The following is a 72089-nucleotide window of genomic DNA, read 5'->3' on the forward strand; positions in this document are numbered from 1 at the left end:
GACACAAAGGTGATCTCCTTCTATTTCCATAATTAAACGGTCAACATCAAGCGTCTCATCTTGTGGTTCCATTGGAGAAGCAGGTTCCGATATGTTGACGCTTGGAGAGCCAAATGCCGACTGAGGTCCGGGGTGCGATTTTATAATCGCAGTGCGCGCGGGGCCATACAGCTCCGTATGCTGCAATTCACTTTGCGACAATCGCGTCGCGAGCAGTCGCGGAAAAATGTGACAAATCACAATTTTAAAATCGCTGCGATTTTTTGTCGCATATGCGCGCACTGCCATATAAACACATACGTTACATTTCTGCGACTAAATAAGGACTAAATTATCGCGCGACAAAAAGTCGTGGTGCGCGCTTGGCCTTAGAGGCCAAGACACACTTTGGGTCGCTGCGCCAGAGGAGTAAGTAAGTATAAATTAAATTTTTGCCAAAAACTTATTTATAGTAGAAATAGTCGAATGATAATTGCAGAATCCTGACCGTAAGATTTGTTTATTTTAGGATATCTTATAGAAAATACTGGTGGCGTTATCTGAAACGTTACTTGTAGGGCGCATGAACTACGTATGGCGTTCATCCTTGAACCGTGCTTTCTCAGAGGAATATCGAGGGAATTTCATTTTCCGCGAACGTTCCGAGAAATATTATATATAGATGGTCAAGCAAATCTTGTTATTAGAAAAAGGCGGCAAATTTAAAAAATATAGGCGCGAAGGGTTATCGTGCCATAGAAAATTTGAATTTCGCGCCTTTTTCTACTGACAAGATTTGCTTGACCAACTTTATTTGTAAATTCGCCACAGTAGCGCCCCTAGCGGAAAATTCACTCGCGGTAGTCCCCGTTCCCGTGCGTGTGTGCTACTTTAAACATATGTTTTTGGAACGATCCCCTTGAAAGGCGCGAAAACGAAGTGTCAACTGTCAAAAGTCAACCAAATTGTCGCTTCACGATAAAGTGTAAATTCAGCATTGTTATGAGCTAAATAATCTGCTTAAAATACCTTGTGCACTTTGTTCGTTAGGAAATAGTGCGATTCAGGAAAATATGACTGATATTAGTAACCCATTTTATTCGTATATAATTTAGTTACTCGATTATTGAAGTGTTTACGTTACGATTACAATGGCTGAACTAAATGACGAAACAATTGCCTCCGTGCTTCAAGACAAGGAAAATGTTGATAGTTTATTAGACAAATCTCCATCTTCAAGTTCCTTTGATACTTTATTAGATATATCTCCCCTGAAGTGTGATAATCAGAGGAATAACCTCACTGTGGACGATGGTTCGAGTAGTGACGATGGGGCTGTGAAAAGCGTAAGAAAACGGGTCAAGCGCTTTTCCGACAGCGACAGTGAAGTGGAGGCAGATAAGGAAAATATACAGAACAATTTGACACCAACAAAGAAAGCAATTAAACCACATATTCCTTCAGAAAGCGAAGATGATATGTTTCCGCGAAAATCAAGATTACTTGCTAAAGACTCTAGTGATGAAGATATCACGTCATCTAAGAATGAAGGTGTGAAAAATGAGCAAAGTAAGAAGAGGGATAAAAAAATTATTAAAAATAGGTGTACATCACCTGAGAAAAGTAAATCAAATGGTTCATCAGAAAGTGAAGATGATACACTTCCGCGCAAATCTAGATTGGATTTTAGCGACTCCAGTGATAACAATGCCACTAGTAAGAATAAGAGTACCAGAAAAAGTAAGAAGAATGAGCTATCACCCAGGAAAGCTAGTAAATCAAACAACTCATCAGATAGTGAAGATGATATATTGCCAAGGAAGTCTAGATTGGTCCCTAATGCTGACTCTAGTGATGATAACTCTAGGAGTTCCAGAAAAACTAACAATAGCAGTAAGATGAGATCACCTGGAAAATCGAATGAACTGAATAACTCATCGGATAGTGAAGATGACAAAATTCCACGGAAATCTAGATTGATTAGCAATGAGGACTCTAGTGATGATAACATAAAGAATGAAAGTGCCCGGATAAGTGACAAAAGAAGTAAACTGCACAATAAGTTTAAAGGGCTGCTCAACTCTCGGTCCAAAGGGCCAGAACCTCAGCGTAAAAGCCCTTTAAAATCATCAGAGGAGAGAGATGGCAGTAATTCTGATGATTCGGGGTCTGGGATAGAATCTATCAAGCAGGTAAATTACCCTAATTGTTAAAAAAGGTTAGTAATAGTTATAGTAATAGTAATAGCCTTTATTTCATGCGTTTTTGTTATTTTTACACTTTCATTGTTGTTACATTTATTAATTAAATTTTATTTGTTTTTCAATTTATTTTGTTCATTTGCATGCCGCGTGTGTGGAAAAGGCCTCCCCCAGTTTCTCCCATTCCTTCCTATTCTGTGCTGTTCTCCACCAATATCTGTCGAAATTTCTTAGCTCATCTCTCCATCTTGTATTCGGTTTTTTCTGTTTTCTCGGTGTGTCTATTAGTAACCATTCTGTGACATGTTTGGTCCACCGGTTATCTGTAGTACGACATATATGGCCAGCCCAGGCCCATTTACGCTTTTTTATTGTATGTATTACATCTTTTACCCCAGTTTTCTCTCTTATAGTGTCATTTCTGATTCTGTCTTTAATTTTAATTTTTAACATGGACCGTTCCATTGCCCTTTGACAAATTTTCAGTTTATGTGTGTGTTTCTTGATGGGGCTCCAGGTTTTGGGCACCGTAGGTTAAGGTAGGTAGGACAGCAGTATCAAATCAAATATAAAAAAGGTTATCTTCCTAAATGTGTTCACTGTAAGAATTCTTGTATTCGGTTTTTTCTGTTTTCTCGGTGTGTCTATTAGTAACCATTCTGTGACATGTTTGGTCCACCGGTTATCTGTAGTACGACATATATGGCCAGCCCAGGCCCATTTACGCTTTTTTATTGTATGTATTACATCTTTTACCCCAGTTTTCTCTCTTATAGTGTCATTTCTGATTCTGTCTTTAATTTTAATTTTTAACATGGACCGTTCCATTGCCCTTTGACAAATTTTCAGTTTATGTGTGTGTTTCTTGATGGGGCTCCAGGTTTTGGGCACCGTAGGTTAAGGTAGGTAGGACAGCAGTATCAAATCAAATATAAAAAAGGTTATCTTCCTAAATGTGTTCACTGTAAGAATTGTTGTATTTGTACATTTAATTTTAATCATACATGTAATATGTGTCATTTGGCCTAGTATGGTCACCTGCAATAATATGTTACTCTTTCAAGGCCGCAAAAATATGTGACACACTCTTATGGCTGTACAAATAAGATTGTGTCAGATATTTTTGCAGCCTTCAAAGAGTAACATGTTATTGCAGGTGACTGTAGTACAGTGAGCATGTTAATACATGTTGCACATTCAACCCCACTAATATTATCAAGAACCCGTATCCTTTAGCCTAAATTTGTCAAGGAAAATGCAATTATGATTTGTCAAATTTAAGATTCATTGGAACAGGACACCTTTTTATATGCCTCGGCGGTCTCTGGGCGGCTAGATGCTATAGAAATCCTAACATGAGTGGCCCATACTAAGGGGAATAGCAAATATTAAAGCTGTTTACCCTACAACTATTTTCTGGTATTTTTTGTAGATATGTATTATGATTTCTAGAAGGCTATCTAAGAATTTAACTTGACACAACTTGATAATTTTCAGAAAATAAAGCAGAGGTCTATGCTCTTAAAGTCTGGCATTTGCGATCCTGACACCTCATCTGATGAAGAGAGCAGACAAGTCCAGAAACAAAGGAAAAAGAAGCCAAGTCAGAAGTCAACTATCATGATATCCCCACAAGAAAAGCCAAAACCAGCCAGAGTAAGATCTTTGAAACTTTTGTTTTATCAATAACAAATCTGTACTAAACATTGAAGGTTTGGTTTATTATAAGTTACTTATATTACCTAATTATAATTTATTTAACAAGGGTAATTTGCAAAATTACCAAGCTTTCTGTATCCCTTTTGTTGGCATACATCATTTAAATTTTTTAAGTTTATTAAATTAATATCAAATAGACATACTCACTGTGGAAGTTTGCTAGATAAAGGGATATGCTATTCAAATTGCTTATGTAATTTTGCTGTCAAAGGTGACAGACTGACATGGATATGTTTGTATTTGTAATATCAGAGTGGAATGTTTTATACTTACATATTAATGACCAAACAATTAACTGTTTAAGATGTCAGCCAAGCAAGCAATGGAGAATATGCAAAAGATAAAGAGTGAATCAAACCGGATGCTAAGAGAGAAGGAAGTGTCTCTCCCCTACCACAGACCTAAAGCATTATCGCTAAAAGACATAATGAACAGGAGGAGGCCTGCATTGTCCGCTGACGGCAAAGCTTTGCCAGTGAAGATGAACAGTGATCAGTTGAAGCAATATGTGTAAGTTAATATAATATATGTAAAAATCTACTAATATAATATATGTAAAACTCATTCCCTGTTTTTCATGTACCTATGGGTACTTTACTGGGAAAAAGAATTCCCCCAGTTTGCACAAAAATATACTTCACGGGTTCTACTGTCTTGTTCCATTACTGAAAAGCAGTTAAGCAGTTTAGTAAGTAGTTAAAGGCAAGTGACAGATTAGATCAGTGATAGTAATAGTAGCAATATAAATTTGACCTATTGTTTTGTTGCAGTAAATTATTGGAGCAAAGAAATAAAGAAATGATGGAGCTATGTAAGAGTGAATCTGAAGAAGAGGAAGAAACTAATGATACTACAACAGAAGATAATAAAGAGCCAGGTCCTCAAGTTAGTGCTCAAGGTGACAAGGTAGCAAGTGATGAAAACAATGTACCCCAAAATGCTAATAAATCCGAAGAAAATACTGTAGAAGAACCTGTCAATGAAACAGAAGAAACTAATGAAAATGATTTACCAGATTTGACAGTAGAAATTGTCCAAAAAGAGCTAGATTTGTCAAATGCTAATATTGTTGATAGCGATTTGTTAAATACTGACGTAGGTGATAAATATATGCCAAATACTGATGATGGTAGTAAAAATATGTCCAATAATGATATTTCTGGACAAGATGATGATGTTGAAATGAAGGATGACTCCGAAGAAATTATTGCAGAGTCTGAACCTAATACCAAACTGGCAACTGCAATCGAAAGCCAGTTGATGGAACTACGGTACGAAACAGAAAAAATGCAGAATACTGAAGACATAGATAAGGCACAAGATTTGGAAAATTCTTCGGCAAATGGAGCTGGAAGTGGTTCCAGTGATGATAATAACAGAAAAAAAATTGACGTAGAATTAGATACAAATAAAGCCGCGAACGAAAACTTTAAAGACAATTCACATGATGCTGACTTTGATGACGATTTTGATGATGTTGATATTAATATGGAAGACTTGGAAAGTATTATTGATAATGCAAAAGGTTAGTTGGTTGAATCAAAAATGTTGAAATCTCAAATTATGTATGAATTGTAATTTGTTCTAATAAAACTAATTAATATTTCAGATAATGCAACTGCAGTAGACTCTCCAATGCTTATTAGAGATCCATATAATTTAAATAAGAAACCAAAACTCACGGGAGCTCCAGGAATGGTGATTGATTTAGATGGCAGCAATCCTGTAGTGCCGAGAAAACTAACTGGTGTAGAACTATTGAAGGAGAGGTTTTCATACTTTTCAAAATTGAAAACACCTGAAGAAAAGGAACGAGAAAGGGAATTAACGTAAGTAATTGACAGATCTTTGTATACTTATCTGAATATCAATCAAATACCGTTACTTTACATAATGTTATTTCTGTACAGGATCAAACCAGGAATGCAACATTTAAAACTAAGACAAGAATTAGAAGAACAAATATCTGAACAGAGGTCCCTCGAATGGGCAAAGAGGTTGGAAGAGGAAAAACAACAGCATGAAGAAATGAATACTCTAAGGGGAGAAGATTCCGATGGTGACGATTTGGAGAAGATAGAGGCAAAATTGGAAGAGAAAGAAGATGTGGTGAAAGATTCATCATCGGAAAGTCAAGAAGAGGAGTTGGAGGAAGACGATTGTGATATGAAAGATAAACCAAGAAAAAAGAGTGCTATGATCGATGACGAAGCTGAAGTTTCCGAGGACGAGGAAGCAGGAGAACAGGCTAATGAAGCTGAAGGTAACGTTGATGATACAGAGGATGCAGATAACGAAGACGAGGATGAAGAAAGTGAAGAATCTAGCGACGAATCTTCTGATGAAGAAGAGAATCAATCAAAAACCAAAAAGGGAAGAATTTTGAAAGCGTTTGAAGATTCTGATGATGAAAGCAGTAACGTAAACGATAATCCCGTTGGTGCTGTTGATAGCATCACAGTTAATCATGTTGCTATAGTTAGTCAAATTGTTAAAGATTCCCAAGGTAATTATGTACGAGATATGAATGAGTTTTTACTGTTTTTAGTGTAACAGTATAAGTTAAATAAGTATTACTTTCTGTTACAGATGATGTAATACCACTAGCTCAAACAAATCAGTCACATTCAGAAGATTTATTTGGTAGTCAGACAAGCATTAATCCAAGTAGTACAAGCGAAGATACAAAGAAAAATTCACATGAAGACTGTGCTGATATGACCACTCAAACCTTCTCTATTTTGAATACTAATACACAAGAACCAAGTACTACTGATAAAGTTTTAAGTGTTCCTACCAACATTGATGTTATTTGTGAGACACAACCCGTGAATCAGGTAAGTTCAGTTAAATTGTTGACTCTTCATCATAAGCTAACGTCATCATCACAGGCTTTTGCGTCTATTGCAGACGATTTATGCATTGCTGTTTAGACAACGGGTCTGGTGACTGTGGAGGCCGATGCGTGAGCGGCACGAACTCCCACATTAACTAACTTAAACTCGTTTTTTTTAAATTTACAGCCAAGTTTAGATGACGTTGTTGGCATGTGTTCTGGAAAATTCACTCAGACGCAAAATGTAATACCCGCCGAATCACAACTGACTGAATCGCAATGCCCTATCGGCGAAGACATCCTTGCACTGTGTACTGGCAAATTCTATGACAATCAATTTGTATCTCAAGAAGATGGACCTGAAAAAGATACAACTAATACTGAGAAAGAACCTATTAAAAAACAAGAGGAAAAGGATCTGCTTGATTCGATTCTTCAAGAAATGGATGAGCCAGTTGAAGATTCAAATAGAAAAAAGATAATATTTGATAATGGTACTGAAAATGAAGCAGTTTCCTTTGATGCTGTAAATCATATGAGAAAGAAGTTCACCATTGACAGTGATGATGAAAGTTATGTAGATGCGGAGAAACCAGCTAAGAAGAAGAAATTGAAGAAAAGGAAACTTGAAAAACGGGCTCTTCAAATATCAGGTAAAGTAAATTCTATTCATATTTTAAACGTAATCGGTCTAATATTTGTTTTTTTTAGCCCATTATAGTGTCCCACTGCTGATTGTCCCCTTGATTTCCACTAATAAACTAAAATTAACTAAATAGTTATAACGAACAACTACGACGCACGTGTTGAAAGTACGAAGCAGTCAGTTCTTTTGTACAAATACAAGCCCTTTAGACGATACCAGTTGCTAACGTCAATAACGTTGCGTCACGATTCTTGCCAGTCAAATGCTGTAGCCACAATCAGGAAAACTGGCGCAAGTAAATAGAATCGTCTACATCAGTTTTTACGCCTATTCAGCATGGCCATTATGTCGTATAAGCCGACCACGCTAAGTTTGCACCGACTTGACGTAGCACTTAACATGAAAACAGCGTGTTCAAACTCTTAATTAGTCTTTGGACTAAAAAATATACATGTGATTTTATTTATTATATTGTTTTAGATGACGAAGATGAAGAAGAACTGTTGCATTCCGACGAAGGTGAAGATTTCATGTCGGAAGTTGAAGAAGATAATGGCGTGGAAAGAATAGTTGAATATGATTCCGAGGAGAATGAGGCAAGTGTATCAAACTAACAATTTATTTATTTGACTCTATATTTAGTATTCCAAATTGTACACATAGTGCTATTATACTGATCATACAAAAGCTTGTTGTAGCGAATATGCAGTGACAGTGACACGTCTTGCGTACAGTTTGCACAGCTTCGTGTAGGTATATACACGCATATGCAGCGGGGCTCCTCTACAACAGGGGGTATTACTGCAATGTTCTGCCGCCAGAGTGCAGCACTAGCTCCTCTAGTAAACCATAGAGTAACTTATACATACTGTGCCTTAAACTGTTTTTTGACAAGTTTTCACAGACAATAAAATATGAAATTGATGCATCAAGGCGGTTTGTTAACAAGGGTCTATACCGGGAAACGCGAAAATCGATATTTATTTATCTGCCTATTTATCTCTCGAATATGCAAGTGATAGAGAGGTTAGATAACGAAATTTCGATTTTCTTGTTTCGCGGTAGACCCCCAGATTGTGACGGATAGTGGTAGTGGCGCCTCCTACGCACAGTTTCGCGTAATATTCCCTATTCAATCGCGTTCTTAGCGCATTCTTTCTGCGTAAACGCAGAGTAATGTAAGCTCCAGTGATCCACTACGATCAATCCTTTACACATTTTGTATGTTTACTGAAGCACCAAACTCGAATCTGAGAATTTCAATTCAGAAAGTAACAATGTGATAAATAGGTATTAATCATGTCATCATGTCACTCAAAGAAAGACATCAATTGCAGGTAGAAGTGAAGCCTCAAAAACAAAAGAAGAATCGTAAGATGGCGGAATTCTTCGAGAACGAAGCAGAGCTGACGTCCGAGGATGAATGGGTGGGGTCAGGGGACGAGGATGAGAGAGGCCTCGACAGAATGGAGCGCGAGGAGGGCGACGATGACACGTTCCATCAGGGCCAGCTGCAGAGAGAGCTGGGGCAGATACACATGTGAGTAGTCACGTGATCTGTACGTCACGAGGTCGAGCTGATGATCGAGGATGAATGGGAGGGCTCAGGGGACGAGTACGAGCGCGGCCTCGACAGAATGGAGCGCGAGGAGTGTGATGATGACATGTTCCATCAGGGCCAGCTGCAGCGAGAGCCGGGGCAGATACACATGTGAGTAGTCACGTGGTCTGTACCTCACGAGGCCGAGCTGACGTCCGAAGATGAATGGGTGGGATCAGGGGACGAGGATGAGCGCGGCCTCTACAGAATGGAGCGCGAGGAGTGTGATGATGACACGTTCCATCAAGGCCAGCTGCAGCGAGAGCTAGGACGGATACGCTTGTGAGTAGTAGCAGCTTGGATCTGAAAATGAGTGGGGCAAGAAGACGAGGCCGGGACACACCGGAGCTGTGATAGATAGGTGTAGGCTGTAGGTGGGTCGGTCGGATGACGAGGCCTGGACTGAATGGAGCGCGAGGAGTGTGATGATGGCACGTTCCATCAAGGTCAGCTGCAGCGAGAGCTGGGACAGATACACATGTGAGTAGTAGCAGCGTTGGTCTGAAAATGAGTGGGGTAAGAAGACGAGGCTGGGGCAGACTGGAGCTGTGATTGATAGGTGTAAGCTGAAGGTGGGTCGGTCGGATGAAGAGGCCTGAACAGAATGGAGCGCGAGAAAGGTGATATTGATACGGTCCATCAGGGCCAGCTGCAGCGAGAGCTGGAGCAGATACACATGTGAGTAGTAGTAGCTTGGGTCTGAAAATGAGAGGGGTAAGAAGACGAGGTCGGGACAGACTGGAGCTGTGATAGATACGTGTAGGCTGAAGGTGGGTCGGTCGGATGACGAGGCCTGGACAGAATAGAGCGCGGGAAAGGTGACGATGACACGTTCCATCAGGGCCAGCTGCAGAGAGAGCTGGAGTAGATACACATGTGAGTAGTCTCTACGTTATTTGGATGATAATGCAATAGGGTATTCTCCTACGAGTCAAATCAGTTTCTTTTTAAGAACTGTCAAAACAATTTGGTATTTGTATGAAACATTACACAATGAGCCACGGTCATCTCACCTACTTTTTATATTTCTATCAGATTTATTAAATAGAACTTGTGTTTAAAAATAACTGCTATCTATGTTTTTCTAATAATTATCTGGTGCTTTATTTCTAGCATGGTGTGAAATAATTGATTTTAAATACAGTCAAATACCATTATGTTTAGTACAATCATGTGAGATGGCTACTAGGACGGTAATAAAACGGACCAATTTTAGTCTCGTTTGATTCGATTTGACGAGTAGACTGTCTAAAGAAAGATAGTTAGCAATAAGTTAAAAAAAAATGTAGCTCATGTAGGCCTCGTTATGTTTCAGGCGTGATGTATTGGATCAAGACAAGCGCGAAGTGCGACTGATTCAAGAGCTGCTGTTTGAAGACGGTGACTTGGGTGATGGTGGACGACAGAGGAAATTTCGGTGGAAGAATCTAGGTATTTCTTAGTGTATAGTTTTCGAATGAAGGGATTTAATAGAAAAAAACCGGACTAGTGCGAGTCGGACTCGCCCACCGAGGGTTCCGTACTTTTTAGTATTTGTTGTTATCGCGGCAACAGAAATACATCATCTGTGAAAATTTCAACTGTCTGGCTATCACGGTTCATGAGATACAGCTTCGTGACAGACAGACGGACAGTGGAGTTTTAGTAATAGGGTCCCGTTTGGGTACGGAACCCTAAAAATCACCGTCCGAACTGGCGGACTCGAGTAACAAACCCTCTGACGATCGCGCTGTCCACCAGCCAAGGTACTGAAGTTGCGACTATGGCGAACATTTGCATCTTGCCCTTCAGTCTTCATTGCTATACATGCCTTAGACGGCGCCCAAGTATCAGCTATGCTGTCTAATCTGTCCTGTTGTGTCATTATAGGTACTTCTTAGTATGTCGGACACTTGGAATAGGGCAAGCACGAAGTGCGAAGTATTTTTATTGTTCAATGTTCAGTTTAGTCCTCCTAGTCCTCCTACTGCCGTAGACAGTAGACAAGATGGCGCCGGTCGCCGCTGCAAAGGCTGCGTTCAGTGTGTGACCTAAAGTGACCCACAAATGGTGTCGCCGGAAGATCAGCGCTGACTTTCGGGTCAGTATTATGCTGAGGCGAGACCATTTCGTGGGAAACTTTAAATCTTACCAATTTTATGAATATTTGTAGTTTTTACTTAAACTCTTGGATGTAATTTTAGTTTTAAGTTTATCACGAATTTTTATTCGTGACTTGATTCTGATTCAAGTATTGTCACCCGTGTATAGGCGCCCCGTTTACCCCATATTGTACGTGGCCGGACACTCCGGACAGCACCATCTATCAAACATGTTTTTTTCTCCTGTCAGTATTTTTTTGTCTAGAGTTACATTATAACACTTCAGATGGCGAGGAGGAGCCTGGTGCCGTGCCCGAGTTGTTCGCTGAAAGTCAGGAAGAGGAATTCGAATCTGAAGAGCAGTGGAGAAAGCAGAGGCACGAACGCGAAGTCTTCCTTAGGAACTTGGTATGTTTATTTGTTGAATCAAAATTACTCTTGTTCATATTTTATTTTATCATAAAATCATTTTCGGTTCGAACTTCAGTCAAGGTAAGGTGAGGTAAGACTATCACCACCGGGGCAAGACTATAATTTGTATGGAATCCTTATACTGTTTGTCTTGCCCCAAGCAAAATAAACTATGTTAGTCCTACCCCCCCACCCACCTTACCTTATACGGTCTTGCAATTTAGACAAAGCGCAAGTAAAAATAATGGAAATAAGGCTTCTACATTTTAAAGGGCACTTACAGTTTCATGGTTTCATGCCTCCTATAAAAACGACGTAGGTATTTTATCCTGCTTTGTCCCCACGCATCAAACATCATTAGATATTTTCCAATGGCTTTTCCTAAAAAAAACAAATCTAGAAATCTGAATACATCAACGTAAAAAAATTAAAAGTGGTTATGGAGTCCCCAACTCCTGTTACAGGAAATCTGTGTCCTTACTTGGAGTTGAAATACCGAAGTGACTTGTATGATTTATGTGTCATGTTTATTGCAGAAAGAGAACGAAACAGAAGAGCACAGCATCAGTATAGACCGAAGCACCATAATCAAGGCGAACCTCTGCTCCCGCACCATGTCCAGTCTGGTGATGGAAGCCAATGGGCGCGGTGCGAAGGTGGAAACCGTGGCGGTGGAGAAGAAGGTTGTGAGGGAAGAGCCGGCTCGTAACCAGCCGTTAACCGTGTTTCAGGTATGGAAAACACGACGATTTTATTAACTAGGTAATAGGTATACTGCCTTAGTACGCGCAGAAGCTGTTATTCTGTACCTCCTCTGTTCTTTGAACCCCTTTAGGAGGTGAGGTCCTGAATAAAAGGGTTATAGATCCAGTTAACTACACGTAGATAAAACGGGTTGACCTGTGTGTGCCAAATTTCACCCAAATCCATTTAGACTTATTGATGTTATTGAGAAATAAAAATATAGAGCCTACTGCTGGTGCTAAGAGACCGGAAACCGCTATTCCTGGGTCCGTAGACAAAATACCAATGTCAATGCTCTGTAGCGAACGAAACGCAACTGTCTCTGTCGCATTAATATGGAAGAGTGATAGAGAGAGATAACTACGCTACGCTACGGAGCGTGAATGATTAGCATCTTGTCTACGCACCCAGGTCTTTTTTTGGTGACAAGTGAAATCTCTTCCTGTAAATATATAGGGATCTTCTTGCACTGTTTAAACTTAATTTGCGGTAGCTGTATCTTAATGTATACTGTAAATATTTCAGCAAAACTACCACGGTTCTCTACTAACGCGAGGCCGGGGCGCGCTAGCGAGGCTAGCGGCGCTGGCGATGCCTCTAGCCGGCGAGGCCGACGACCAGCCCAAGCCCACCGGCCCCAGTAGTAAGCGGAACTTCGTGTTCGCTGCCGTCACTCCACCTGTCAAGGAGGCTAAGGTAAGTTACCACAGATGTTGAGGTCAGGCCGTGGTACTAGCGAGGCCGACGACCAGTCCAATATGTAGAACCAAACATTGACGACCGGTCTGGCCTAGTGGGTAGTGACCCTGCCTGTCAAGCCGATGGTCCTGTGTTCGAATCCCGGTATGGGCATGTATTTGTGTGATGAACATAGATATTTGTTCCTGAGTCATGGGTGTTTTCTATATATTTAAGTTTTTACAAATATGTATTTATTTTTTATTTCAGGCGCCGAAGCGTAAAGCAGACAACGTGAACATCGGGACACCGAGGCTGATCAAGAAATTCAAGAGTGACGAAAAGAAGTTCCCTAAAGCTAGTTTATTAGATCACTTGAAAGCGCTTTAATTCTTCCTATACGATATACCTCTTATTGTAATACTTACGGCTCGGCCACGGCATCGAGCGACTTGCGACGGCGGGAGCGATAATCATAGGTTGGAGCGTGACACAGCGATCAGACCTTTCGCTCCAACCTATGGTTATCGCTCCCGCCGTCGCAAGTCGCTCGATGCCGTGGCCGAGCCGTTAGGGCTCATTTAGACGGCGCGCGAACTCGCATGCAATTAGTAACATTGCGGACTGTTGGTTACGTCAAATTCAACCGACCGATCAAAACCCGCAATGTAATGAAACTCGCATGCGAGTTCTCGCACTGTCTAAATGAGCCCTTAGGCAGTCCAAGAACTCGCATGCGAGTTTTATTACGTTTATGACTCGGTATTTGATCGATAGGCTGAATTGGATGCAACCTCAATAGTCCGCAGTATAACTAAACTCACATGCGAGTTTGCGCGTCGTCTAAATGAGCCCTTAGGTATGTTTTCTAAACCGCTTCAGGGCTACATGCATCATCCCACTAACCCGGTGTTAACCGGTTAAACCGTTAACCCAGTGTCAAATTGTTCTGGTAACCATGGGAATTCCAGGTTTAAACGGTTAATCCCGGGTTAGTGGGATAGAAATGTATTATGAACAGTTATTCTAAATGTGGTTCCAGTACAGGATTAAAAATTCCGACATATTATTATGTTTGTAAGTTAATCTTGCTGGCTTTTTAGTTACTCCATGTCATTTATATGGCCTAACTAGAAAGCCTATTCTTTAACCCTTTGATGCAAAACGCCTAAAGTCGGGAGTAGTGGCCACGCCAATAATAACGCTTGTACGTGTTATGACACTCTGTCAATGTATACTTGTGACGTAGGCGTGTGTGAGACATTTTTGAATGTGACGTATGGCGTTTTCAGGGTTAAGTAACGATAGTAAGCCTGAAGGGCTAGTGCAAATGATCGCTAACTACTAACTAAAAGCTAACTTCGCTTTTCCTGCAAAGTATCTACTAGTACAGACGCAAAGTTTCCTAAATCGCGAAACTTTCCGTATGGAGAATGTCTGAGAACTTTCCATACTCATTTTGAAAACTTAAAGTAACATTTTTCGACCACTTGTGCCAGCTCTTCTGATATTAGGTAATGTCTACTTAGATATTTTTAATTTAAATTTTGTATTTTATGTGACAACTGTAAATATTAATGTAGATTTTTTTGTCTGTCACTTGACTATTTGTACATTAAAGATTCAGTGATAATGGGTTAAAAATAAGGTAATATTTGTACGAGCCGGCTTGTAACGAATAACTATTTCTTAAGTCAAAGTAACCTTCACTTTCAAGCAAGGTTTACATTAGCTCGCTTGCGCCCATAGCCTTGTGTTTGACGTTTATGACTTAAAGCGTTCAAAGGGTTTAGGGCTAAGGATGACTTGTCAAAATGACACCCAAAATGAAAACCAAGAAAAGTCTGCAGAGATTGCGACCGCACACGCAGTGCAGGTGTTATTTTAAACGTCATACTTCTATGAAATTACAACGTATAAATAACACTGGCACTGTGTGTGCTGTCAAAATCTCTGCAGACTTTTCTTGGTCTAACTCTATGGATGGACGTCGTTGCACCATTAAAAGGGATGGAATTTCTTCCACTCATTTCTACTAATACCCTGGTAGGGACATAACTTAAGGTCTACTTCTTAGTAGAGATGAGATAGAATTTAATTCACCCAAGACTATTATTTGGCACTGCCCGTAGAATAAAGATCTTTCACTTATTCCTACTGGTTTGTGTCTAGTAGGCATAAATGGAATTTCTTACTTTTCTAATAGAATATAAGTTAGAGAATTTATAACTTGACGTAAGACTGTAACATAGAGGTTTGTAAGAAAACTTTTTTCTCAAGTTTTAATAAAATATAATTCAAACAATATACCTAAAATAGCATACCTTGACGTGTTTTATTACTTTTAATTACCTTTTTTTTCATGTCTTAACGCACCCAATGTTTGGCTTAGGGTGGTATTCCACCTGTCCAATTTCTTTGCCCAATGTGTATTTTGTCTCACATTTTGATCAATGAGAGAGTAAAGACGCAATGCCATTGGATAGATGGAATACGGCTTCTACTAGGTGCTTCTGTGGTGTCGTCCCGTTCTCTTATATAAATTGATTTGAAAGGGACGACACTACAGTATTGCCACTTTTTAATTTCTACTCTTTTTTTGTCAGACTTTAACCTATATATTATGTATAACAGATATTTTACTTATTTCGGATCTGAGGTTTTTTTATGAAGTACGAGTACGAGCAGACGAATCGCCTGATGGTAAGCGATTACCGTGCCCATGGACACCCGCGACACCAGAGGGCTTGTAAGTGCGTTTCCGGTTACAAGAGAGTTTATAATACACAATATCCTGGTAAATGACATCAAAATTATAATATAAAACATTTTATCTACACATTTCTAAGGCAATGGCTAAGTGTGAAAAGCTAGCAGTATTGACTGATGTAAGCTTAAAGACTACCTACTATACTAAAAAAAAAAAACAAAAAAAAAAACTTGAAACTATATAAAGACTCTTTTCCTAGGAAAATAGTGTAAAGCAACTTTTTGCGAATGGAGCATTTTCAACCGTTTCAACCGAGGCCCGAGGTTTTACATTTTTCACTAACTGTAACTAACTGATTGAGGACAAATTTTGTAGGTGCAGTCAATAAAAGCTAAAGCGGGCATTACATTATACAATTTGCAGTGCGCTAGCTGAGTTAGCGCACTAATTTAGTATAGTGTAAAGACAGTTAGCCAGTTAGTGACCCAATCTAGTGCGATCGCATGTGCTCTGCCGCACTAACGCTATCTAGCGCACTAGAACGCATAGTGTAAATGGTTTTAGCGCGCTCAGCGCTTACTGTGTAAGGTCAGTTGTCGGCACGCCACCGTCGCACTCGAACACGCGTATGATGGATGTTTTATTGTTTTAGTTATTGCATTTCAGTTCAAAATGACGGAGCCACAGACTAGAGAAAAGGAAGTACCTACTGCTAAAATCTTCATCTTCAATCATGAACTTTATAAAGACATACCATTTTTATGGGATAAAAAACATAAAGATTACAAAAACAAAGACATTAGAAATTATGGTAACAAAGTGCTTCTCAAAATGTACAAAGAATTCGACCAAAAGCGCGACGTTCGATTCGAACGATGATCACTGCTGAAATGAAAATAAGACACTAACTAGCGTCGCTAGCTAGTGTAGTGTAATGAACAAGCTCTTTTTTATCTCGCCGAGCAACACTTAATTAGCGCTCTGCAAATTGTATAATGTAATGCCCGCTTAAGGGTGGTGTTCCACCTATTCAATTTCTTTGTCCAATGTGTATTTTGTCTCACAATTTGCTTAAGCAAGAGAGTGAGACTCGAATGACATTAAACCAAAATATTCAACAAATGGAATACCACCCTAAGTTTATTAATTTATAGTTTACTGTTATGTGCTGTGTAATCTCACTAATCTCGTTAGAAATACATAAAAGCTGGGAAGTGAAACAGCGTACGCGAATTCTTGGTCTGGTAAAACTTGATAAGGGTTATTTTGTTATTTTTTTGGTACGAAATAATAAAAAAAATAAACAAACTAAAACAAAAAAATAATAAAACAATTTTCTAATTTGCGCGAAAACACATGTCTACCAATATACAGAAAAGTGAGTGTTGCCCTTTAGAGAGATACTACATTTACCTCTGTTAGGGTAAATATTAAGCTCCTAAAATATCATAGAAATACTACAATAGCTAACAGTGCACAGACACATCAAAGCAGTGATATCAATGTTTCCAAGAATGCAGACTATCCAGTTTAACCACAAACTTAATATGGTAAAATTGCAAAAGGTTGATAGGCTAATAACGCCATACCAAGTCAAGTCTTATATTCTGTCTTTTGCAATTATGCTATAAAATGGCTAAATATAGAATTAATTAAAGCAAGTTAAAGCAATACATTGTATTTTTATTTTATTATTTCGTATATTTTAAGTAAGGTAAACGCGTAATAAAATACGGCAATACTTAGGTTTTTTCCCGTCAGTGTTGGCGAATCTGTCCAGGATTCATATCCTTCCGTTTCGTCTTCTCCCTCTCTCATTCATCTCAGTCGATTCGTTCATCTTACTTCAACCTTCAACTGGGGTAACTTTCATTATTGCCGTTTCTCTCGCGGATTGGCTGTTTGCATTGTCTCCTTCCTACGTTCAATCTCAATGCTTTTTTGTGTGGTGTGGGGTGCGTAGCGTGGAAGAATTTCTAGTCAAATTAAGATTTTTTTATAAAAGTACATCCATATAAAGGTTGTGCTCTACTTGTACAATGGCAAATGAAACTCAAGAAATCGGGGAGGTCGTCAAAAAATGCAAAATTCTTCTCCTGGACATCGAAGGTACAACAACATCGATCAGCTTTGTTAAGGTAGGTCCTATAATAATTGACCGGCCGGTGTTTTCTTATAACGGATTTGTTTATGACTAAGCATAAAATGTTAAATTGTAATGATTCTTCTAACTACTATTTGGCTATACTAACAGGATAAGGGTGCAAATTTCTCGCGCTTTCAGATTTGCAATATGGAGGATGAAATCAAAATGGTACCCTTTTCACGGCGTTTTCATTGTGTCTCTAACTATTTATTTAACTCGTCTTGATGCTAGATTTAAAGTGTAAATGAAAATACGATGCTGTTTTCTTGTTCCATTATAGAAGAAACTAAAAATTTTCCGTTGTTTTCGCATTACGGTGCTTGCGTAGTGCATAGCCAATGTACTTACTATACGTAGATTTATCTTTATTTAATATGCAATCTTACTAAGATAACTTGCATTTTCTTTTCTAGCAAGTATCATTTGTCCAAATTACTCGATCATTAAAAACGTGGTTACATGTGTACCGGCGTGAACAGCTGTTCGAGCAGCTGGCTGGTAAAAAAATGTGAAACAGTTAACCGTCCATTTTGAATAGACGTTGGAGCCGTAGGCCGTCCTTGTCGCACATCCGCGTGATTGCACTTATGATAGGGATGGATGACCCATGGTTTGGTCTCATTGATGTGAAGTTATGACAGGCGGGATTATCAAGGTCTTTTGTACGATTGTTTCCTGATAAGTTTTTTATGACTAGTTGTTGGATTTTACTGTCTGTATTGTCGGTATTTACAACTGAGGACGATACCTTCTACCTGGCAATAAGGTAACTGAATTCATAAGCTCTTACTTCATTTTGCTGAAAACAAGGTTAAGGATTTAGGATAGCTAGTCTTAATATTTTATGGCCAAACTTCTTTAAATCCCTTGTTACCATTGCCATTGCTAAAGCAGTTTGATGTCATACTCCTAGTATTCTTAGTGAGTGTAGCTAGGATGACTCCTATTAGGGAATGTTCCCGGTACTGAGTTTGTATGGTGAGAACTGGGAATTCCCGGTTCTGGTACTCTGTTTGTATAGAAAACCGGTACCGGGAGCACTCCCTAACTCCTATACAAGAAGCTTCCAAGTCTATGACATGAAGCTTAGTGATTTCCCAGACAACAAATAGCTCAACTTAATGCCTAATACATATATCTATATCAAAATGTTGAATGCAGAACATTCTGGTACTCTGTTTATACAGAAAACCGGTACCGGGAGCACTCCCTAACTCCTATACAAGAAGCTTCCAAGTCTATGACATGAAGCTTAGTGATTTCCCAGACAACAAATAGCCCAACTTAATGTCTAATACATATATCTATATCAAAATGTTGAACGCAGAACAAACTACTATGTCGAATGACATATTTCCAACATTATGAAACCCGCTGTCTGAATTAAATTTTAACTGAAGATTTTAAGGTCTCCCAGAGCCACTAATTCTAATAATAAAACATATGTGTCATTGTGCTAATTGGGCTTGTACCACTAACTTTAAGAGTTGTTTTTTTTTTTAATACAGTTTACACATCAAGGTACATTAAATTGCAAAAAAAAAAAAAATATTTTGTTGGAGTGTTATCCTCTAGGATTGAGTAAATATCACTGACGTTTTAAAATGGAGTACCATTGACAATCAAAGAATCTTAAAATTAAAACAATTTATGTTGTCATCTTGTGTGCTTTGAAAGGTATCACTTCTGCCTGGCATTAAATACATATTCAATACAAGCTTCTGCCTGCAACTATGTCTGCGTGGAATGATGACGATTGATATAACTATGTACCGTCTTTCCCCGGGGTTTAAACTAACTCCATTCCAAATTTCATCTAATTCGGCTCAGTGGTTTAAGTGTGAAGAGGTAACAAACAGACAGACAGAGTTTGCATTTATAATATTAGTAGGGATCACAAACTTCCTAGTATCCAATAGCAGTGGTTCCTAACCTGTTCAATATTGTTACTCCGGTGACTTATTAAGAAGACTGATGTTACCCCTAATTTGAAATAAGGGTGAAAATGGATGGCAGGGTGAACCTGGAATGAGATATCACCTGATAATTTCTTAAAAACTACCCACTCAAATTGTATCATGTGATTGAAAATATTAGTCGATTTTGTATGATACAATTTGCGTGGGTAATTTTTAAGAAATTTTCAGGTACATTCATACCCCGGGCGACGGTATGTATTATTCGGTAAAGATCGAATCGTGCGGGCCCTACTTTAGCAGGGCACGAGGCACGACGTCTACGCTGGGTGAACGAACTGCGAGTCTGTCACAAACCGGATAGCGCGCTAGCCCGCCGAGCCGCATAGGTAGCCGAAATATGGACAAAAAGATCTCGAATACATCTACAATTCTAGGTTTTGCTGAGGGACCTACTTAATGACAGACAATTTCAAAATTGCGTTAGGAATTTACGATGTAATTCATCCACATTTTTTTTCGTTGTATACCGGTGTAAAATTTAGTTCAGAGACGGAGCCTGTAGAGTCGGTGCCCTTACATAAGTACTTATCCACTTTTCTATACAGTTGGTATGTCGACTTAAGGGGCCCACTGATTAGCAGTCCGCCGGACGGTATCGGCCTGTCATTTGTTCGGAACTGTCAAAATGTTGTTCTAACTGACAGGCCGAGATACCATCCGGCGGACTGTTAATCAGTAGGCCCCTTTATGTTCGGTACTTCGATAACAATCAGAATGCAGACTGCAAAGTAGTCCATAAAGATTCAATGAATTGTTTTTGTAGGTATTTATGATGCGAGAATATAAATAAGTACTACCTGTTAGATGATAACGGTTTTTATACATAATATTTGTTGTTGTCGCGAAGACTATTCCAATTTTGGGTCTATAGGGTCATTGCGTCAGTTTACCGTCCAGTGACTCCAGTGACTGTTTCCGTCCACTTGGCGTAGTTGCTACAAATAATTGTTGTTGTTGCTACCTATACGAGAGTCCTGGCGGTTTAGCATAAGCTGCGTTCTCGCGCGCAAGTCCATACTTGAAGTCGCGCTTGATGTATGGAGTCGCGCGCAAGAACGCAACTCATGCTAGCAGGTCTGATGTAGGTCAATTCAGTTCTGAATACCTACCAATCAGTATGAATCAATCTGATATCTGATATGTCCAGTCAATTCCTAAGCAAAAGGTGGGTAGGTCACACCTTCTAGGTAGATACTAGATAATTGGTTATTAAAATATCAACTTATCTAAACCGCTCCGTCGTTCGTTAAAATCCCGGTGTCCAATATGCGCATGTGCAAATTATACGGACGGGAATAGTCCGGTGGCCGGCTGCATGAAACAAACCTCATCAAAAAATAGAATATACCTACCCTGTAGAGGTACTTGACATTTAGTAGCTTCCAACGCACTTGGTCGGCCTAGGCTTAACCTGGCAGATATTGTACAAATGGCAAAAACGTTGGACAAAAATTCATCAAAAAAAACCTCATCGAAAAATAGAATGAAACTTGTATGGTAGTATACCTGACCTTGAGGACAGTAAAAAAAAAGTGGTCGGCCTCACCTTAGCCTGGCAGTTTTTGCAGTCCGACCAGATTTATTGGGTCACGTGAGAGTTACAATTTTACCTCATCGAAAAATAGAATGAAACAAACGGATTATAATAGCTAAAATAAGCCTGTTGACGTATATCTTGGTCGGCCTCACCTTAACCTGGCAGTTTTTGCAGTCCGACCAAATTTATAAAAAAAAACATCAAAAATTTTTTATCGAAAAATCGTATGAAACTTGTATGGTACGATAGCTGCCTTTGAGGACAGTAAAAAAAAAGTGGTTGGCCAATTCCTGTGTTGGCAGGTTCCTGTGTCCGACCAATTTTGTGGTACCACGTGAGAGCTACAATTTACCTCATCGAAAAATAGAATGAAACAAACGGATTATAATAGCTAAAATAAGCCTGTTGACGTATTTCTGGGTTGGCCTCACCTTAACCTGGCAGTTTTTGCAGTCCGACCAAATTTATACAAAAATCATCAACATTTTTTTATCGCAAAATCGTATGAAACTTGTATGGTACAAGAGCTGCCTTTGAGGACAGTAAAAAAAAAGTGGTCGGCCAAATCCTGTGTTGGCAGGTTCCTGTGTCCGACCAATTTTGTGGTACCACGTGAGAGCTACAATTTACCTCATCGAAAAATAGAATGAAACAAACGGATTATAATAGCTAAAATAAGCCTGTTGACGTATGTCTTGGTCGGCCTCACCTTAGCCAGGCAGTTTTTGCAGTCCGACCACATTTATAAAGAATAATAATTTCTATATTGAAAATATGGTTTCTTCGCAGCTTGAACTTAACTTAATAATGCTAACTGAAAAAAGTCATAAGTAAATGAGTCCATGGAGGTCTTAGAGGGCTTTAAAAAAAAAAAAAAACATTCAGTTCAAATTTTATTCCTAAATCTATCTAATATCTAAATAACGTTTTCTAACTACTGACGTGGTTTCAGAGTAACACTTACGTTGAGATGATGTCTCACAGATGTCAAAAATAAAAAGGTTTTCATCGATTTTTGACAAGTTTTGAATCGTATATCCTACTTTTCCACTACAGATAGAATGAGGAGGCATAACTGACATTTTATCACGCCAGGTGGCGCCTCCATAGTGGAGTTGCTGTCACTGTCAAATCACATACATTATTTCCAATAAATTGTAAACATTCTCCTTTTTTAACCGACTTCCAAATTCCAAAGGAGGAGGTTATCAATTCGGTTGTATGTTTTTTTTTCTCCACAATACTACAATAGTGTGCGACAAATTGTGGAAATATACCTATAGGATCTCCCTTTTTTCCCAAGGACCCGATATGCATAAATCGGTGAGAAAAAGCTTTGAGTACCAAAAACTAAGGCAAATGACAAAGACCGTTTGTGTAGGCTGCATTTTAAGGAAGATAAATATTTTGGAAAGAATAAATACACAGGTAAGCTAAGTTTTAACGAAGTAGTACATAATTTAGGGCATAATGGCTTGGCCACACATGCTGTATTCCATACGCATCATGACTTTGTGTACCTATCTGATGGGCGGGCGTATATGAAACGCCTTCTTGTACATGCAAGTGATCCAGGTATACACCAAAGCTTAGTTTTCAATCGAACACTTGTAATATAAGAGGAAAAACTGCACGTGAGCCTTCCAAAATTTTAATAAACGGTAAAATACACAAGATAACCTCACATATATTAAGTGATTATCTTTGCATCAAATCAGCCTTTTTTCCATCAACTGTAGCATTTCTCCTTCGAAGCTCGGTTTGTAGAAAAGAAATTCCCACCTTTTACCAGTGGTAACCAAACCGAGTTGGTGGTAACTACTAGGATTTTTTTTTCCCACTAGTTACCAGTGGTAAAAGGTGGGAAAATAATTCCCAGTAGTTACCACTGATAAGAACTTGGTGGTAACTAGTGGGAATAACCCTTTTATTGTTAATAATTACTGTTAATCATAATCATCTTCGGAGTCGAAGTCTGACGAACTTTCCCCAGACTCCGACTTATCTATTGTTATTTCTTCGACTCGCAAAGGCGTTATGTGTCCTTCAAACCATTTGATCTTATACATTTCATCTCTTAATGTCCAGCCACAATGTGTTGCATCAAATTTGATGCAAGTGGATTCTGCCGCACACTGCCACATTGAATTTATGAAAGCCGTCCGTAACAAGCCATACGTCAACAGGTTTATTTTAGCTATTATAATCCGTTTTTTTCATCCTATTTTCGATGAGGTAAATTGTAGCTGTCACGTGGTACCACAAATTTGGCCGGACTGCAAAAACTGCCAGGCTACGGTGAGGCCGACCAAGCCATACGTCAACAGGTTTATTTTAGGTATTATAATCCGTTTGTTACATTCTATTTTTCGATGAGGTAAATTGTAGCTCTCACGTGGTACCACAAAATTGGTCGGACACAGGAACCTGCCAACACAGGATTTGGCCGACCACTTTTTTTTTTACTGTCCCAAAGGCAGCTATCGTACCATACAAGTTTCATACGATTTACCGATAAAAAAATTTTTGATGATTTTTTTATAAATTTGGTCGGACTGCAAAAACTGCCAGGTTAAGGTGAGGCCGACCAAGACATACGTCAACAAGCTTATTTTAGCTATTATAATCCGTTTGTTTCATTCTAGTTTTCGATGAGGTAAATTGTAGCTCTCACGTGGTACCACAAAATTGGTCGGACACAGGAACCTGCCAACACAGGATTTGGCCAACCACTTTTTTTTTACTGTCCTCAAAGGCAGCTATCGTACCATATAAGTTTCATACGATTTTTCGATAAAAAATTTTTGATGTTTCTTTTATAAATTTGGTCGGACTGCAAAAACTGCCAGGTTAAGGTGAGGCCGACCAAGATATACGTCAACAGGCTTATTTTAGCTATTATAATCCGTTTGTTTCATTCTATTTTTCGATGAGGTAAAATTGTAGCTCTCACGTGGTACCACAAAATTGGTCGGACACAGGAACCTGCCAACACAGGATTTGGCCGACCACTTTTTTTTTACTGTCCTCAAAGGCAGCCATCGTACCATACCAGTTTCATACGATTTTTCGATAAAAAATGTTTGATGATTTTTTTATAAATTTGGTCGGACTGCAAAAACTGCCAGGTTAAGGTGAGGCCGACCAAGACATACGTCAACAGGCTTATTTTAGCTATTATAATCCGTTTGTTTCATTCTATTTTTCGATGAGGTAAATTGTAGCTCTCACGTGACCCAATAAATCTGGTCGGACTGCAAAAACTGCCAGGCTAAGGTGAGGCCGACCAATTTTTTTTTACTGTCCTCAAGGTCAGGTATCCTACCATACAAGTTTCATTCTATTTTTCGATGAGGTTTTTTTTGATGAATTTTTGTCCAACGTTTTTGCCATTTGTACAAAATCTGCCAGGTTAAGCCTAGGCCGACCAAGTGCGTTGGAAGCTACTAAATGTCAGGTACCTCTATAGGGTAGGTATATTCTATTTTTTGATGAGGTTTGTTTCATGCAGCCGGCCACCGGACTAGAAGTGGTCTGACTCTTTAACTTCACAAAATATTATTCCCGAATACGTTTTTTTTGTCTGCATTTTTCGTAGTCATAATACAGTTAGTTGTTCCATTCTACAGACTAATGTATTACGACTTATGACAAACTATAACCCGACTGCGGTATTTTTATCTATTTTCTTCTCGATTTCTCATACTCTGCGAAGGCTTTGGAGTAGAACGTTTATGTAGCTATATCTACTGCTACAGAACGTAGCCTGACCCGAGTTCATTAGATAGCAGCGCTGTTAAACCGGTAACTAACACGATCGGTGCCACCCTCGTTTCACTATACTTGTGCCAAAATTATCTGTTCTTTGAAGCGGTAGTGTTTCCATGGGATATCTCGCTCCCTGTCGCCTCCGTCATGCTATTTTGTTTTTATTGCCTTATCGAATTAATTCTTGCAATTCGGGTAGGCACCTATATCGCTTTGCGCTATGCCGGCCGAAACTCCCGAAGCCATCTTGAGAGTAATGTCATGAGTTTCAGTGGCAATTTTTTTCGAAATACGCTTCGCATGGTAGTAATTATTTTCTCTTTGACACACGTCTGAAAACTGAAACCACGACAAACTTGAACTTTTTATTGGGTACCGTAACGGTAATTTTTTTTTTGGTTATTTGACTAATTGATAGAAGATTCGTAATAACCAAAAGCAACGGGTGTTAGTAAATTATTAAATAATATCCCTTGCGTCAGTTCAGTGGCACTGAATGTGGGTAAGACTAAGAATAAGATTCCAGTATCTCCAATGCAATTACTGCAAATGTTACAATGATACTGCTAGATAGTATTAATCTGCATTTTAAAACGGATAAAAAATGAGATCACTCGGTCCCGAGCTGAGTTAAACATAAAAGAACTAGACATACCAACTAGTATAACTACATACTATATACATCTTTGTGATGTCTGGCAGGGGTGGCTGCCGGCGTATGGAGTATTAAAACGTGTTCCTATAGGTATGCAAATGGGACGATTGGGTATTAATGTTAACAGTTTAGAGAGAATAGGTCGACAACACTATCTTTATGGGCATAAAGTTTATTATTCAAGTAGGCATAATAGTATTACAATGCGCTTATGAACGTCAAATAAAGCTACATCGGCCACCGGCTCCAACCCTACACCTCTGCCTCGAGAAGATTTAAGTCTTATTCATATTCTTTTGCAAAAATCATTGTTGATATTGTTATAAAGATTTCGACTTGGATTTGTTCTCAATGTAAGCAAATTTCCTTTACCTGAATGCCAGTCGTAGACCCCGAACCCCGGGTCAGGTAAAATTTTCGTTCATTTCGTCGATTGGTTGAGGAACGGTAGCTAAACATTTCGTAAGATAAATATTGTTTTTAACTATTTCCTCTCGATTTTCTTCTTCTTGTTAGGCTCCACAGCCTATGTATCACTGCGACCATCCCTGAACTATTGTGATCGCCACCTACTTCAACTCTCGATCCAAACCTGCAACTTCAAACAGCTGCAGGATTTTTTTGATCTCGAGAGACTAACTCCTCCGGGCGCAATATGTGTCTGCCCAGGATTAAGTCACGAGTGCGCATTAGGCCAGGGCACTCTGTGAGGATGTGCAAGGGCGTCTCCTCTGCCTCCATACAGAGTGCACCGCCCCATGTCACGTTTCCCCATAGGATTTCCTCTCGATTTAGGAATTATCAAATTAAAGACAAGAAACTATCTTGAACTATAAAGTTAATCCGTCAGTTAGCTGATGTGGTGGTCAGGTATTTTCATTAGGGCCTGAGGTTTTTTTATTGCGGAACTAGCAAATTACCCCAAGCAAATTCTCGATCAATTTCGATAAACTCCACAGATACATCTAAAGAGGACACAAGCCCTTAGGTCTCATGCCAGCCCTACAAAACACGCTCGCCTTGCCCGGTCCAGTTTTTAATCAACAAAACAACCGTGCGTAATAGCGTTGTTTTTCGTACCGGACGCATCCCCGTCGCCTACCACGCCATCAACTCTCAAACTAGTATAACTGAGGTCTTGAAATCTTTAAGAACTATGAGTATTTTAGGTCGTATTAAAAATGGTTTTATCTCTATCGTGCGTTCGTTAGTGTTCAAGCACTTAGCAATGCGCCGTCTAGGCTCTTGCACGTACCTATATGGACTTTCATTTTCATCAGAATCGCTTGGCGTTCGTTATTACGGACAATTAAAGTTTTTTTCTTGGAATTCTTATGCAGGAATTCATGATAAATGATACGTTTTCAGTCGGTTGACGTGTTTTGTTGCTGGTGTAGGTCAAAGGCTATCTGACTGTTTCCGCGACGTTGAAACTTAGCTGATGGCCCTGGTTGCTTAGCCACGGAACAAATAATTAGAATGAAGTACAGAAGGTAGACTGGACGGCTACCATGAGATTCTAAATTCAAAAACAGTTTATGCCCATCTCTCTCACTCTTGTCTAGGCATAATTTCAGTATTCACTGTAGTCCATACATCAATTTACGATTTTCGTACGTATAGCTCGAGGCTTTTAAGGCTAGGTCTTTGTCTAGTTTGTCTTTATTTATAAGTTAATTTCCTATACTCAGACTTTATCCTACGAGTATACTTATAATTCATTTTATTTAGCATTAGAAAAAAGGTAAACAATCTTGATGTGTCTTTTAATTGATAAACACGTTTTAAATTAAGTCACGGCAAATATGTAACAATTATGAATCGAATACGATCATTTATATTAATTCTGCTTTCATAAATAATAGTTACTGATTTTTAAAAGGCGTTTTTCAATTAAATGACATGTTAAGATCGCTTACCTTCTTTCTAATGCTAAAAAAACACGAACTATAACATATTATGTTATTTATTAGGAGAACAAACAGAGTTAATGGGCCTACGTCGTAAACTAATTTATGTAACAGATTTACTTTTACCTTAGGGTTGTATTCCACCTATCCAATTTCTTTGTTGTATTGCGTCTCACATTTCTCTTAATGAGAGAGTGACAGTTTAGTTTACTAACTTATTCTAGTACCTTTGTATCAAACATTTTACTATATCACTGCCATCTTTACAAAATAATAATTTCTGCAAAGTGCGTCTTTTAATTGAATCATGTAAACTACAAGCATGCTATTTCAGTCCTGAATATAAATATTACGTGATTACATCACTGGTTCGTCATACGCTTTTCGGCTTACGATACATAATAATATACGTCGTGTTGTTGACATAGCTGAGAGGTGTAGACTAGCGATGTTACGATTCGACTTCACAAATCGGTTCAAACCGATTTACACCTGAAGTCGACTAAATCGACGTGACTGTTCCGTAAATCGACTTAAGATAAGTTCATCCGGTCTAAAAGCAAACTTTTCGACTTGTTGCTGCGTCACTTTCGTTTGACATATTGAGGAATAAGATGTACGCGACTCGACTTCAAATCACGAAGAAAAATATTGCCATGCACATTGCCGTCATTATTGAGTCGAGTCAAGTCGAAACTTGGTATCTACAGATAAAGCAAAATGAAACTTATTATTTGAGTAGTAAGGCTCCATTTCGGATGGGCTTAAAGAGATCGATTGCCGGTATATTTGGATTGGTTTGGCAGTTTTGCGCCGCGTCGATTTGCGAACTGACACACGCAACACACAATGACTCACGGAATCGCACGAGACCGCACACTCTTTCCTGTTTGCTCGTATACTGCTTTCCCGTTTTAGTTTTAGCATTGAATGAAATTGTGATCTACCGCGCAACGGAAAGTAAAAAAATATTACAAAAGTTTTTAAGTCAGTTTTGGCTGTTGTGTTAGTCTAAGGATTCTAATGGTCGAACAAACCGCAAAATTGACAAATCGATTTCCTGGACTCAAATTAAGTGACTACAGAGCGTTTTGATTTGAACTACTGATACTTAAAAACAATAGAAGTTAAATCGACTTGGCCAAATCGGTTTGCAAACCGATTTGGGTTTCAATCGGATTCGACTTAATCGGTTTGAATTTTTTTCGATTTGACCCATCACTAGTGTAGACTAGTAGTGGGCAGATTTGGCGTCGTACTATCGATACCCGCTGAGGCAGGGTGGTCTTGAGTGTGTTTACAGTCTACAAATGATAATCATGCCGGAAGTTGACAGGTGCCAATCTCTTATCAGTTTAATTCAGCTCAATTCTGCGGAAATGTAGATTAATTTTCCTTAATTAATTTATTTTAATTAATTTTTTAATCAGATATTAGAATAATAAGAGGCCCCAGCTCTGCCCAGCAGTAGGACACAGTGGGCTCTGAATAATAAAATAATATTAAGAATCAGATTTATCATAAGGATAGTCGATATCTTTTAGTCCGCTTACATAATGCAGATATCGCTCTTTAGCGATAAGACCCCGTGTTGTCTGCCTCTATCTTTAATCAATCGTTCTTTCCTTAAGCTGGCCATACGCACTAGGGTACGGCTGCGCAGTTTTACCTGTACAGTTCAACTGCACAGGTAAAGCTGGTTAGAAAACTGCACAGTCGAATGCCACATACGCTACGTTTTACCTGTGCAGTTGGCAAAACTGCGTAGGCATACCCTAGTGCAGCGGTCGGCAACCTTTTAGCAACCAAGGGCCACATAGCAGTTAACGAAGTGGACGCGGGCCGCACTTTGTTAATATTTATGACTTTATCAGACATTGTCATTTGTCAATATTACATACAAACAAAATAGCCAGGGAGGCTCGCGGGCCGCCTGGTGCCGACCGCTGCCCAAGTGTGTATGGCCAGCATTAAAAAGCATCTCTTACTGAGGTGTGCTAATAAAGAGTATTTAACTATATATCTAATGCATCATGCTGTTTCCTCCTCCACATGTTATAGCTAATATCAAGTCATCATTGTTTCAATTGGTTCTAGGACAAGCTGTTCCCGTACGCTGAGGAGCATGTCCAGAAGTTCCTCGAGACAGAATGGGAGAAGGAAGAAGTGAAGGAGGCAGTCGGGGCTCTGAGGAAGCTGGCTCTTGAAGACCAGGAGAACAAAGTCGATGGTGCAGTGGCTATTCCTGGAGAGGTATGACTTATTGCACTAAAGTTGTTCCCATACAGCGAGGATGCATGTCCAGAAGTTCCTCGAGACGGAATGGGAGAAGGAAGACGTGAAGGAGGCAGTGGGGGCTCTGAGGAAGCTGGCTCTTGAAGACCAGGAGAACAAAGTCGATGGTGCAGTGGCTATTCCTGGAGAGGTATGACTTATTGCACTAAAGTTGTTCCCATACAGCGAGGATGCATGTCCAGAAGTTCCTCGAGACGGAATGAGAGAAGGAAGACGTGAAGGAGGCAGTGGGGGCTCTGAGGAAGCTGGCTCTTGAAGACCAGGAGAACAAAGTCGATGGTGCAGTGGCTATTCCTGGAGAGGTATGACTTATTGCACTAAAGTTGTTCCCATACAGCGAGGATGCATGTCCAGAAGTTCCTCGAGACGGAATGGGAGAAGGAAGACGTGAAGGAGGCAGTGGGGGCTCTGAGGAAGCTGGCTCTTGAAGACCAGGAGAACAAAGTCGATGGTGCAGTCGCTATTCCTGGAGAGGTATGACTTATTACACTAAAGTTGTTCCCATACAGCGAGAATGCAGGTCCAGAAGTTCAGCGGGTCTTCTTCCTCTTCCTCGCGTTATCCCGGCATTTTGCCACGGCTCATGGGAGCCTGGGGTCCCTGGGGATTGGTACTACTTGGAAAATGGTTAAGCTTGGCGACATAGCAGTGTGTACAGTAACACAAAAAACTGTGTAGACCTTTGATGCTATGTATATTTTGGGGTAAATATTACCTACTCAGCATAGGCTTATAGGAACCGTGAACGTTGGATCTGCCACCTTGTGACCTAAATCTGGAATTTATACTTACATTTCGCGCCAAAAAACGAGCGTCTCCTGTGTTGCCCTTACAGTTCATACACTCCCTATAGTTCGTTTTTTTAGCATTAGAAAAAGACTACGCGACCTTGAGGTGTCTTTTAATTTAAAAATCAGTAACTATTACTTATGAAAGCAAAAGAATGTAAATAATCGTATATGATATATGATTTATAATTGTTACATATTGGTCGTGACTTATTTTTCAAAAGTGTTTTTCAATAAAAAGACACGTCAAGATTGTTAACTTGTTTTCTAATGCTAAAAAAAACGAACTATAAAAAGGCGAAGAAAATTTCGTGGCTATTACGACAGATGGTGTCGTTTCTAGCGATTTTAACACCTGTGCGTAAAATTGTGCCCCATTTAATACAGGGGTTTCTATTTCCCAATATTTATTACTTCGTACAACTTGTATTACGTTATCGGATAAAAAATGTAATCAATGTTATTGCTACATGGTATTTCTGTAAATCCAGGATGCGTCAAAGGAGGAGCAGATTGGCGGCCTCGTCGGCAGCGTGAAATGGCAGATGTCGGCGGACCGCAAGGCAGGCCCGCTCAAACAGCTGCAGGGGCTCATCTGGAAGCAGGGCTACGACAACGGGGACATCAAGGGACAGTAAGTGTTACATGACTCGTTAAATCGGTATTGTCGTGAAATGGCAGATGTCGGCGGACCGCAAGGCAGGGCCGCTCAAACAGCTGCAGGGGCTCATCTGGAAGCAGGGCTACGACAACGGGGACATCAAGGGACAGTACACTCGCGTGCAAAAGTATTGCATCACTTTGCATTTTTTCGTCCGCACCCAATATATTTGTAAACTGGTTAATTTCTCTAAATTATTTTAATGTAATCATGTTCCTTGAAGTTTTAGCTTTACGAAAAGTAAAAAAACATGGAAATCGGCCCAGTATTTTTCAAATTATCGGCATTTTCCCGATTTGTGAGCGGTTTCACGTTATCACGCGCACGAGTTGCGTTACCCTTGACCCTTATAAAACGGGGGGTAGAGAAGGGGTTGTTATCAGTCACTTATCAGAAGTCGATCGTTACATATCTCCGCGTATTTTCCCGTGAAAAAGACTTGGAAAAATGGAAACCACTGAAGCTGAAGTCCGCCAAATCATCCAGCCCCTGCAAGCGGGGCGTAGCCAACGTTCAGTAGCTGCCGAGCTGAATTTAAGCCAATCTGCAGTTTGCAGAGTTTACCAGAGGTTCCAGGGGACTGGATCCTTTACTTCAAGACCAAGAAGCGGCCGCAGAGAGTGTACATCAGAGAGGGAGGAGAAGCGGTCGGCTTCTTTGTCACAACATCTCTCCGAGATCGACACCAGACCAGCATTGCCATCCAGCAGCGTCTGCGTGAGGTACGAGGAGTGGCTGCCAGTGAGGAGACAATAAGAAGAAGACTTAAGAAAGCGAACTTGACACCCAGGAGGCCCGCAGCGGCGCCCAGATTGCTGGCGCGACACCGTACAGCCTAAAGAGAGTTTGCTGAAAATCACAAGGACTGGACCATTGAGCAATGAACCCCAGTTCTCTTCTTGAAAGAGTGCAGAATGTGTTTGAATGGATGGGACCGAAAAGGAAGAGTCTACAGAAGGCCAGAAGAAGAGTTCGCTCAATGTTTCTTCTCCGAAAGGGTCGCCTATGGCGGTAGATCCGTAATGTTCTGGGGCGGCATTTCCTACGACGGGCGGACAGAACTGGTTTTCGTGCCTGGCGGGGGCCGTGACAGTGGATTGACCGCTGCCAAGTACATCACTGATATCCCGGAGGAACATGTTGTTCCTTATGCCGGTATTTTTGATGAGGGGTTCATCCTAATGCAGGATAATGTCCCGTGTCATACCGCTAGGGCCACCGCAGCCTACCTTCTCGAAGTGGGCATCGACACAATGGACTGGCCAGCGATGAGCCCGGACCTTAACCCCATTGAACACGTGTGGGACTAGCTAAAAAGGAGGGTCGAAAGCGGAATCCTGCCCTAGTCAATGTTGAGGAGCTGAAGGGAGCCTTGCTGGAGGAGTGGGACGCTATTCCTCATCATCACATTAGATAATTAATTACGTCTATGAAAAACCACTTGGTTTGTGAAAGGAGGCCTGTGGGTGGCAATACCAAGTATTAATTTAATAATAATAAACGATATTGTATTAAAAAAATGACTTTTATTCTCAAGTTTCCGGATTTATTTTTGGAGCATTATGCGACTACTTTCAGTTTTATGATTTTTTTTAGTCTTCAGATTCGAAATTTCATTGAATTTACCATTTTTCTAATGCGTTACATTATAAGCTTTCAGTTGATACCAAAATTTTCAGAATCGGGTATAGAATTACAAAGATATTGGGTGCGGACGAAAAAATGCAAAGTGATGCAATACTTTTGCACGCGAGTGTAAGTGTTACATGACTCGTTAAATCGGTATTGTCGTGAAATGGCAGATGTCGGCGGACCGCAAGGCAGGCCCGCTCAAACAGCTGCAGGGGCTCATCTGGAAGCAGGGCTACGACAACGGGGACATCAAGGGACAGTAAGTGTTACATGACTCGTTAAATCGGTGTTGTTGTGAAATGACAGATGTCGGCGGACCGCAAGGCAGGCCCGCTCAAACAGCTGCAGGGGCTCATCTGGAACACAGATTAATAAATAGTTACTACGTAACAGATACCTCATTCCCAAACAAAAGCAAAAATACCTACGCTATAATAGCCTACAGAACCCTAATAATAATACCTGCTGCTCAGGACAAGAAGAAATGTACCATAATTACGCGCACAAAGAGTCGAGACTGTGTTGCCCGCCGTTCGAGTCACGTGCCAACGCGTCATCGTAAGAATGCGCTAGGGTTGTATACCCTACCTATGATGATTATTGTAATAAAACGAATGTTGCGAATCAAATATGTTTTAGTTTTAATATAATGATTTATAATTTTTTCACTTCTCGGAATTCTCTGTTATTAAAATTTTATAAGTAGTTGAAAATATCCTAAATCGCGTAAATAATTTTAATAAATATTCAGGAGCAAAGCAACTGACAATCAACGGTTTTTAAAAGTTGTAATACGGTGCTACCAGGCCGATTAATTATTACGTCGTCAAAATTATTTAAAAATACTTTTTCTAACCCTTCAATATAATTATTAAACTTTCAGGTGGGACCTTTAGCCCGCCATAAAAAGATGAATTTTTGTTATAGGCTTTTTCCTTTGTTTTTTTGACTTTTTCACCCATCTACTGCACAATAATTACGTGGTTTCGGCATTTCGAAGCATAAGCGCGGGAAACGCGCGGTGCAATGCGGTGCGAGCGCTGAGGCGGGCGTTCGGCGGCCCTCTGTCGGTTGTATCGTCGACGATACGCCGAGCGGTAGGCATATAGCGCGTGGCCTTGAGCGTGTGACGGAGGCCTGTCTGGAAGCAGGGCTACGACAACGGGGACATCAAGGGATAGTAAGTGTTACATGACTCGTTAAGTCGGTGTTGTCGTGAAATGGCAGATGTCGGCGGACCGCCCGAACAGCTGTAGGGGCTCATCTGGAAGCAGGGCTAGTAACAGGACTGTCTGGAGACAGGACAGTAAGTGTGACACGTCTATTTCATGTTTTGGAAGTCTATAGGCAAATGTTTTGCAACTCGACCCGACCGTTGGTCGCGGCAAGAGTCTCAAAAGGGAGAGAAGTTAGAGTAACAAGATCACAAGGAAGCGTTAAGAGTATCAAGAGAGATATGTTAGAGTAACAAGATCACACTGAACCGTTAAGAGTATCAAGAGAGATATAAGTTAGAGTAACAAGATCACAAGGAAGCGTTAAATGAGGTCAGAGCATGACCGGTCGTTGTGGAGTTCCGAGGTCCAGCTGTAAATGTCATTAGTCCGATATAATTAACCATTGAAGAAGTTGACATAATTGACGTTAATCTTACAACATTATGTGGCATGCATTCTTTCCCTTCCCATTTTTACCTGTTAACGCTTGCACGTGGCCTTGGGCATACCTACTCGTATATTTAAAAGAAGGTTCCTTAAATAGCTTTCACGTTTACGTTTAGACCAAGCATTGACCTTTTTATCGTCTTCAGCTTCACCAAAATTCACAAACAATAACGTCGATATCTTACCATAGAGAAAAAAATACATAGAGTACTCACTCCATACTTCAGTTACTAATTCAGTTTTAAATAATTTCGTAGTCGACATCTAGCATCGAGTAGCGGAAGCTGACCCTGGCGCTAGACCGGGAAAACGCTAGGTTGAAGAAGATTGTAACCGGAACTCTATTTTCAACGACTTCTGCTTTTAATATTAGTTGTAAATTGTTGTACAATACAACTTTTGTGAGTCGCGACACTAGAGAATTCTAGACACTAGAGAATAGCGGTACTGATAATTCCGCTACTCGATGCTAGATGTCGACTGCGAAAATAATAGTCGTTTTGGTACCAAAACTGATGTATGGAGTGAGCACTCTATTCTTACTACATTTCTCTATGATCTTACACAACTTGAAAACCATTATTATAATTTGATTCATATTCATTCCAGCGTGTACGACGACGTACCAGCCGCCCTAGACCAATGGCGCTCCACCGACGGCCACAAAGTGTACATCTACTCTTCCGGCTCCGTGCAGGCGCAGAAACTGCTCTTCGGCCAGTCCCTCGCTGGGGATCTGCTGCCACGCATAGATGGCCACTTTGACACCGCTGTGGGACATAAGCAGGAGGCAGCTAGTTACACTGCTATTGCAGAGAAGATCGGAGCCAAGCCGGAGGAGATCTTGTTCCTTACTGACATTATTGAAGGTATGTATTGGTATCTAAAGTTTACCTTAAGATAAAGAAAAGCTGTTGCCACTCATTGCTGTGTAAGTAAGTAATAGGCAGTTAGTTATACTGCAACTGCATTGCAGAACAGATGGAGCCAAGCTGGAGGAGATCTTCTTTCTTAACTTACGTTATTAAAGGTACATTAAATGTATTGGTCATTTGGATTGGATTCATTGGATATCACTTTGGAATATACGTAATGTACTGCCATTGCACAGCAGATGGAGCCAAATCTGAAATTTTGTTCCCTTAACACACACACACACATTAACATTATATTGATAAGTGTCTAAATTTAACCATGAGCATATCTTGGATTGATTCACCATATGAAACCATCTCGTAATAATGGCGTGGAGGTTATTGTCGGATTTAACTGAGAAGAGATCTTGTTTCTCGACAAAAAGAAACTTGAATGCACGGTTGAACTTTGGTTTGTGGCATTAGCTTGTAAGCTGTTCGTCGCCGAATACGTCGACACTGCTGTCCGGTGGGCCTAAAGGATGGCCATTCGCCATACGCTACCACTAAGATTTGTTATTTACTATTTTACACATCAGGTCAATATTAGACACACATATGGTTAGGGTTGGGTGGTTGTCACAACAAATAGTCCCAAAATTTGGTCATATGAAACGGGCCTTATAAACTTTCCTTACAATTTCCAGTGACGCTCATGATTCCCATATGTTTTCCAGAGGCCACGGCGGCGCTCGGCGCCGGGCTGCAGGCGGCGCTGGTGGCCCGCGCCGGCAACGCGGCCCTGCCCGCCGCGCACTCCCTCCCCGTGCTGCACTCGCTGTCGCAGCTCGCCAGCAACAAGCGGAAGCCCCCGCAGGTTCCCACCGCCTCCGTATCCTAGCACGCCTTGCATGCACTTGTAGTTTGTTTACACCACAGGTGAGTTGTTGCTGGTAGTTAGTTGCCCTGACAGTTGTTGCTGCATTTTAACCCTTTACCAAGCTAAGGCCCACTTGCACCATTCCACTAACCCGGGGTTAACCGGTTAAACCTGGAGTTATCATGGTTACAGTACAATTTGACACTGGGTTCACGCTTTAACAGGTTAACCCCGGGTTAGTGTGATGGTGCAAGTGGCCCTAAGGGATATATATTTCCCACATACGGTACTTCAAACATGTGTTCTATTTTCGAGGAGTAAGACTGACTATTGATTGTCATTCTAGAAATGTCAGCCTGATAAAGGGTTAACACGTTCCCTGTCCGGGTGCCCCAAATGTGGGGATATGAAGCTTTTTGTCGGAGTCCGTGCTTCCACTATGGGTTCACAACTTCACAGTGGAAGCACACTTGGACGTGTAACTTTGTCATATAATTTTATATGGGCACAGTGAACGTGTTAAAGAGGCAATCAAGAGGAAAGTGACGACCGCACGCTACCACTTCTCCATACAAACGTAGTACGTGTTTTCTTCTGTGGATATTATCATTATATACGACAATTTTATACAATTTGATGTATATTAACGACAGCTTTGCCCCTTCGTGTGATTTTATTATAAGAGTTAGAAGCTTTCAGGTATGATTAATACAGTTTGTTTTTCGCTCCAAATTTTTATAACAATCAATAATAATCTAAAAAAGTCGAACGAAGACATCGCACCTATGGTTAATACACATTCAATTGTGTAAAATATTTTTACAATATCAATATCCAGAGAGGCAAATGTGACTATATTTGTATGGCCTGCGTCGCAGTCGTCCATTATCCTCTTAACTTAAAAGTAATGGTCTAAGGACTTAAGTATATTATGTAACAACACTGTCAAAGCTTGTTGCCTAAATACATCATATAATTTAAAATGGTTGTTGGCTACAGCATTATTTGTTGCTTGACCAGAAAAACTATATCTACTAGGTAGATTTATTACAAACAACAATATTTACAACTTAGGGTGGCATTCCAACTGTACAATTTCTTGGTCCAATCTGTAGAAGCTACAATAATAGTTAATTTTACTATTGTGGATACCAATCTCTGGTCAAGTTTACATCTAGTGTTGTATATTTATATTATATTTGTTGTATTATGTTGTAAATAATATCTGTTAATGTTTATGTAAGTCATAATATTTACTTGAAGCAAAAATATAGTAATAATATTCTTTCAACTATGTATGTATGTACCACTAAATTCTCTGAAGCTAGCGCGAATTCGTCTGTTAGTATTATAATTCTCAGGTTGATTTGAAGATACACTAACTAAAATGTGTAAATAAATGTTTGCTAGTTGTAGTTACCTTACCCAATTACCCACTCGCGCCATCTTTTGTGAATTTACTATTATTTATTATAGCGCCATCTATTGCTATTGCGATGACGCAACTTGAGTCCTGCTAGCTGATATCTAGTTCCACAATTATCCGTACGTCTCGTGAGCGCTGTTGTAAATGCAGTTATGGGTGGTATTCCACCTGTACAATTTCTTTGTCCAATGTTTAATTGCATCTCACATTTTGCTTACTGAGAGAGTGAGACGCAATGCACATTGGATCAAGATATATTGGGATATTGGATAAGATTGGACAGGTGGAATAAAACTTACATACATCGAATAACGTAATCTGTATCATTTTGGCTGAATGAATATCAGAAATAAAATTGGTAATCACATATTTGGTTGTATTTATTTATTGAAATTTATTATGAGGTTTCAACTAGTTTTTATTTGGTATGGTGAAGGTTCGCGGAGAAGCATTCACATAAATAATGCTATCATTTATCAGGATTTGGTGCTAATTCTCAGAGCCAAAAAGATACAAGTGTGAATTATTTAGGGTGACATTCCACATTCTTCATTGTCCAATGTGTATTTTGTGTCACATTTTGCTTAATGAGATAGTGAGACGCAATGACATTGGACCAAGATATAGGACAGATTAGGAACTGTCTTTCAGGTGCCTAAAACAAACAAGGAAAAGATTATAGGAAGAAATAAAAACAAGTTACAAGTATGTTATATCTTTGCTATATGATACTCTAGCCAGGCAAATATTCAGTAAAAAACAGCTGTAAACAAATAGTATTTATTTAAATATATCGATTCGCTTCGAAAAAAAGCTCATAGAATATTTATTATATACACAAACGAAAGTTTCAAGTGAGTGATATATAGCTGGCTAGACTTTGGTGTTGGTCGTTATTAGAATCGCAATTTTTGTATGATCTCAGTTTTGTGTTGGCATAGTTGAGGTGTTGGTAGGTTATAAGAAAAAGTACTGTACCTTTTCCTTAATTTATATGGTACAGATGTAGTGCATAATCATTTACTATCGATTTTCTCGGAAACGTTCGTATTTGTCATGCTACTTCCGTCAACATTGGTACTTTTTGTTCTACGACTGACTGAAATAGCATGACACGTTCGTACGTATCCGTGAAAATACGATGGTAAAGGATTATGCAATACATCTGTATCTTTTACCATTTGATGCTAATAAAATAATGCCATTGCAATCGACACACTTTTAGAACGCGTAAGTCCGGTATTGTTGAAATTTGTGTTGTTTTGTGTCGCATAAGTAGCTTGGGCCATGGTTATGTTTTCTAATTTGTTTTCTGATCATGCAAGTACCAATTTTTCGTTATAGTCGTATGAAGATTAATTAACTAATGACTATTTAATATTTTACCAGTACTTGTAGAAAAAAATGTTAGGTACGACTATTATTGTAGATAGCACAGAGGTCCTCCTAAGACCCAGAGTCATTTTTGCAGTATTGAATTTGGAACCTTCTTTTATTCCATTATAGTTCAGAATTCGATTTTAACTAGTTCTTTTTAAAGGAACTCAGGACTTAGGAGGCTATATCATATTTACAATATTTTCAGGAGGAGGAGGAGGTGCCCGCCAAAGTACCCAAGACTGACGCAGAGAAAGACGTAAAGGAGACCGCCGAGGCGGCCAGCGCGGCCGTCGTTCCAGAAACTGAACAGAAGATGGAGGTCGAGCCTCCCTCAGCCGACGCACCCGCCGCAGAGGAGCCCGTCAAGGTGGTCACCACCATCGAGGAGATCACCGACTCCAACGACGCCGGCGACGCGCCCATGCTCGACGTCGAACCCGTAGTGGAGGAGGAGACCAAGACTGAAGAGAAACAGACTGATAGCGAGGCCAAACCTGAAAATGGCGAATCTGATGCGAAACCAAAGGAAGACGTGGAGATGGAGAACGGGCAGGCCGCTCCCGTCGCCGAAGAGACCCCTCCCGTCTCCACACCCGTCATCGAGGAGGTCACCCTCGAGAAGGAGGCGCTCGCTGACGTAGCCGATGATCCCGTGCCGGTCGTCGAGGAGCCCCCGGCGGCCGAGGCCATGGAGGTCCTTCAAAATGTCGGGGAGGTGCTCGACAAGGAGTGCGACGAGATTCTCTCCAAAGTCCAGGACGTCACAAACTTAGATAGTATCCCCGTTAAACCCCTCCTGAACCCCATCGCCGAGGAGACTATGGAGACTGAAAATACAGATACGAACGATATTGTCGATAGAATACTAGATACCGAGTTGGAGCTAGAAATGGAACAAAACGAGATTTTGAATTCGGCGGCCGGCGAGGATAGTGAGACTAAACCGAAAAATGGTGTTAGCGATGAGGCTGATGTCAAACAGGCTAATGGAGCAGAGGATAAACTTGCCGACAAAATTGTAGAATCGGACAAGAAGGAGCAGAGTAGTTCTGTAGAAGTCGCGACAGAAGTAAAACCAGACGTGAGATGTGTAGAAACACAGGTAGAACATAAAGAGATTGTGGAAACCGGATCCGCAACAGAAAGCAAAGAGGCAGAGAATGTAAAGGTGACCGAAAAAGAGGAAACGCCAGAGAAAACAGTCGAAGAAAGCAAAGTCGAGGAAAACAAAACAGAGTCTGAAACTATCGACGAGAGTAAGCCTGTAGAGGAAAAACCGGTAGAAAGCTCACCCGCCGAACCCCAGCCCGCCGACAGTACGCCCGCCGAACAAAAGGAAAAAGAAACAAGCAAAACGGACGAAACGAGCAAACCGGACGAAGCTAGTGAACCACAAATGAACGGCAAAGCGACAAACGGGGACGCGCCTAAAATGAACGGAGACTCCGAAGACGCCAGCTCTAGACTTCCAGTCGTGAACGGGAAAGCGACAGAGAACGGAGAGAATGGGGCTAACGGGGACTCCATGGACGCCTCGCAGGGGCAGGGCGACAGCGCCGTGGAGGAGGCCGCCGCCGACATCAAGCTCAAGGCCGCGCCGCCCGTCGAGCCCGCACAGACCATCGAACAGCCCACGGAAGCATAAAGCTGACACGGTATGTACACACAATTCTGCTTGTTATAAAAATTTTGAAAGCGACTGATAGTATATTAGTGCATCTCTTTGTATGCTCGACACGAGCGAGCCACACCTGTCTCGTTTCAACATATAAGTGCGTCCCGTAAGTTTGCTTTAGCGTAGCGAGCATGGATACGTACCATGACATAGTAGGTTCAGTACCATATGTTAGGTCATTCTGCTGTGTATTCGAGTCTTCACGGCGTTAATATAAAATGAGCACTCTTTTCTTCTCACCACTTATTATTTGAGCCGCCTGACAGCCAAATCTACATGAAATGCAGACTATCTTATACAATTTATTGCTAGAGCGAGAGTTTTTTATTTATTGTGAGTATTTTTGTTCCCGTCATGTTGATTTATTGTTGTTTCCATCGGCCCACATTTCTTGATGTTTAATCCCTGTAAAACAACAAAACTTATCAAATAGTAACTTTGAATATTATATTTCCAGAGGATGGCGAGCGGATTTGCAGGGCTTCGTAAAGTGTATGGTCCACATCGGAATGACAAGACTGAGGTTGCTTCCACGCTGAACGGCATCACTTCCTAGTTTATACGTGTATTAAAATTTTACTGTGTACTACGCGGCGGCCGCCTGTGCCTGCTATCCGTGTGAACTAATTTAATCTAACTACACGCACACATTTTAGGCGTCTTTGACATGTTAACCCTTTACCAGGCTGATAGTTCAAAAATGACACTCGAATATTCGAATGTCAGCTAATCGAAAATAGAACACGATGTTTTAAGGGCCGTATGTGGGAAATATATATCCCTTAGCCTGGTAAAGGGTTAATGGTATATGAAAATGTCATTATTGATATAAGAAATACAGAATATTCAGATATGCTCAGCTTACATTTCCTTTTTGACTGAATCTCATTAGAAATTAATTCATATACAACGCACATTTGTGTCCTGGAGGTGCCAAATAAATCCTCAAACTACAACGATGTTTCGTTAAGCATGTCTGAATGTTCCGTCCGCTTGCACATTCCTTCGTACGCTATATCTAATTGTGATGTGTTATCCGGGCAGGAGGCACGGACCGCCTCCGTTTCTTGTATGTGACTAAGATAATTATTCATAAGTATTAACTGTATTGTGATTCTTAAGTCATACTTATTGAATTTCCTAAATTTCATCCAATGCCAAACTAATTGTATGGTTTCATTTGAAGTTGGATTATAAAATTGTACTGTGATAGATAAAATGGAGTGGTGCATGTGATTTGGAGGCTGTGCTAGTGCGGTACGTGGTAGAGATGGATGGACTTGGTTTTTGTTTCCTACTTGTTTTAATTTAAGCTATAACGCACACTTCGTGATGTTTATTTTAATGTTTTATTTCAACGACTTTCTGCCATGGTGCATATTCTATTATTTAAATTTTTGAATTGCTCCGTCGGTCTATAATGATGTAAGTTTCTTTTAATGATTTATCTAGCTTTAAATGTAATTTGTTTAGCTTTAAGACTGTCTTGTTAGGATACCGTGAGTGAACAATTTTATGAACCAACTTAAAATGAAAAGCGATCCTTTTGGTCTAGACTGATTTATTAATGATTTAATTAAGTTTATAATACCATTTAGCCATTCTTGGGTCACACGTGGTCTACAGCCTACGCGGAGAGACGCGCCCGGCGAATGTTAAGTCTGCCTAGACTTGTCGCACTAAAAAGGCGAAAAACTGAAAAAAGAAATCGGGGTGTGTGTAACTACAACTTTCACGACCTTTTCTTGATTTTCCACCTTTTCTGGTGATACAAATATCTGACTAAGACAATTCGCAGTAGTTCTATAGACTGCATTGTTCCGACAAGACTAGTTGTATAGATAAAGACGGCACCTGCCCGCGTAGGCTGTAGATCACGTCTGTAAAATAAGCTCCTTACGATTAATATTAAGAGAACATACTATATCTAGTTCATACATTTTCTACGTCGAAAATGGACAGGTCTTGAACGCAATTGAAATAATTTAATTGTCACGATTGCATTATGACGTTGAAATATAATGGAAGTAGAATTTTTAAACGTGTATTTTATTTACCTACCTACTGCCCTTTACTTGTTATTTATTTGTTTGTTTTTCTGTTTGAATGGAACTAAATCCATTTTCTGATTAAGTGATGAGTGTGATGACAAAAGATTTTTTTCAGCGATACTTTTACAGTTTGTGCTCAGTTACGTTACAAAATTGCACGCAGTATTTATTCCTAGGACCCGCTAGGACCCCAGATTAGTTTTTGTTTACTTACCAAATTGCATGTTAGATGTCGCTGTTTCGTGTTTTGGAAATCCTGAATCGCGCTATTAAGATTTTTCCTGGGATAACGACCCCAGACTAGAAATGTTTGTTTAGTTACCAAAGTGCATGCTAGATGGCGCTGTTTCGTGTTCCGGAAATCCTGAATCGCGCTATTAAGATTTTTCCTGGGATAACTACCCCAGACGCGTAATTTTTGTTTAGTTACCAAAGTACATGCTAGATGGCGCTGTTGCGTGTTCTGAAAATCCTGAATCGCGTTATTAAGATTTTTCCTGGGATAACGACCCCAGGCTCTTAGTTTTTATTTAGTTACCAAAGTGCATGCTAGATGGCGCTGTTTCGTGTTCTGGAAATCATCTGACCAAGAAATTGGACAGGTGGAACCACCCTTACCTTACACGGCCTATTCCTACAAATTCTTAAAGTGTTTCTGTCTGAATCATAACCATACACACGGTGGCCCAAAAATACGTTCGCGACATGTTCGCAAATAATTTTTAGGAATATTTGTGGTATTATCTATGAAAAGGGACCTTATTGTCGATGGCGCTTACGACACTAACATCGATGAGCACAAAACGTAGTAGTTTAAAATTGGGGATTCTGGCCCATTTTAGTTATTTTGATTTCCAATTTAGCAATTAAGTTTCTTTGATTACTGAAACATTCAATGTTGCTGTCTATCCAATGCGGAGGTCAATTTATGTTATGTGACGCTGATGAACTTATCAGTCATCGGGTTTAAAGGTCACTTTGTAGTTTTTTATAAATAAGTCGTAAACGGTGACCTGTAGCAAAAATGTTCTGATACATAAGTAATCTGCGTAAAATTGTCTACATTAAATATTCTATACACTTTTTCGCTAGGATCAGTATTTAAAAAAATATTTAAGGTAAAAAGTTAAATATGATCAAATGTTAATATTTTTTGTAAATAACTCGTAAACGGTGGCCTGTACCAAAAAATGTTCTGATACATAAGTAATCTACTTAAAATCTACTCACACCAGAGGATGCTGAAGACCGGACGCTTAGCTAAAAACGCTAGGTTGAAGGAGAAGAAGATTGATCCTAGCGAAAAAGTGTATAGAATATTTAAGGCGCTCTTATACTCGAGTTTTACGTTTTCAAGGGGGTAAAGCAGACGAGTGGTAGAACGGGCAGGCGGGCGCCCCGCGCGGCGCACCGTACCATTCCCGCGCAGCACGTCTACGTCCTTATTCTGACGACATCGGTATTCTGAATCGTCAGTTCCGAGATTTTTAGTTCGGCAATTAATATTGAAAAAGATTTATTAGTAAATTCGAATTTTGATGAGTACTTAATGAAATTAAAAACCGGACAAGCGCGAGACGGACTCGCCCACTGAGCCCACCGAGGGTTCCGTACTTTTTAGTATTTGTTGTTATAGCGGCAACAGAAATACATCATCTGTGAAAATTTCAACTGTCTAGCTATCACGGTTCGTGAGATACAGCCTGCTGACAGACGGACGGACGAACGGACGGACAGCGGAGTCTTACTAATAGGGTTCCGTTTTACCCTTTGGGTAGGGAACCCTAAAAATGGTAGGTAAGACGGTGAGGTCGGTGAGTGTACCTAAATAATTATTAATTATATGTATACAATATGAGTGTATAGTATACTTGACTGATCATGTTTTTGTAAAAATCGATTTCGACTGGCAAAACATATTATTTTTTGGCAACCGGGTTTTTTAACCTAATTAGACCCCGCTGAATCCGAAATTGCCGGTTGATTGATCGAATTCTTGACTGGAAGTGAGATAGTTGATATTAAAGGTCCCTTTTTTTTAGTTTTTCGTAAATAACTCTTAAACGGTGGCGCATAGCAAAAATTTTCTTAAACATAAGTCCTTCTTCCTCGCGTTATCCCGGCATTTTGCCACGGCTCATGGGAGCCTGGGGTCCGCTTAACAACTAAACCCAAGAATTGACGAAGGCACTAGTTTTTACGAAAGCGACTGCCATCTGACCTTTCAACCCAGAGGGGAAACTAAGCCTTATTGGGATTAGTCCGGTTTCCTCACGATGTTTTCCTTCACCGAAAAGCAACTGGTAAATATCAAAAAACATAAACATAAGTAATCTACATAAAATTGCCTACAAGAAAGATTCCGTACAATTTTTCGCTAGGATCAATATTCAAAGAGATATTAAGGCGGGAAAGTTAATTATAATCACTTTTTGAAGGTCTCTTTTTTTAGTTTTTCGTAAATAACTCGTAAACGGTGGCCAATATAAAAAAAATTGTTAAACGTTAATAATCGACACAACATTTTCAATAAAAAAAGATTTAGTACATTTTTAGCAGGGATCAATATTTAAAAAGATAATAAAGAGGGAAAGTTAATTATAATAAATTCTAAGGTTCCTTGTTTTTATTTTTTCGTTAATAATTTGAAAAGTATGACTCATAGCAAAAACAAATTTTACACAAATAATAAACATAAAATTTCCTACAAGAAACATGTAGAACACTTTTCGATAGGATCAATATTTAAAAAGACAAAGCATCCGGTAAGTCAATTATAATCAATTTTAAAGTCCCTTTTTAGTTTTTTGTAAATAACTCGTAAACGGTGTCCCATAGCACAATAGGTTTTTATGAATAAATAATCTCCATAAAATTTTCTGCAAAAAACATCTGAACACTTTTCTCTAGGATCAATATTTAAAACGATATTAAAGGAAGAAAGTTAATCACAATCAGTTCACAGGTCGCTTTTTTTTCGTAAATAACTCGTAAACGGTTGCAACGGGGGCAGTTGCAAAAAATATTATACATAAATATTGAACATAAAATTGTCCACAAAAAAGGTTTTGTACACTTTTTCGCTACGATCAATATTTAATGAGGTATTAAAGGGGGTAAGTTAATTATAATCAATTTCCAGGTCCCTATTTTAAGTTTTTCGTAAATGACTCGTAAACGGTGGCCCATAGCAAAATAGGTTCTTAATGTTAACTAACCCCCCTTGGCTAAAAAGTGGCCTCCATGTTTAAAATTCATTTGTTTACGTAAGATGTCCGTCTTTGGGTCACGAATTTACATGTGTGTACCAAATTTCAACTTAATTGGTCCAGTACTTTTGAAGAAAATGGGCTGTGACAGACGGACAGACAGACAGACAGTCGTGCGCGGTCGGCCAAACGTCACTAACGGATGCTCGTAAATTTTGCAATTTTAACGGGCAAAATGGAGAAAAGTGATACGAATACATTGCAAAACTTGCTAATAGACCTAATCAAACCGATCGAAAACAAAGTGTCGGAGTTAAGTGCAAAATTAGACGACTTATTTGCTGAAATACGTGAAGTGAAATCAGTTTTACCGATCAAAAATACTGTGAGGTCAACCGATCTGTCCAATAACAGCGTAAACAACAGCGCCTCGTCTACACCATGCAGCGCGGTGTCGACACCGACTAGCCGTCCTGCTCGCACGCAGGCGCCTGCGCCGCGTAAAACGCGCGCTTCCGCCATCCGAACGAAAGAGAAGCTGGCTGCGCTTGTAAGCAAACCGTCAAATTTCAAACAAAAGAACCAGCTACATTGATATAGAATAAGAACTGGATACCCAATCAGCCGCAAAAAATGGCCCCGCAAAAGTAACGTTAAAACAGATCACGCGTTACTTTTTCGTTTAGTCTTGTATGGACCGCTCAAATGTGAAGTTGTCAACAATGTCGTAAAAATATGCAAAAATAACAATGATAAAACAAGGAAAAAGCATGGAATGTATTTCTTTCGGTTAGTGCTTTGGATAGCATTACATAATTTATGTAATCTGGTGGTAATTTCATGGTTTTGAATAAATTATTTTGTTAGTACCAAAGAAGGGATGTGTAGGAACAAAAATCTAATGAGTCGATGTGAGGTTAATACTTTTTTATTTTTATATGGAATTCGTAACATATAATATTATGTTTAAATTCAAGATTTCCAAGAAAACCTATGCGACGTGCAGAGTGGACTGCTATTATAGCAAGAGATAGGGGTGACGCAGTTTTAAACAAAGGCAAAACGGCACTTGTGTGTTCAGCCCATTTCCTTGTTTCCGACATATACACGACCAATAAGGTCATCGACTAACTGTAAATGCTAAACCTGTCTGAACACAGTGACAACCACAGGATTTTTTGATAAAGACCATAACCAATCAGTACCAGTAGCGACCTAAATGTCCCCGTGCACTATATTGCAAAGAACTAAAGCGCGAAGATTATTATGTAGATCTAAAATACACAGTTATTTAATAAGTTGAATTTATTTCAAGGAAAATAGTATTTAAAGACGAATGCTTACTTATTAAAAATAAATTTGTTTTATGATAACTTACAAGGGTTGTTACCATGAATTAATTTTATTTGAACTCCCGATCAAATTAAATTTGTTTCATTTATTACTTTGATTTTTCTGTACAGTAATACCTATTAAAATGTACCAAAGGGACTCTATTCGTTCATTATTCTCGTTTGACGTTGTTTGACGTAAATACAATGGTGACGTTACGTTTAGTGCCATCGGACTTAAAAGTTTTAACAGTGTTGGTACTAATGTTTACAAATTTGACACTTAATGCTTACGACAGTAAGTTCTTTTCCGTACAAAATATTTATCTTGACTCAAAATTTACGTAAGCGTTTTTATCATCAATGCAAATTTTCCGCTAATGTCATTCTGACCCACATTTTGTTGACGTTTTTGTTCCGCTCTGTGTGTCTATTTCTAATATTAAGTCAGTGACCAGCTACCAAAACCGGAGTCCCAGCGCATACCGACCGCCATGACAATACAAAATGACAACGCAAAAAATGCTGAAATTATCAAACCAAAAAGTGACCAAATTGTGAATGACATTGTACAAACGGATGATTTAAGTAAACAAGTGAATAATACCCCACATAACCCTGTACCGAAAACAAACAGTGAAAGTTCGTCTACCGAGCCCTCTAACAAAGAGACCCAGCCCGAAGAGCCTGGTTGGGAGCCCCCAAAGAGCCGTCACCAACGTCGGCGCAGTCATAAACCTGCCCCCGTATCAATAAAGGGGACCGCAAAAAACACCGAGGTCGCCGGAGTAGAAGTGCTTAGATACTTACACGGGTGCTACTTCAAGTACGATTCAACGCCTGAAAACATTATTAGCCACCTAAGAAGTATTTGTGATGATGTCCAGTACACCGTGGAAGCTATACCATCGAAAAGAAATACTTACAAGTCATTCAAGATAGGCATACCTACAAATGTTTATGACAACTTCCTAACGGCATCTGCATGGCCCTTAAACACCTGCATAACCGATGGCGGCCCTTTCTCCGACCCAGGGAGTCAAGAGCTCCCAATGCAGATGCCAACTAGTAGGACGCCCTCACCTGCAAACCTAAACAATGATAAAAGACCATTGCATAACACTGTACAAATGAAGATTTTACATCAAAACATAAATCGACTAGCAAACAAAACGTATAAAATTGAATCTGAACTACAGATAAGTGATCAAATTGACGTGCTTTGTTTTACTGAGCACTGGCTACAGGCTAATCAAATAGATTCTGTTAACATATTAAACTACAACCTGAGGGCCCAATTCTGCCGATCAACAAAGAACGGTGGAGGGAGCTGTATCTATGTCAGGACCGGAATCCCATGCATCGAGCGAAAAGAAGTCACGGACCTCGGAATTGAATCCCAGTTCGAGATCTGTGCTGTGGAGTGCATCGGACTTGACCTCGTCATCGTGTGTGTATACAGACCCCCGAGCGGTGATGTACCTTTATACCTATCTATGCTAAATAAACTTTTAAGTCTTAATTTTATTCAAAATTATAATGTGATAATAACCCTTCGGGTGGCAGCACCTCCGGTTGAACGGTAGGACAAATGGCGCGGCCATTTTTTTAAATATGCCTCTGCGTGGCAGAGGCCGCGAGAAGGTTCGGTCATAACAAGCCCGTAATTGGCAGAGACCGTCTCGAGGCATCTGTGTGACGCTGCATTTCGCGCCTAAAATAAAACCGTTAAAACTATGCCTTGCTTGCTCACTCTTGCAAGATGCATTCGTCAATAAACAAGGATGGTATTCCCTAACGGTCTAATTCCCGCGTAAAACAAAGTTTGTTAGAAATGACGTGATGTTCCTGCCCCACCTCGCCCATTACGCGCCGACCGTCGTCGAGCCGCGAACATTCAAACGGAATACGCACTGATAAAAAGTGAAATAAACTGTGTGAATCGTGTTAAATGTATTGTTTTGTCATAAAGACTGCTTTTTCTACAATAAATTGTTTTATTTCGTAATTATACGTATTTTTACATGAAAGTAGAAAAAAATTGGTAATATGAGATTAGAACAAGTCTAGCATAATTCACATAAATAGAAAATAATTCATTGGTATACAATCAAATAACCCATTTTATGCCGAATTCAGTGATATATAGTTTATATATATCATTCATAATTTTTTTTTGGAAAACATTCATATTTCTAACACGCGCCAAATTCGCGATGATCACCCGTTGAGGCGCCGCCACTTGACGTATATTTTTCCAAAATGGCTGCGCCACTCAACCGGCTTGTTATGTCTGTCCGTCTCGCGGCCACCGCCACTTACCGTAGAGACCTCGAGGAGGACAATGCCACTCGAAGGGATAACTGGTGATATCAACATTGATTTAATACCTAAATGTAGTAATGTAAAATCCCTATTAAATACAGTACATCAATTTGGGTTTAAGCAACTAGTAAATGTACCTACTAGGATAACTAATACATCAAAGACCTGTATCGATCACGCATATAGCAATATAAATAGAAATGACATTAAATCTGTATCGTGTTATGACTTGAATTTATCTGACCATCTCTGTGTATGTATAATTGTTGACATTTCAAATAATCGATTAACTCAATTAAATCACATTTCCAAAAGATCATTCACATTTCAACGAAAAAATGACTTCACTCAGTGTCTAAATTTTTATCAATGGGATCAAATTCTTAATAAAAGTGACTGCCCTAGCAAAACAACTGAACTCTTAATGAATGTCATCAAACATTATTATGATATCTATTTTCCTATAAAAAACATTTAGTAAAAAATACTGTAAGTGTGTGGGTCAACGAAGCTGTAAAAACTTTACGTAAAAAGATAAACAAAACTAAACAGGTTTTATCATCGCACTCGCAACCTGACAGCACTGAGTCACGCACCGATCGGCTGACGCTGCAAAGTTTAGAATCTGACTACTGGACAACGTTGAGACAAGTACGTAGTAATTTTATTAACAACCTGATATCGAACAGTAATGGTGATAACATGTGTAGAAGTGTATGGCGGGTAATATCGGCAGAGACGGGCAAAAATATGAAATGCAAGGGCGGTGCAATTGATGTATTTGTTAGTAAGGCTGCGGGCGACAGCGTCGGCCAGCGCGCGGCCGCTGCCGCCGCGCAGCTAAACAGGTATTACATTGATGCGAATGTAAACAACTCAAACCCGTGCGCTCGCACCGCGCTCACATATCTAGATCAATACCTACAAAATGCACCGCCTGCACCCTACGTGTTTGAACCATTCACGTTGAATGAAATTTTAATATCATGTAAGAAAATTAAACGCAAAAAATCCAAAGACAATAATGACATGTCTACTGAAATTATTGACTGCTTCCCTCCGGTTGTAATCTCATTATTCCTATTATTATTCAATAAGTGCATTCACGCCGGAATATATCATATAATAAAAATATTTGAACGAATGATGAGCAATAGGATAATGAATCATATTACATCTAATAACCTATTAAACCGGCAGCAATATGCCTACCAACCCGGGCGGTCGACGGCGGACGCGGCGCGCGATGTTGTGACGCGGGTGCTGGCACACCTGGAGGGCGGGCGACAGGTCGCAGCGGTGTTCTGCGACCTGTCGCGCGCCTTCGAGATGATCGACTACTCACTCTTGCTAGCCAAACTCTCCCGCTACGGCTTCAGTGGAAGTTTTCATGACGCTGTTGCCTCGTTTCTAAGCAATCGAAGGCAAGCTACATACGTGCTCAATACGAAGTCAATTCTGGAACCGATAGGATGTTCTGCTGTTCCTCAAGGATCCGTGATGGGCAATAACTTGTTTCTGATCTTAGTAAACGATATCACAACCGCTTGTCCCTACCCCGAGTACGTGATGTTCGCCGATGACACCTGCATCATAGTCAACGCCGATAATTTCGACAACTTAAAATTGAAACTTGCCCATGTAATGCATCAAATGGCCGAGTGGTTTACGGCAAATGGTATGTTACTAAATGTCGATAAGACTAATATAATTCATTTTCAATTAAACAAGACACACAACCCAATAAATATAAAAGTGAACGATATCACAGTTCCCCAAGTTGACACGACAAGGTACTTAGGGTACATGATCGACGCCGGGCTGACGTGGGCCGCGCACGTCGACCACATGTTCGACAAGCTGTCCTCGGCATGCTACGCCCTGTCCAGACTCGCGCCCACCCTGTCTGCCAATAACCTGCGTAAAGCGTACTTTGGATATTTTCACTCTGTCTTAATCCAAGGAATTGACTTATGGGCCACGTCGGCCACCTGGGAAAGACTCTTTAAATTACAGAAACGTGCCTTACGCATCATTGATCGGAAACCACTCGACCATCCGGCGAAAGAAATATTTAAAAATCATAAGATCTTAACCTTGCCAAGTATATATATACTGACAGCTTGTGACTACATACGCGAGAACCTACATGTGACGTTCCACGGGAAAAGGTACCTTATGAGGGTTTCTAGTTTCGGAGATATGAAATGTTTTGTAAAGAGGTGAAAAAATGCTCAATTTTTTTTTATTGTGTGATCTGAAACCTTAATGCGTAACGTTTGTTTACCTGTTTTTATTTTTGTTATAAGTTAGTTATAAGCCTAGTAATGTCGTCTCAGAGTTTAGTAGAAAAGGTACCTTATGGAAAAAAGATTGAAAATTCCCAAAAAAACTAGTCAATACGGGAAAAGAAGTTTGGTAGAGAACTGTATTAGCATTCTGCAAAACTAATTTGATAATTTCAGTTCTGGTTGGGGCGCCTCGCAAATATTATAACCGTACATAGACCGACATCACAAATCCAAGTAGACTGCTATTATACCAAAGTTACTCTCGTCAAGTCTTTCTTAACTAGAATAATCTTCATTTGGTTTGGTCGCATGCAGTAAATCAGCCGTTGGTTTGCTGAAAAATGCCAATACCCGACGCATTACCTTATGGAATATCTGAGGTCATTGAACCTCAATGCCGCTTATCTTCAATAGCAACCGAAATATATTATTGATAAGAATTAGACGATTTATACTATTACCAAAATATTATTAGTTTATCCTAACTGTTCCATCATCATCATGCCTCATCATGTAACTTGACCACAAGGTACCTTTTCATTACATACAAATTATTGGTCTTTTTTTAAGATTATTATGACGAAGAACTAATTAAATTTGGGGCAGTTTAATGTAAATTAATATTTTCTATTCATAAAAGATAAACTATAATATGATTGATATTTTGTAGTGATGTATTATTAGATTTATTTCCATAAGGTACCTTTTCGTAAATGTATGGAGCAAATACTGTTATTGTTATGTAAGTTTAAAGTGGCATAAGGGGTTAAATATAGTATTTAGTTGGGGTTTTAGGATTTATTTCATTTGAATGACAGAATTTCTTTCATATGTACTCAGAAAAATTGATTGTGTGTCACATTAAAAGTAAAAATATTCAATTTTGTGATTTTATATGAAAAAGTCAGAAAATACATTTTCACCTCTAAATCGGTATTGTTTTTTGCTTAAACTGTCTGTCAGTGTCGTTTTCTAATAGATAAAATTTAAATCTTGAGAGCTCATTGCGATCAATCGTGAAAATGAAATAAAACTTTATTTTCAAGAGATTGGTTAGTATACACATAAATCAGTCGATATCAAAAGTTTCTATTTGCATTACAGAACAAGTCGCAATATTTTTTTAATCTCAGATATATAAGGTATTATTATTTGTAGTCAACTATGTAACTTACTTCAGGAACATAGTTTTTTAGGCGGCTAAACTTAAAACTTCTCTATCGTAAAGTTGCTCATTTCACAACATTATTTTCAAAAAATCATATCTCTGTAACTACGCAACCTAGAAGGTTGATCTTTTGTGTTATCGATAGCTTATTTATTGTAGATTACTGGGGTATGCATAACTCCATACCCGCCATAAGGTACCTTTGACCGTGGGACGTCACACATAACTACCAAACACTAAATAGGACGTCACGTAGGCAACCGCTGCTAATAGCTCCGAACCGGCGGCTGGCGAAGGCCCGTGCAGCGCTCAGTGTTGCCGGGGCGAGCATATATAACCATGTTCCTCTAAATATAAAAGAGGCTAAAAGCAACGCAGCATTCTCGAAAAAACTGAAGGCAATATTAATGGACCTAGCATGTTACACTGTCTCAGAGTTTCTGCAAATGACCAACCCGTTGACCCTAACACATCAAATACCTAATATGTAAATCATAACCTGTAGGTATGTTTACTAAAAACAAAGGAATGTAATAAATAATTTTAAGATAATATACTTAATGCATAATGTAAATAATTAATTAATTATGAACTGTGTGTACCTATTGTGTGACTTATAAATATGTATGTGATATTTACGAATAAATGATCTGAAATCTAAAATCTGCACGAGTGATCCTATAAGGGTTCCGTTTTTTCCTTTTGAGGTACGGGACCCTAAAAACTAAAAAAAGTGACATGTGAATTGATTGTAATGAACTTTCTTCCTTTAATATCGTTTTAAATATTGATCCTAGAGAAAAGTGTTCAGATGTTTTTTGCAGGAAATTTTATGTAGATTATTTATTCATAAAACCTATTTTGCTATGGGACACCGTTTACGAGTTATTTAAAAAAAAACTAAAAAGGGACTTTAAAATTGATTGTTATTAACTTACCGGCTGCTTTGTCTTTTTAAATATTGATCCTAGCGAAAAGTGTTCTACATGTTTCTTGTAGGAAATTTTATGTTTATTATTTATGTGTGATCAACAGGGTAAAGACCGGTAGTGATCACCGAATCGTAAGAGGCACACTGAATATCAATATTAAACTTGAAAGGTCCAGCCTGATGAAGTCTACGCTCCGACCTACTCGAGCCCATGTTCAAAACCCCGAAAGCTTTCAACTCGAGCTCTCTAACCGCTTTGCTTGCCTAGAGAACTTGGCTTCAGTGGACGAAATCAACGACGGGCTAGTGGAAACTGTCCACACAGTAGGGTCTAAGTTTTTTAGACCCCGCCGTAAAGATAGACCTCAGAAATTGACCGAGCAAACCTTAAACCTCATGGCTGAACGACGCTCGCTACAGTTGCAGTCTCCCGATGACGCGGAGTCATATAGGCAGCTCAATAGACGTATATCTAAGTCCTTGCGACATGATCTGCGTCTCTTTAATACTAACCGTATTAAAGAGACTATTGAGCGAAACCAAGGCTCCAAAGTGTTCGCAAAGGACAAAGCAACGCAAGCAAAGCAAGGGTCTATTGGGCAAAGCCAGCTGACAAAGCTGAAACGGGAAGATGGCAGCATAGCGTCGAGCAAAGCGCAGGTTTTAGGTGAGATCGAGAGGTTCTATGGACAGTTATACACTTCGATCGCAAAGCCCGTTGACAGCTTGGTAGGAGATCCAAGAGCCAAGCTGTCCCGACATTATACCGAAGATATCCCGGACATCAGTCTGTACGAGATTAGGATGGCCCTGAAGCAGCTTAAGAACAACAAGGCGCCGGGCAAAGACGAAATCACTTCAGAGCTTCTGAGAGCGGGTGGAACACCGGTACTTAAAGTCCTCCAGAAGCTCTTTAATTCCGCCTTGTCCGAGGGCATAACGCCTGAAACATGGAATAGAGGCGAGGTGGTGCTGTTCTTCAAAAAAGGTGATAACAACCTATTGAAGAACTACAGACCCATCACGCTTCTGAGCCATGTCTATAAGCTGTTTTCAAGGGTCATCACGAACCGTCTCGAACACAGACTTGATGACTTCCAGCCTCCCGAACAAGCCGGTTTCCGAAAAGGCTATAGTACCATAGACCACATCCATACGCTGCGGCAAGTTATACAGAAGACCGAAGAGTATAACTTGCCATTATGCTTAGCGTTTGTGGACTATGAGAAAGCCTTCGATTCGGTGGAAACATGGGCGGTGCTTGACTCTCTTCAGCGATGCCATATTGACTATCGGTACATCGAAGTGTTGAAGTGTTTGTATAATAACGCCACCATTTCGGTCCGAGTACAGGAGCAGAGCACGAGGGCGATTCCATTGCAAAGAGGCGTAAGGCAGGGAGACGTTATCTCTCCGAAACTGTTTACTGCCGTAATGGAAGACGCCTTCAAGCTCCTGGAATGGGAAGGACTTGGCATCAACATCAACGGCGAATACATCACTCACCTTCGGTTTGCCGACGATATCGTAGTCATGGCAAAGTCGATGGAGGAACTCAGCATGATGCTCGATGACCTCAACCGAGTTTCACAACGGGTGGGCTTGAAAATGAACATGGACAAGACGAAACTTATGTCAAATGCCAATGTTGTGCCCATCCCAGTCTCTGTTGGGAACTCGGTACTCGAAGTTGTTGACTCGTACATCTACCTAGGACAAGTAGTCCAATTAGGTAGGTCCAACTTCGAGAAAGAGGTCAACCGCCGAATCCAACTCGGTTGGGCAGCGTTCGGGAAACTACGTAATGTCTTTTCGTCCGACATACCTCAGTGCCTCAAGACGAAAGTCTTTAATCAATGTGTGTTACCAGTGATGACTTACGGCTCCGAAACGTGGTCTTTCACTATCGGCCTCATCTCAAAACTCAAAGTCGCTCAACGAGCTATGGAGAGGGCTATGCTCGGAGTTTCTCTACGTGATCGAATCAGAAATGAGGAGATTCGTAGACGAACTAAAGTCACCGACATAGCCCACCGGATTAGCAAGCTGAAGTGGCAATGGGCAGGCCACATTGCACGCAGAGAAGATGGCCGATGGGGTCGAAATGTGCTCGAGTAGAGACCACGGACTAGCAAGCGCAGCGTAGGACGTCCACCCACAAGATGGACAGACGATCTTGTTAAGGTCGCCGGAAGACGCTGGATGCGGGTCGCTTCCAACCGGCACGTATGGAGGTCCAAGGGGGAGGCCTATGTTCAGCAGTGGACGTCTTATGGCTGAGATGATGATGATGATGATGATGATTTATGTGTAAGATTTGTTTTTGCTGAGTCATACTTTTCAAATTATTAACGAAAAAATAAAAACAAGGAACCTTAGAATTTATTATAATTAACTTTCCCTCTTTATTATCTTTTTAAATATTGATCCCTGCTAAAAATGTACTGAATCTTTTTTATTGAAAATTTTGTGTAGATTATTAGTTCATTTTTTTTATATTGGCCACCGTTTACGAGTTATTTACGAAAAACTAAAAAAAGGGACCTTTAATATCACATATCTCACTTCCAGTCAAGAATTCGATCAAGCAACCGGCAAATTCGGATTCAGCGGGGTCTAATTAGGTTAAAAAACCCGGTTGCCAAAAAGTAATATGTTTTGCCAGTAGAAATCGATTTTTACAAAAATGTGACCAGTCTAAATTATTCAATTTGATTAATTTTATAGCCTTTTAAAATATGTTTACACAATTTATCAATCGTGACTGAATTCCGGATTGGTTAGATGGGTGTGTGCCTTTGCTGCCCAACTTGTTATAAAATGACAATATGACGGACGAATGTCTGAAATGTCACCGTATTTAAGAATTATTTTGCTTTTCTTCGTAAGTATGTTGAAAAACATTGTGTGTATAACATATTTGCATATTTATACTGTGATTACCCATTTTATGAAACGTCCGCTAAACTAGCACAGGTCCGACGCTGACAGTGGTCACGGGCGTACTGGCGTGAGGAATAGGCGCAAGGTATTGCCGCGTAGGGTGTAATTTAGTAGGCAAAATGTTGAATTCATCAAATGATGAATGAAAAAATTAACGTATCGATAAAAGGACAAGCAATAATGAAGATTTACTTAAAAGCTATCGACTGAAGTAAGTTTCATATACATTTTCGTCCTAGTACTTCTAACATAAGGAAATAAAGACAGTGTTAGGCATGTTTTCAACTTAAGATTCTATCGAGAAAATAATGAGCCGTCGTGTTTCTGACAAGCAATAACGTAGTTCAAGGACTGAAGTTATACATACTAGAAAATAATGCATGAAATCCTTGTAAAAGTCTGTAAATATGGTGACAAAAAAGTGCATTTTACTACACACCGCGCCTTAATGTAGACAATTTGATGTAGATTACTTATGTGTCAGAACATTTATTGCTACAAGTCACCGTATACGAGTTATTTATAAAAAACTACAAAGGGACCTTAAACCCGATGACTGATCAGTTCATCAGCGTCACATAACATAAATTGACCTCCGCATTGGATAGACAGCAACATTGAATGTTCCAGTAATCAAAGAAACTTAATTGCTAAATTGGAAATCAAAATAACTAAAATGGGCCAGAATCACCAATTTTAAACTACTACGATTAGTGCTCATCGATGTTAGTGTCGTAAGCGCCATCGACAATAAGGTCCCTTTTCATAGATAATACCACATTTTACAAAATGTTATTAAACATTTAAAGTACAATCATTTAACTAAAACAAGACGTATTATTTTCTTTAGTAAAATATTATAAGCTTTGTTTGATACACATACGCAAACGTTCGTTAAAATTATCTTATCATTCTTATCAACAGTATACTTCACTTAGTTAAAATTTTTCTCAACGTATTTTTGGTCAAACTTGTACACAAACGAAAACCTAACCTCTTTGTCTGTCGGATGACTACCTCCGTAACCAGCGACGTAAATTTTGTTGGCGACGCAAGTAGGTACTGTAGGTAGTCTAGAGGTGATGTGGAGGTTACGAACAAAAGGTATTCTCGTCGCGCATTCGTACCTATTGCACGACTGCGAGCGTGACGAGTCGGGTAAACCAGTGTAACGAAACCGCCAACCGCCGTTTGTTTACCGCCAAATTATTTGAATTCGGCCTCCTTATCAACAAGAGGTTAATGAATATAAGTCCAATTAAAAACACGACTAAGGCCCACTTACACCATTCCGGGGTTACGCGGTTAAACCGTTAACCTAGTGTCAAATTGTACTGTTAAACGTGGCAACTCCATGTTTAACCGGTTAACCCTGGGTTAGCGGAATGGTGCAAGTGGGCCTTAGTGTAATACAGAAAACTCGTCTCTATAATTTAAAGGGTCGTAAGAGAAAACAACGAAACTAATGGGGTTTGTAACTGTCACAGGTTTTTATAGATGGCGCCAGCATAGGTTTTACCTGTCTCTGTTTTGTTTTATGAGATTTAGCACACGGCCATAAAATTCTGAAAAAAAAACAAGAATAACTTTTCGCAGGATTGACAGGTAAAACCTATGCTGGCGCCATCTGTAAAATACTTCTACAAAACCCCATCTACATCTGTAAAACCCCATTGTGACCTAAGTAATTAGGTATGCGTTATCGGAAAGGAGAAGAACCTCGACGCTAGCGTCAGCTGTTTGGCTCTAGTGGGAACACAGGAAATAAGCTTTACACTGGGTTCATGCAGGGGCGTATTTTGAAATTTGGCGCCCCGGGCCAATACGTTTCGCCACCCCAGAAGTCAAGGAAGAAAAACAAAATGCAATCCGCCGGGCGGCATATGCTACCCCTGGCGGATTGGCGCCCCGGGCCATGGCCCGGATGGCTCTAGGGTAAATACGCTCTGGGTTCATGGGTTGTGCTTGCTGGTGCCTTCGCATTGCGAGGTGAAATATTGATGACCGTAGGTTGTGTTCTCCAGCAAGCCAGTAGAAAAATCCTTAAGTAAGTAGGTATAACATTACCATCGGTGTTGCTAAAGCAGGCTAGCTAGTGTATCGTGACCCCGAGATCCGTAATTGTATGTGTAGGATCGCGCACTGCTTCATCTGAATATTCGACTAACGAGGTGACGTCGATGGAGGTAAAGTCGGCTCCAGACTAGTGCGTGATACGCAGACGAAAACAAACCACGAACCATATTCCCATTTGTTCCTGTCCGACGCGACGACCGCCGCGCCGCCATACATGAGGCGGGGTCAGATGGAAATGATTCTTACGAATGCACACATTCCCATCTGTATCTGTGTGGTCGGTGGGGAAAAATGGAAATACATACCGAAACCCGAGAGTCCTATCTATTAGTCGTGAAACAATTCGCTAATGCCAGGGGGTTGTCACTACGCAGTTTAGGCATTTGGCCGGCGGGCCTCCCGGGCAGGGCAGGCGTATGGCAGTGGGCTGCCGCTCGACCGCACGATAGTCGTGTCACGTGGCGCTCGCACAAACAAGATTCACCGTTCGTGCGCGGTTATAAGTTTCAATTTTATTGCAGGCGGCGAGCATAGGGCATAGGTATAATTTTATACCTAAATCTGACTTTTGTGAAGGAGTGAATTTTCTGTACGGTAGTACTATTAGTTATTCTGTGCTAATTATTTATGCAAGTAAATTGGCGAAACTTTTCTACACTTAGGTATATTGCTTCTCGACTATCGTGTGAATCACGCAAGTCTGGAGCCGTCTTAACCAATACAAAAGACTGTATTCCCACTGTGGTAAAGCGAGTGCGGGCCGAACTCGCATGCGATTTTAGTTACATTGCGGACTGTTGGTTACGTTAAATTCAACCGACCGATCAAAACCCGCAATGGTTCAAACTAGCATCCGAGAACTCGTTCTCATTTGCCATCAACAATGCCCAGTTCAACCCTCGACCTAGACAGTAATCAGAGGGCCTACCGCGAACCACGTTCGACGTGTTGCCTCCCTGTCACACTTACGTACGAATTTACTAGTGACTGACGGCGTTCTATACTTGTTCACGGTAAGAACTTTTTACACCTGCTTAAATTTACCGACTATCCGATAATATCCGACTAAAGGCCTGCGCAAACCGGCGGAGCGCAGCGCAGATCACTTTAAAATTATCAATGTATTTTCTTCCCTATTTCAATTACCTTCGGGTATAAATTTAAATGCTTTGAGACCGACCTCGGAGCATCACGGAGGATTGTTACTCCGCGGCATCGAGGAGCACGTTAGAGGATACCACGGCGGTAGGCACCGGCATGCCGCGGCATCCCCCGGCATGCGCCGAGGCCTCCCGAGTGCACCGGAGTAGCGCCGGGACGACGGGGGAGAACTCGTGCACACTAGTCACTAATCCCTTGTGATAGAGTACACGCGGCGGCATCCCCCGGCCTGCGCCTAAGTGCTCCCTGATGCGCCGGCCGCCAGCGCTCGGGCTGGCGGGCGCTCGCGGTATCGCGGGGGATTTTACCTCGCCGGTGTGCGCTGCGCGCGTAAATCCTCCTCGGTGATCTGCGCTGCGCTCCGCCGGTTTGCGCTGGCCTTAACTGACTAGAGCGACGTCACAATCCGCAATACGTGAGACATGATAGGAGATATACCTGGTCAAACCAATTTGTCAGTAAATAGGAACTTTTGGGTGCCAGTACTAGTGTAAGACAAAGATAGTATGATTCTCTCTATCTATGTTTGAAATTAGACAGTCCTTTGACACACTATAGTATCGTGGCGCACGTATTGCTGTGTCCCTCTTGTCAGTTACTAAATTCAGAAAGGTGTATAAGAATAGTCTGCAGCGGATTTGATAGCCCACGCAGTGCAAGTGTTAATTTTAAACGTCAAACTTCTATGAAATTATGACGTATAAATGACACTTGCACTGCGTGGTCTATCAAATCCGCTGCAGACTTTTTTTGGTCCGACTCTATTTAGAATAGCCTTAACGATTACTTGGCGATCGGAACGCGCCTCGGCATTGCGGTCGAGGAACGGAACGCACCGGGCGTGAACCAGTAGGGCTACCGCGAAAACCGAAATTCGCAAATTGCGGGGATCTTTCTCTTTTACTCCAATGAAGGCGTAATTAGAGTGACAGAGAAAAATGCCCGGAATTTGTGAACTTCGATTTTCGCGGTTATAGCACAGCGCGCGCTAGCGGGGGCCTATTCTGAGGGCCTACCGCGAACCACGTTCGACCTGTTGCCTCTCTGTCGCACTTGTAAATTCGTAAGTAAGTGTGACAGGGAGGCAACACGTCGGACGTGGTGTCGCGGTAGGCCCTCTGTACACGAAAGCATCACGAAACACGCAATTAATGGAATAACCGTTTGGTAGCTCGTGCGTCTAGAACTTCGTCGAGGAGAATACAATTTACTTATAACCTCTAAAACTTATTGAAGTGTCTCTGAGGGCATACCGCGAAAAACGAAGATCGTAATTTCGTTATCCCTCTATCACTCTTTATTATTTGAGCGATAGAAAGATAGATAGATAGAATATAGATATTTCGTTTTTTTTTTTTTCGCGGTAGGTCCTCTGGTCTTTTATGGTGTAATTGGTGTACGACGGACGTAAAAATTGAGAAAATAGTAAAATATTCAAAACCGCTCTAAGGGGTCATCCATTAATTACGTCACACGAATTTCTAGGTTTTTTGACCCCTCCCCCCCCTTGTCACATTTGGTCACATTTGGCAAACCCCTCCCCCCTAGTGTGACGTCACATTTTTTCTACGAAATCGCCAAATCGAATTAAGTAAGTACCTAAGTATTATTAATATTTTATCAAAATATTTTTGACGATATAAATATTAGTAATTTTATAACCCAAAACTGCTTAGGAAAGAAAATTAAAAGAATAAAAACGATTATCGTTTTAAAAACTTGTTATTTAAATGTACAGCGAATAAAATAATTAAAAAAAAAAATCGGTTACTGATGAAGTTAAAGTGACGTCACAAAGTTTGTGTCTCCCCCCTCCCCCATGTCACAATATGTCACATTTTCTTGACCCCCTCCCTCCCCCTAAACGTGTGACGTAATTAATGGATGACCCCTAATAGCTAAAATGGTATATTATAGTATCACTCAATTGATCGGGCCCTGGTGGAATACCATACGAGACATTCTTCACGCACTATTTTAGTTTTACATAGTTGCCGCTTGATGCGCTGTTTCAATACATCTTATAAAACTAAGTCTCCCCACCGCGTCTGTCTGTTTGTATGTTTTAAAACTTAACAGTTTCACTAGATGGCGCTGCCCAGCGTCGCGCGCAGTAATATATATTTCGAATGTCTTAATTACTGACAACAATTCCTTATATTTTGATCAGTATAATCCGAGAATAACCAGCAAATCTCGTCGCGTCGATTCAGCAATTTACTGGATATTTTCCGCATAGCGCGCAGGATACGGGCGCTGACGTCAGCGTGAATCACGCGCATGTGTCACCAGCGGACGCCGGCGGTCGTGGACGGGTTGGCGTCGGTTAACGAGCGTTCGCTACAGAATAACCAATATTAGCTTTGTACGTAGCGCTAGCCTGGAAAATGAATACGTTACCTAGTTTATTTGATAATGAGTAATGACAAATATTATACAACTTTGAGACTACGAAAGATTTTTTTTCCAAGAGATATTAATTTAGAGCCGTCAACTTACTTGGTTTTGTTTTAATACTGCACTTTACTGCACTAAAAACCTGTAAAAATAAATATTAAATATAAAAATATTGAACTTAAAGTGAGGTGAAATATGCCCCGTGCATGAACTATAGGTATAGTATAGGGGGCAGCATTGGAGCCGTAGATTTTTGGCGCGAGGCGAAAATGTGTCGTTTATGCTTCCTATGTAGCCCACAAGATGGCAGAACCTAAGTACAATGCATAAGGAAACGTACCGACGAGAACGGTAGATGGTAGCACTTGCTTTAACAATGTACATGTGCACATATGTTTCCGATTCAGGCCACAAGATGGCAGACCCTCCAACGCGCACTGTCCCTATATGGAATCGCATCAGAGGCGGTGAATTTTTCCATTATAACAAAAACTATAATTTCTTTATCACTTAGCACACGTGTCCGCTGAGTCTTGAGATTACCTAATTCAGTATAATAGTACATTGTGCAACATGGGGCGTAAGTTGAATATTGCAAACGAGAGTAAGTTAAATCGCGACGGCTTGCCGGAGCGATTTATAGACTCGAGTTTGCAATATTATTACGCCCCGAGTTACACACAATGTTTTCCATCACACATACAAAAATTAAGTATAAAGACAAAAAACTGTTAATTATGGCACTAGAAACTTCATAACTCCCTAGGGAGAACGCTTTTTCTGTAACTCCCGCTAAACCTGCCTGCAATTCTACATTTACTGAGCGAGTGTGATGAAAAATATATAACTTCGATATTTTTGTGGAAAATCAAACAACTATGCTTAAACGGAGAGCGTGGTTGCCAAGCTTTTGCAATATTTAACATCCTTGAGACATCTTTGTTGAAGATCAAACTTTATACTGGTTACCCGAGAGCCAAACGGTACCCACCGCTCAGCGAGCGATGAGAATACATGCCTGTTTACGATCGACTCACAATGAAAGATAATAAGTATAAGCGCTTCGTGGAACGCGGTGTTTTGCTAGCTTTATCATTCGGACGAATGCGGGTAGACAAACATCGATTATAGGTATCCACTCTTGCGCATACCCTTTAAACGCTCCGTCTATAGGCCCCATGCATGAACTATAGGGGGCAGCATAGGAGCCGTCACATTTTTGGCGCGGGGCGTAAACGTGTCGTTTATGCTTCCGATATAACCCACAAGATGGCAGAACCTACAATGCATAAGGAAACGTACCGACGAGAACGGTAGATGGTAGCACTTGCTTTGGCAATGTACATGTGCACATATGTTTCCGATTCAGGCCACAAGATGGCACACCCTCCAACGCGCATGGTCCCTGGCCATCGTAAGACTGTTCATAGTGGCATTTTCACACTTGATAAAGTTGGTATTCAAACACAGATTAAAGGTAAATCCACGGTGCGGATCAGTGGACGCACTTCATTGTGTGACTTTCTATACAAAGAATAATAAAATGGTGCGATGCGTGCGATGCGTCCAATGCGTGCGATGACGGCCCTGTGGAGTGGACGTCTCTTAATGGACGGACGCCCCTGTAGACGAATCAAGGGCTTTAAACAATTATTCTGAGTGATTCTCTGAAAAGTAGCTCAATAGCTGCTTTCAAGGGAATACGATGTTACAACTTTCAAGAACACCGTCCAGAAAGAGACGGCAGTTCCATCATGACGTCATTCAAGGTCATGTTTCACCTCAACGACGAGGCGTCCAGTTTGAACGTAAGATCCTTGGTACACACTTGTAGGGTGTATTGTTACTTTCACGCGACGGCCCCTACATGTCTAAAAACTCTGAAAAACCGGCCAAGTGCGAGACGGACTCGCGTTCCAAGGGTTCCGTACATTACACAATTTAAAACAATTTATTTTTTATGTGAAACGTGAGTGAAATTTCTTTAAAAAACCCGTAGGGGTCGGATCAAAAACTAAGTAATTAAGTCCGACTCACGCTTGACAGCACATTTCTAATAGGTTTTCCTGTCATTTAAGACCTATTTTGTGTATTTTTTTCAAAATATTAGACTTAGTAGTTTCGGAGATAAAGGGTCGGCAATGGTCTTTTTTGCCTATTTTCTTAAATGACTTCTAAACTATTTATCTTAAAATTATAAAAAATATATAAGTATATGAGATTCTTACAATGAGCTCTTTCATTAGATATATAACACGATATAGTTTGTAAAACTCGTCGGTACGTTTCCTTGTGCACTGTAGGTTCTGCCATCTTGTGGGTTATATCGGAAGCATAAACGACACATTTACGCCTCGCGCCAAAAATCTGACGGCTCCTATGCTGCCCCCTATAGTTCATGCACGGAGCCTAAAGGACTGACTATATGTTAATTTGAGTGACTATTCTCTTAAAAACCGACTTGCAATAAGAGGTTTTATGACTAAGTATGGCTTTGCAACATTTACTCTGCAAAGTGAAATACGCACTACGTAATGTACCTAGGTCATATTGTATGCTTTTAGAGTACATTCACGCGTAGAACTACGGTAGAGTCGGACCAAGATAAACACTGCAACTGCACAGACCGCAGCTAGCCTCCTGAGTAACGATGTCCTTTTAAAAGGACAAAATAAAATCGCAATTCGAAGTAATGGAATCAAACTTGAATCGGCTGTGGAAACCTCCACTAGATGGCGTTGATGGTTGATGGCTCCACTTGATGGCGTACAGTACAGCCACAGAACTACAATGTTAATGTACATTACAAGATTGCCTGTGAAATATCGAAAGTGCGACCAAAATTGTAATAGAGTTAGATCTAGAAAAGTCTGCAGCGCTTTTGATCGCCCACGCAGTCGTCAAACTTCTATGAGATGATGACGTATAAATAAAAATTGCACTGCGTGGACTATCAAAAACGCTGCAGACTTTTCTTGGTTTAACTTTAATGTCATTGTACCTTCTGGACTGGCCTTTAGACGGACTCTAACATGGAATCAGTCCTGAAATCGTGAAACAAAAATTACCTAGTTTCATACATTTTGTCTACTAACTTTTCAACTATTTTTTCCTGTAGGTATAACATAACTATGCGTCCTTTATAAAAATAAAACGTTTAATGCGACTAACCGGTACTGTGTCGACTCGTATTTTTATGTAACTTGCTTTAACAGGTATAGTCGTCCGCTCACCGAGCGAGAGGAACGACCCTCGTAGCTCGCCGTCTCGCTCCCGCAGTAGCTATGTAGGTAAGAGTGACGTTGCGCCACGGACGTTCACTGTTCGGCCAGTATAACAGGCGAAACAAAACAACTATTTTGAAATTGGACTTTATTGCGCTGGAATACGGTACACAATGGAATGAGAAGTCCAATGGCGGTTACGACTTTTATGAACGAGCTTGTGAACGAGTCGAAGAGTGAGGAAAATCTGGGGATTTCATATTGGTTAAAGTGCGCGGAAGAAGTATTCAAACGAAAATCAAAATTGAAGATCATCTCTCCCTCGTTTTAAACTGAGGTGACAGAGATAAATATGTAATTAATTACGTATAGCACGATTTTTGATGTTTGTACCCAGTAACCTCATGGTTGAGAAATTGCATTCATACTCTTACACGATAGGTACTCCGTACGCATTTAGAATAGCAGGCTCGGGGCCCTATTTGACTCGAGAAAGTGGCAAGGTAAGGTGGCTGCTTTATTGCTACCTAGTGTGTTTAATGAGTTTAATGACAATGTTACAGCCGAACTTTTGAATCTTGTACTTCGACATCGTCGGTATAGGGCCCGTGCATGAACTATAGGGGGCAGCATAATAGGAGCCGTCAGATTTTTGGCGCGAGGCGTAAATGTGTCGTTTATGCTTCCTATGTAGCCCACAAGATGGCAGAACCTACTTTGCACAAGGAAACGTACCGACGAGAACGGTAGATGGTAGCGCTTGCTTTGGCAATGTACATGTGCACATATGTTTCCGATTCAGGCCACAAGATGGCAGACCGTCCAACGCGCACGGCTGTTATACAAAAATTGACGATACGAAATCGTCATTGACATTGTCATATGTCACGAAGCTTCACATAAACCCATATAGTAGCTACGTCCATCTCTTTCTGTGACTTTCCTTAGTTAAAGAACACCTGGATAGCAAGTGAGACACATTTAGAGGTTCAAGCGTCCATAGGCAACGGTGCCCGCTTATGAAGTCGGCCGTACACGTAGCTATTATGTATATGAATTACACTGGACATTATAAGATGGCTATTGCTTACTTTTATTGAACAGGCTATTTCATATTAGTCTGTGAACTATACATATTTTCTTGGCCAACGTTAGGTAAATATATTTTGATTAGGTATGCCATGGTATGCCACATCACTTTCTTAAGGCAAAGACAGAGACAGATAAATAATATAGGTCTTCAACTGAAATAGATCTTAATAAAAAAGAAAATGTTACCAAGTACGCAGGTTGATTACTAGATGGCGTTAGGGAAGCAAAGCTATGCATTATTGGCTCTAAGCGTGGTCTAATAAAACATGGTCTTCTCTTCCCAGAGTGACACAGGCCTACGTCACAATAACATGGCCGCTATATATAGCGCTATCGCATATTATCATATAGCGCTGTCGCATGATGACGTAGGCTTGTGTCAGTTAGGTTGTAATATGGCGATTGTCCTCTTTTAGTGTTTAGCAGTAACGCTTTGGTTTACTGCGACATAAACGCGTATTGCTTGTGTCAGCGCAACCTAACGTGTATATATAGGCAGGCATTTAGAGAATATACGTTCTTATACTATCACACATAAGGTGTTTCAATACTTACTCCCTGCTCCTGCTCGAAACAACATAACAAGATCTCTCCTGTTATTTGATGGCGACCCAGACCAGCGAACCAACGAACTAATACTCAAGAAAGAAGAAAGAAGAAAGAATCTACCAAGACTACAACCCAGATAACCAATCACACTTTCAACGCAAGAATCCACGCAGTCAGAACCAACCACCATTAAGAACCAAGAAAAAAGAAGAACCACCCAACATCAAAAAACGGAAACCAAGTTAAGAAGAGAAATCAAGAAGAGCGAAGATCGAAGAGCGTTGTCCAGGGTTTCCCGGCTCGCAAACCAAGAGGTGTCCAGGGTAATCCCGGCCCACCATAATCATCGGAAGCAGAGCCAGCCAGCCATATGAAGCGTCAAGCAAAGACGGGAATAGAGTACCAGGCGGAGTATATTATTATACCATGGCTCTAAGAGTGACAGTGGCACACATGGCGGCTATGAAACATATCGTCGAATATTTGTGTCGCTTAACTTCAATCTCGGGTAAATCCATTCGACCCTCTCAGCAAATATCTACCCTATTTCCTTTTCTTAATACCAAAATCGCATAATCTGACAGATGGATTTACCCGAGTTTGAAGTTAAGTGACTCATTTAATAGCATCGCACTGTTCCACCTTGCATAGCAGCTATAACAGCAATTGAAAACTGAAATCGAACTGGAGTTCTAGAGGCCAATTCTAACTAATTAAAAATAAAGTATTACGTTTTAATTTGTAATAGGATTAGTTGTATTGATGGTTTGTGTAATATTTGAAGTTAAATAAACTGAATTAATTATAATTCAAACTTACATTTTGACATAAAATATCTAAACTAGTGGCTCTGTGAGCTGTAGGTTACTAACCTCGACCTACGAGGTCTACTGACCTCGTGAACCCCCATTTTTTATGAAGGTCGTCAGTCTATTATTCACTTGTCTTTGGCAAAGATAATGTTCTGGCGACGGTAGAAAACATATTTTATCGGGCAGCTACGCCAGCGCCAACGTAAACATGTTTATGTAGAGCTCTGACTCTTTGACACTCGACGGAACGCAGTCTCTTGTAAATAAGTGTACATTAGTATTTATCTACTATAACAAAGTACGATAGTACAATTTAACTGCCTACTCTAGCCTAGTCGGTAGTGACTCTGTCTACGAAGTAGGAGATCCCGGGTTCGAATCCTGGTAAGGGCATTTATTTGTAAAAAATGGCCAAAATGGTTACCCAGTGCAATCCACAGAACACCATAGCAGGCGTGGCTCACTCCGCGATTTCGTCGCTTTGCTACAAGTACATCCGTTCCACACCAATTTTGATGGCTAGCCGCGCGTGGCGCTGTTGCTACCTAGCGGCCATATCTGTCCTGATCGTAACAGACGCGTTTTGTTAGAGAGTGAGTCTTCTGCACCTAGTACTATTATTTATTCTGTACTACTACTAGCGACCGGCCCCGGCTTCTATATTTTATACACCTAAATTATAATTATACACTTAAACCTTCCTCAATAATAACTCTATTGATAGGTGAAAACCACATGAAATACCGTTCAGTAGTTTTTGAGTTTATCGCGAACATAAAAACACAAAATGAAATCCAAGTCAAATCCTTTATAATTTCAGGATTTTCTATACAGGGGGCCGATTTTTGAAATTCGAGCGTTCGATTTCGTCACTCGCAAATCGGTGGAAAACAGCTAAATATTAATTTTTGAAATACGAGCGACAGAAATTGGGAATCGAGTGGTATTGACTATTAGTAGAATTTAAATACCGGGTACGGGAGATATTATTGAACGAAATCATACGAAATACACGAAATCAAGCGGTCGAAATTCAAAAATCGGCTCCCAGGACAGAACTTGGCACCCATATAGATCTCAATATTTTTGTCGGCGAGTCAACAACGACATATACATTCTTAATATTGAACTTGGCTCTTATTTCACATTTATGTTTTTGTTAGGATGATATTTCTACACAAATAACTATGTCCAAAGAAATGTTCGCAGACTACATTCGCGTTTACACGCCAACTAATCTTATCGACGCGATAGCTGCACGATAAGCGATAAACGAGTATCACAAGCGAAGGTGATATCACAATACTCCGTCCGCCTGGCAGGAGCAATTTAATGAGCATCTTATTACTGCCTACGTGATCTTTTCTTATTGATTAAAATCTTATTTTGCTTAGAGGGGAAGAGGGGGAGGTCAATTCGAATTTTGATGACAAAATGATGTCATTTTTTCTCATCACCTATTCGAAAAAAAAGGCTTTTTCTTCTAGGATATTTTATTGCCAGTATTTAAAAAAAATAATCATTTACAATTTCTTTATAATCGATTACGTTACGTTACGTTAATAATATTTTGTAACATAGAAATTTCCTAATAGGTGATGTGTGAAAAGCAGTATGTGTCACATGGTAGAAAAACACTTAGCGTTAAGGCTTGAATCCCTCACTACGCGCAGGATTATATTTTATTTGCCTACTAACTTTATGTCAAAAATGCCTTACGTCATTTTGGAAAAGAGCTGATTATATTAATGAAATAATCCTAAGTGGCGCGATTATTATTACTCATTTGTGGCTTTCCATCGCAGTAGGGTACGTCCTTATGATTTAAGTGCAATAAGGACGTTTCCATCTGAAATTCTTACAGGAACGTCCTTATTGCAGATGAAGCATAAGGACCCTTCTCTATGGAAAGCCACATTTATACTTCAAAATACTATCACATATAGTATGAATAAAGCCTTCATGCTGCTTCTGAGTTCTTTCTAATCCATATTTATAATAACATAGCGACACATAGGCATTTTAAAATAATCAGTAAGCAGGCATTAATTGCTCTCATAGGCATATAAAGTGGTATTTTCATCATCATCATCATCATCATAAAGTGGTAAGTACATCATAATATAATCAGCACGAACCCTGCAAGGACAGTGCAACTAGCAGATTCTTAAGTATTTCTACTTAGGTAGTAAAATGGTACTTAGGTATTTTTAAGTTAGCTAAAAATAAAATTATATGCATAATTTTCTAATTGTACGGTTATCAACATAATGAGGTATTCCTATTTCATTAACCTGTATAATCAAATCGCTACTTATTAGGTACACACACTACGCACAAGGACCGTTGTCCACAGGAATAACAACTTCTGTGGACAACAGAAGGGCCGGGCCCGTGGCGAGGCGTCCGACATGTCATTTTCCATGACGGCTGATCGGTGATCACGTGGTGCTTTCCATAGAAAACCAAGCGCCGGGAGCTCCGCCCCGGTCTAGCGTGAGTAATCCTTAGCCAGGTAGAGTTAAGCTACGAAAAGTCTGCAGCGATTTTTATAGCCCTCGCAGTGCCAGTGTTATTTATACGTCATAATTTCATAGAAGTTTGACGTCTAAAATAATATTTGCACTGCGTGGGCTATCAAATCCGCTGCAGACTTTTCTTGGTCTGACTCTAATTTAACCATCTTAATTCTTAATACAACCGCAGTATTTTACAAAAGTAGAGTGTAAAAGCACTCGCGCTAAACTTTGAATAGAAGATGTCCATAGCGTTCGTCCCTGGCCCCGTAGACAACATGCCAATTGCTAACGCTACGTAGCGAACGAAACGCAACTGTCTGTCACACTATAGTTCGTTTTTAGCATTAGAAAAAAGGTAAACAATCTTGACGTGTCTTTTTATTGAAAAACACTTTAGAAAAATAAGTCACGGCAAATATGTAACAATTATGAATCATATACGATTATTTACATTATTTTGCTTTAATAAGTAGGTAATACATATTTAATTACACAAACGGGTCTACCGCGATCATTTCGGATCGTTTGTGTAATTAAATATGTGTACAAAACGCGAGAGTTTAAAGTAGGTAATAGTTACTGATTATTAAAAAGCGTTTTCGAATTAAAAGACACCTCAAGATCGCGTAGTATTTTTCTAATGCTAAAAAACCGAAGTATAACATGGAAGAGTGATAGTTGATAGAGAGATACAAAGCGATCCTTGGCGAAGCGCAAGCGATCGTCACCTTGGCTAGGCCGCCTGTACCCTTGGCAGCGCCCTCGCGACCCGCCGCCCTTGCGCCCTTGCGTACCCTCTGTGCCTGCTCCTATTGTGAGGATTTACACTCTAATTGCGCACGTTACAATCTCAATTCATGTTAACATGTTTTTCTTGCACATCCGTTCTAAGTAGTGAAAATGGTTCAGTGATGATGGAAAATTATACTTAAAAAAATGCGCGTTAAATATTAATGATTAGTATTTTTTTGTCTCTATCTGCCAGTTTGGTACAGTACAGTACTTTCTTTCTATACCTATGACACACCTTATTGTGATGGGTAATTTAGAATTATAGTAGTTACGATTTTGTATAGCCTCCTAAGGCCCATACAAATGAAAAAAATTGCCACTGAAATTTGAACCTATAGTGTAGGAAATTGAGTTGATTTTCCG

General features: G+C 40.1%; 2 protein-coding genes across 2 annotated transcripts; both read left to right on the top strand.

Moving 5' to 3' along the window:
• Positions 1 to 951: 951 nt before the first annotated feature.
• Positions 952 to 36510, top strand: LOC134799441 (claspin-like). Its single transcript, XM_063771840.1, has 20 exons — positions 952 to 2171; positions 3678 to 3836; positions 4204 to 4409; positions 4670 to 5424; positions 5509 to 5728; positions 5810 to 6405; positions 6489 to 6736; positions 6923 to 7388; positions 7862 to 7981; positions 8723 to 8921; positions 10297 to 10412; positions 11349 to 11470; positions 12010 to 12204; positions 12743 to 12913; positions 13166 to 13242; position 13382; positions 29698 to 29853; positions 31175 to 31317; positions 35250 to 35509; positions 36232 to 36510. Exons 1-20 carry the CDS (start codon positions 1131 to 1133, stop codon positions 36393 to 36395), a joined length of 5415 nt encoding a protein of 1804 aa, XP_063627910.1. The 5' UTR covers positions 952 to 1130; the 3' UTR covers positions 36396 to 36510.
• A 2608-nt stretch (positions 36511 to 39118) lies between these two features.
• LOC134799694 (fibrous sheath CABYR-binding protein-like) lies at positions 39119 to 42896 on the top strand. The gene is made up of 3 exons (XM_063772131.1): positions 39119 to 39124; positions 39386 to 40835; positions 41313 to 42896. Exons 1-2 carry the CDS (start codon positions 39119 to 39121, stop codon positions 40823 to 40825), a joined length of 1446 nt encoding a protein of 481 aa, XP_063628201.1. The 3' UTR covers positions 40826 to 40835; positions 41313 to 42896.
• The last annotated feature ends 29193 nt before the right edge of the window (positions 42897 to 72089 follow it).

Source organism: Cydia splendana, chromosome 18, assembly GCF_910591565.1.
Source record: "Cydia splendana chromosome 18, ilCydSple1.2, whole genome shotgun sequence".
NCBI lineage: Eukaryota > Metazoa > Arthropoda > Insecta > Lepidoptera > Tortricidae > Cydia > Cydia splendana.

What these genes read in the sequence shown, in the direction of transcription:
- LOC134799441 (XM_063771840.1), top strand. Translation starts at nt 1,131, where the DNA reads ATGGCTGAACTAAATGACGAAACAATTGCCTCCGTGCTTCAAGACAAG. An exon ending in AAAAGCCAAAACCAGCCAGA is followed by an intron (nt 3,837 to 4,203) that starts GTAAGATCTTTG and finishes TAACTGTTTAAG; the next exon opens with ATGTCAGCCAAGCAAGCAAT. An exon ending in GAGCTGGGGCAGATACACAT is followed by an intron (nt 8,922 to 10,296) that starts GTGAGTAGTCAC and finishes GTTATGTTTCAG; the next exon opens with GCGTGATGTATTGGATCAAG.